Genomic DNA, 72089 nt, shown 5'->3' with positions numbered 1-72089 from the left:
TCCCTTTGATCTTATTCTTGTACTGCTCTACTTTGAATATGAACTCCGACCCGGATAAATCCTAAGTTGCCAGAATGAATTATCTCGACCCATATTGTCTGGAAACCAGTAACGGAGCATACCTTACTAAACCCCATATGTCTGGCAACAAAACCCATTCTCTTTCTCCACACTTATATAGTATGTCTGAGGAAACGTTCCACGAAGCACGCCACAAAATATCACTGTCTCAGATGTCTTTAAAAATAACCATCCACTTCTCATCAGTGAAACTCCCAGGCCACTCTCGAGGAAAGAAAATCCTTCAAAGGAAAAAATCCTTCTAATAAGACTCGATCAGGTGCCCTCTTGACATGTTTAAAGTGATTGAGGATCCAGACTAGCAACAGCGGTGCACTCCCAATAAAGCGTCATTCTCCTTCCCATCTGCAAGAGTTCAAGGAACGGAAGGTTTCTTCCTAGATTGTTGGAACGAGATCCACATATCTATCTTGTCTCTCAAACAAGTCAACCACTGATACATCAACGTGCCCTAGAACCTTTGAGAATATGACCAGCCTAGAAATACCCAGAGCAAACAAGTTAATCTTCTTTCTTCTATCAGGATGATGGTACATCACTTCTCTCAGAGAGGTCTACGTAATGCACTCGTTATCTCCCTTCTTTTTGATACGTCCTACGACCCATTCTTCACTCATGTTGGTCATCAGAAGCAATTTCTTCTTGAAGGAAAGAGTATTCGGAGGCTTGGTGTACACCTTATCTGCTTGAAATCTCGGACAACGAATAAAGGCGTGGTCTTTATGGTAGGCGTCATGTCGACTCAGCCAAAAGTGAAACAGCTATAGGCGGGGTTCTAGAACTGTGCCAGAGCTCTAAATAGATTCTGATTAATTAGAACGTTTAATAGATACAAGATGTCACCATAGAGTTGATAAAACAACTGCTTATCGGATGCTTCCCATTTTCCCCAAATCTCTTTCAGCTCACTCAGGTTATACTGACGGACATTGATGTGAGTATACCCAATCAGATCTGACACGTACCCATGCTGTAAACTATCTCCATTCGTTAACTGGGACTGCTCGGACCATCTAAGAACGTATGCATTGCCTTCTACCTCTTTTTGAATCATTCGCTCCATATTACTAGCCTTCTGTATGGACATCAGTCACGGATCAACACCAATGGAATGAATAGTGTAATATAAAATGTTAACAAAATGAAACAAAGGGACAAGAGAAAAATTAGTCAGTAATCATAAATGAATTAACCAGACATAATATAATTTATCGATAAAACCTACCACACATGTTGGCTACCCAATCATGCTTTAGTAGATCCTACCTAAACAGGATTTCTACCCACATACTTTGTTTATAGAAAATCCTAACCTCATGCCATATAGTTCGCATGCTTATTCAAAAAAAATAAACATAACCGCATGATCTGTAGTTCGCATACATTTATTCAGAAATTAAAATTACATTACAAAAATTAAAAGGCTTAAAAAAGCTTTTTGTTGTGTACTCTCCTCACAGGATTCTTATGATCTGGGTAAGTCTCTATCTAGGTTCTAAGTTTACTACATGTTGGGTTTGGTTATAAAGTAAGAGGTTCTCGATTTGTCCTTGTCGGTGCCCCTTTGGGCTGCCGACCCATCAATCCTGGCCTGTCATATGCTTTCAGATCGAGTTCAATTAGAGGGGACACACCTCCTTATGTCCATACGGAGGTGAAAACCATCACGAGGACTATAAGGCGTGAGCCCCAGGAGCGATATACTACCCGTACGGAGGTGAAAACCACATGAGGGAGTAATTTCTCACTCCTAATTAAGAAGGACGGAGCAGTGTTTTAGCTCATGTTATACAAATGCAGCTGTGCAGTGTATGAGAAAAAACGAAAACAAAATAATCAACACCAAATAAAAGACTCAAAACCCTGAATAATTATTTACTCTGAAAATATTAGCAAACATATCAATACAACTATTTAGTGGTTAATTAAATTACAAGTGAAAATTTTATTCAAACCACACAAGGGATTAAAAATCAAATTAGAGTGAACTCGTAATATTCATTTGCAAAGACAATTAATTAGTCGACTAATAGCCTGACTCTCTAAAAAATATTCCTAGTAGAGTCGTCAAGCTGTCAAAATAATTTGTTCCCAATGGAAAAAGGGGGTCTCATTTCAAAATAATTTTTTTGATGGTCGGTTGATGATAAAACATGGTTCGAGGAGTCGCCATCAATCTTTTCTAAAAATGAATTTGCCATTTTAATAAAATATTAATTTTAGTTAAAACAACAAACTTGCAGTCTGCATTACCAAATTTCGAGTTTGGGAGTGGTTACGTGTTGGGATGGATTAGCACCCCCACAGCGCCCTAAATCGGTACCTATTCATTAATTAATTATCTTTGCAATGAAGTTTACGAGTTCAAGTCTAATTTTAACTTATGATCCCTTAAATAATATTTTTTAATTTTTGGACGAAACATGATATTATTTAATTATTTCCTATCGAGAATAATTGATTTCTCATACCTTAAAGCAATCGATTCTTACTCCAATCGAAATAAAGAAATATTAAAATTCCATTCTAGAGTTCATTATTAATCCAAAATAACAACACCCAAAATAATTTTAAAAGTGAAAACGATAATATATAATTATTTTCAATCTAGAATAAATGATCTTTCGTGCATTAAAACAGTCATTTATTACCCTAATTGAAATAAAGAGATATTACTACTTCGTCTTAAAATTTAAATATCGATTCGAGTGAAAAAAATAATATCTAATAATTTCTAATCAAAAATAAATGATCTCTCATATCTTAAAGCAGTCATTTATTGCTCCAATCGAAATGAAGAGATATCACTATTTCATCTTAAGAATCAATATTAATTCGAGAGAAAGTGGCAATATCAAATTATTTCCAATTTAGAATAAATGACCTCTCATACCATAAAGCAATCATTTATCACTCTAACCGAAATGAAAAGATATTATTATTCTCAAGATCGATTTGAATGTTATAATTTTGAAAAATCCTTGGAAAACTCATGCAAAAATAAAACAAATTAAAATCATATCAAGCAAGTAATTAATTATTTATTTTACCAATATTTAATGAGAATAAGGATGTTTAATTATTTAAATATAACGAGATGAGACCTTAGATTCGATCTAACGGTCTTTTCTCGATCAATTTAATTAAAAGAACATGATATATTTTCCCAATTTCCCAATTTTAAAATGAATTCGATTTAGTTCATGTCACTAAATGGGATATACGTTTGTTTCAAAATCATTGAAATTAACTTTCTTATACGTTAAGACAATCACTTTACGAAAATATTAAAATGAATGAATATTACCCTTAGTCAATTTATTTCGATTCGAGTCAAGTGATGCTTATGAGGGTATCATGAAAAATTAATTAGGACTAAAATGAACTAACATGCAACCAAAAAGCAAAAATTAAAAAAAAATAAAGTATATAAGTGACTAAAATGAGCATTTTCAATATTGGGTGCTAAAATTACAAAGAATAAAAATAAATAAAACATGGGGACTATATTAAAATAAATTAAAATTACATGACAAATTAAAATAAATAAAAAACATATTCGAGTTTGAAATATAAACATGCAAAAACTATAGGGGTTATTTCATAAATATTCTATTTTTCTTAGCCTAAAATATACATTTGAAATAAAAGGGGAAATTACTAAATCAGTCTGTAAATATTTAAAAAAATTAAACAACCACTACACATGACCAAAATGCAAAAGCACACTAAACATACAGGGACTATACGATAAATAACCCTAAAAATATATAACATGCATAAAAGTAGGTAAATTATAAAAGCAATCCCTACAGGTGACTAACATGCAAAAACACGACTAAACTAGGGGGACTAAAAAGCAATTAAATCAAAAAATAAAAAGCATAAACATAAATGGGTAAATTATGAAAACAGTTCCTACACATGATTATTTTGCAAAAAAGTGCTAAAAGTCGGGGGACTAAACAACAATTTTCCCAAAATTTTCTATAAATACAAATATTTTTTTAATTTGAAACCAAACTTTTTTTAAAAAAAATGTGAGAGTTCTCTCTTCTCTCTCACTTTTCATCAGTCAGCCCACTACCGACCGCCATCAGCTGCCACCGATCGTCGCATACGGTGGTCAGAAATCCCAAACCGAGCAAAAAAATCCTCTCACCTCGATATATACCCTCCTAGAGAAAGATTCAAGCTTAAATATACCTAAAAAACTCCCTAAATAACCCCAAAAAGGCCTCGACCTTTCGGCTCCCACGAGCTCCAACGATGACAAACAGGCCCCGATCCGTTTTGACTCCCTTAACTAAGGTACAAATATACTTTCTCTCTTTCGTTTCCTTTCTATTTCGTAAGTGTTTGGCTTCTATTTTTTTCTTTGTTTTTGAACACTGAAAAACACAAGAAAATTACCTTTGCTTTTAAAAATTCCTCTTTTATTTCGAACACCGAAAAGAAATATAGAAAAAAAACTACCTTAAATGTTTTGATCTTATTGCATTCGAAAACCCTGGGGAGGAACCCTTTACATTGTTTTGCTCAAGTTTTTATTGAACCCATTTTACAGATTTGTTTTCATTCAATAAAACGAAATACCATGATTACTGTTCACTATTTTTGAGTGCTAAATACGGATGCAAATATGTGTCCAAGTATACACAATTGAACAAGTAATAAAGTGATAAGTTGAGTATCATCTCCACAGGGAATTGGGGAAATCAAATAGGTTTGTCAAGGCACTTTACTTTGTCACCTAAGTAAAGTCAGCGATGGTATATACAAATGATAATGCTGTGGCAAAATGGAATGACTGATGTGGAAATAGAATGATGGTGGTGTAGGAGTAATTGAATGTATTATGGCAATTTATTGTATAATATGTGCAAGCAAATGTAAAATACCAAGGCAAAATAAAAATGCAAATACTAGATTTAATATATAGGACTTTAGCTTTCTCACACGACAAACAGCTATGGAAGTGAGCGATGGGAGTCACTAAGGAAAATCTAAGTCTATTTCTCTTAATGGTATTTCTTCTATGCCTAGACTGCCCGACAAAGTCTACTAAGGTGCCCTAAGCTATCTCTAGTAAGGGACTCGACAGATTAAAGATACCCTGGCAAATCCGATTAGCGTAAACCCCTGCAGTGATCCTATTGGCTCAGATAACATGATATGTCTCGGCAATACCTTTTTGCGGCTGCATTAACATCTAACATATCAGTTATGCTTTACTCCTTTTAGTCGTATGAAATCCTATCCTTATCTCTAAGGTGGATTAGGAGTAGTACTTACCTAGAGCCCTTTGTTTATGTAGTTCCTCCCTAGCTTCTCTCGAAGACTAAAGATATTTTACCAAGGCATTCTCTTGAACCCTAAGCACCTTCTAAGGAAATGCTACTCTCGTAGCTCCTACAACCTCAAAGCATTAAATTTCATAAACAAAACAGTATAAAGCATAGAACAACAACCATTCATTAAAATAAATACTTAAACATCTATATGAACTCCCACCAAATAGGATTAGTTCATGGTGGGGTTCGAAATAAACAAACACAAAGCAAGTATCATTCATTCCTTACAACCCATTAACAAAATAAGAAAGCAAAAACTAAGGGGATGAGAAAAAGCCTTCAACGTGCACTGCCAAATGCCTTCCTCGGCCACCAAGAACTACTTCTAGCGAACTAGCTCCTCTCGGATGCTTAGAAAGCCACTCCCTTCTGCTAGTCAAGGAGAAATACCACGACAAGTAGGATTGACGGAGAAAGATGAGACCTTCTTTCTCTAACTTTTAAGCTCAAATATGGCTAGAACCAAAGTCTCTACCCATGTGGCTTCATCCTCTATTTATAGGGGAAAATTAACCCTTTAACTAAGAGTTGACTTCCCCAAACCATAGTTAACTTTGCTTGGGTGTCGGGCAAGACAGGTGATGATACAGCCTGGGTAGCTGGCTGATGGACCGGCAAAATCCCGTTGTAGGCGCCCAAGGACAGGCAGGATCTGTAAGGTTAGGTGGCGTCATCAGCAGAAACGATGGGCAGAGTGCCGATCCCTCTAGGAGGATATTCGAGGTAGATTTCTCGGGCAGAACTCTCGAGGAGTCAGATACAGCCGGCTTCAAAAATATCTTCTCGCACTTACAGCACTTTCGAAATGCCAGTTGAACTTGGCAAATTCATTTTGCTCAGTAATCTCTTTATGTCACGGCATTTTCTTTCCTCTTCTTCTTGCTATCAATACATGCACATCATTAGACAAGTACCTTTCCCGTAAAGCAGCACCGTAGTAAAAATAAAATGCCATGGCAAGTCGAAATCCACCATATGCAACTAAATGCTTCTAGATGCGTCTACACGGTCCTAAATAAGCCTTTAGACATCCAATAACTTAAGTAAAAAGATCTCAAAATGTGGCCTTTTACGGAGTTATCAATTATTGTTGCCTTGCGTATGGATTTAAATTGTGGTTGCTTGTTGATTTATTTCTGACATGGTAGGGGATTCGATTGGTGGTAGCATGGATCTGAGGCTTGATCTGGACCGTTGGATGGGTCCAGATCTGACGGTTGAGATGAGTGGCGGTGCCAAAGGGTTTCGCGAAACCTTAGCTATTGATGCATATGGATCGTTGGATCTCCCAGATCCAACGGATGATGTTAGAGCGACGGATGAGATGTTAAGGATAAAACCCTAGTATGTTTGGGTCTACATGGTCCTAAATGAGCCTTTAGACATTCAATAACTTAAGTAAAAAGATCTCAAAATGTGGCCTTTTACGGAGTTATCACACCCCCAAACTTAAGTTATTGATTGTCCTCAAGCAATGGATAGTAGTAAGCAAAATAAAAATACCATGACAAGTTCAGAAGACAAATAGTTTCATGGAATAAAATTTCAGCCCTCAGCACATATGTCTTCAACATGCTAGACTAGGTTGAAAAATCTAGTACTGTCCCCTAGGGCAAGGTTCTTTGTGTGAGTGTGTGCGTGCTTGTATCCAGTCCATGCTTAACAAACTTAAAAATTTTCTACGCAAGCTTTCTTTAATTTGTCATGACATTTTCTAAATCAGCTCCCACTTTGCCTTTCTTTTCTTATTATTAGTTCTGCTACTAGGAGTAAGCCCATTACTCTACCATCCCACACTCTAGGTGAAAGGGAGCATACCTTTTACCCCTGAGTTAGTCAGGTATAATCATCCCGTGACTACTTTCATTCACTCATATGCCATGGCATAGTGAAGTGTCTCTCTACAGATATGCCTAAGCATTTATTCATAACTTCAATTTTTTTTAACAGAAACATTCAATAATCAAAGTTTTATGCCATGATATTTTAAGAATTCTTTTATAAAAATTTTCTAAGTTTCTCAAGAATGGAAAACATACAATCGTGTATTCAAGGATTTCAAAGAAGCAAGTTCTAAGGTTGGTTCTATCATCCTCAACTAGTCATGTACATTCTATCCTAGCCATCAAATTCATCATCATCAGGTATCCTTAACTAATTCCAGAAACTATTCAGGCAATTACTAATGTCATGGCATATTTATTTTACTACTTCTATCATGCAGTGATTCGAGAACCCTACTTCCCCCTAAATGCAATTCAAATGCAAGGTACCTTGTCTTAAGTGGGTGGTGGTGCAGCGGTGGCGTGGGGAGTGCGCTTTCTCAACTTGGCAGGGCTGGAATACTCTGAGTCAGACGCAGGTGCGGCTGGAGGAGTGCTAAGTCCTTCTGGAACGGCTAGCAACGGGGGCTCATGATGCTGAGATGCCTTCCTAAGGCGACGTTGGCTCCTACTCAAAGGAGCTTACTGTGGCATATCTGATTGTGACTCCTCGGTGGACTCAGTGGGATGTGGTACTTCAGGATGTTTTGCCGCCAAAGGTTCAACAAGTTGTGCTGGCTCCGGGATATTAGCGAGTTGGAGGTTGACTTCTTGATCGGTATCAGGTGCTACAATATGGACGGGGTCAGGATTATCGGTCTCTTCAGCGTCAGCAGGCTCTTCAGGTTCAGCAGGTTGGGGACTCTCTGCATTATGCAATTGAGGGACATCGGTATAGGTAGGACGAGGTGCTTCTGCAGATGTCGCGCCATCCTCATTCGGCGGCATGAGTATGTTCGGGAAGATAGGAATAGTAAAGTTCGTGTGCGGAAGGAATTCTATCAAGGCACTAGTGAGAAATTCATCTCGACGTTTAGCATAGGCGAAATATATCATCAGTTTGTCAGACAGCTGCCCGACATGATCTTGAGTGCGCTCGACTGCCTGCTCCAAGGCATCTGAATTTGCCTTGGCATGTGGAGATGGTGAAATGTGAGATGTGGAGGCCTCTTTTTCCTTCCCATTTGCTTCCTTCAATCCCAACAACAAGGGGATTTTTGCTTTGGTGATCCCAGCAATACCCGGTAAAATCTCATCAAACATTTCTTTGGGGACCTTCTTTTTACGGCATAATGCAGTGATGAGATTTGGAAATACCAAGGCACTTACAAGGCGTTTCAGGCATAGATGAGCCTGCTCTACTATAATCTACCCTACATTAATGGCTCGCGCAAAAATGATCGAGTGAAGCAGAAGCATTCCCTGGCAAGACATGGTCGTGTTATGGGAAGTGGGTAAGAGTTTATGCTTCATGAAATGATTCCACAGCTTCACTTGTGGAAAGAGCCTCTCCCGATCCACGGTCTTGCGGCTCATTTGCTGCCCCTTCCATTGTGTGCCTGGAAGATAAAGATCCTCCAGTATGCCTTGGTAAGTTTCGTTGTCAGCTTCTTGCATAAAATATGTATGATGATCTACAGTACCCTGCAGTTTAAAGTAACGGTTAATGGAAGTAGGAGTAAAACGAATAGAAATGTCGCGAACTGTCACGGTATGTTGGTTTAGCTCGGATATGTTAGAGTAAAACTCCTTCACTAGAGTAGTGTTAACGGTTGCGGGTTGCTTGGAAAATTTCTGCCACTTATGTATGGTAACCACGTTGAGAACCTCACTCCCGAAGGCATCATCCTCCTCATCGGAGAAGACAAATCCCAACTTGAAAAAGACTTGCCGGTTCTTGATTGTTTGGAACCGTTCGCGGGTGGAATCATCCACAAACCTTAGCGGTGAAGGTGGCGATGGGGGACGGGAACAGACCATCATTAACATAGAAGAGGAGAAAAGAAAGAAAAAGCTTGGGGTTTTGGATAGTTATGGCGGTTTTGGTCAAAGAGAGAAGAAGAAGATAAGATAGAAAAAGTTAAGGGAGAAATGAAAACGAAATGAAAATAAAACAAGAAATGAGATTATGTGGGGGATAAAAAGAGAAACGGTGGGGTCTAGGCGGGAAGAAGACAAAAATTAAAAGTCAAAAAAATTTAATCCTAGGTAAAAGTGAAAAAAGTTCCCTCCTTTTACTATTCACTTTTGCCGCCCAACTTTCACAAGCTTCCTCCATACTCTTCATGTGATGGTCATGTGGGAATTATCTTGCATAAAAATAAAATAAACATGATTAATTAAAAATGAGAAAGACTAAAATAAAGGTAGAGTAAAAATTATTTATTCATAGTAGTAAATTTAAAATGTCATGGCATCCTTAAGATGCCGGACCAGTGTCGACATAATGCAAGAGCAGCGCCAACTTGTCACGCGCAGGTGGGATTCCTAGGTAAGCCTTCAGGCGCTGGCCATTGAATTTAAAAATGGATCCATCATCCATGTTCTTTATATCAACAGCGCCATAAGGGTAGACATGGTGAACTTCAAACGGTCCCAACCAGCGTGACTTTAGTTTGCCAGGTAAGAGTTTTAGCCTTGAGTTGAAAAGTAGCACTTTCTGGCCCTCATGAAAATGCTGTGGCAAAATATTTTTGTCATGCCACTTCTTAGTCTTTTCCGTGCAGAGCTTGGCATTTTCATATGCTTGTGCTCGAAACTCTTCCATTTCATTCAAGTCGAGCAATCGTTTCTCCCCAACAAGTTGTGCGTCGAAGTTTAGCTTTTTGATTCCCCAATATGCCTTGTGTTCTAACTCAACTGGGAGGTGGCAGGCTTTTCCATATACCATCTTAAAAGGCGACATTCCCAGAGGTGTTTTGAATGCCGTCCTATAGGCCCATAATGCCTCATCGAGCTTGGGGGACCAATCTTTCCTTTGAGGGTTCACCACCTTCTCAAGGATTTGCCTGACTTCACGATTGGACACTTCAGCTTGCCCATTTGTCTACGGGTGGTATGCCATGGCAATCTTATGTCGCACTCCATATTTCTGTAATGCCTTGGCAATTAATCTGTTGTCGAAGTGGGTGCCTTCATCACTAATGATAGCTCTTGGTACTCCAAATCAAGTGAATATGTTCTTGTGATTTGAATCGTTCCTTGGCGTAGCAATTGCTTCAACCCACTTTGAGACATAATCCACTCCAAGCAGAATATATAAATCCCCAAAAAAAAATGGGAATGGTCCCATGAAATCAATACCCCAAACATCAAAAAGTTCTATCTCAAGAATATTTTGCAGCGGCATTTCATGTCGTCTGGAAAGGTTTCCAGTGCACTGGCATCGGTCGCACGCCTTGCAAAATTCATGGGCATCTTTAATTAATGATGACCAATAGAAGCCCGATTGGAGGACCTTTGCAGCAGTCGTCGAGCCTCCAAAATGCCCTCCACAGGTTGCTGTGTGGCAATGGTATAAGATATTGCATTGCTCCTCTTCGGGGATACACCGTCTTATCATTTGATCGGCACATTGCTTGAATAAGTACGGCTCATCCCAAAAATAGAACTTGGTATCATACATGAACTTCTTCTTTCCCTGGTTGTTTAGTTCATAAGGAAAAACATCACTAACAAGAAAATTAACGAGGTCAGCGTACCACGGAATTGTCGTGGCATATAAAATTTTCTCGTCAGGGAATTCTTCTTTAATATAAAAAATGTCATGGCATTCTGAAATGTTCTCTAGCCTAGACAGGTGGTCTGGAACTTGATTTTCAGTACCCTTTCTATCAATTACCTCTAATTCGAATTCTTGCATGAGTAATATCCATCTAATCAGTCTAGGCTTGGCATCTTTCTTGTTCACTAAATATTTTATAGCGGAATGATCGATATGAACTATAACCTTTGTGCCTATCAAGTATGGCCTAAACTTGTTAAATGCAAATACCACAACAAGTAATTCTTTCTCAGTAGTAGTGTAATTCAATTGTGCATCATTTAAGGTACGACTAACATAAGACTAACATAATAAATCACATGAAAAATCTTACCTCTATGTTGTCCGAGTATAGCTCCCATGGTAAAATCACTTGCGTCGCACATTAATTCAAACGGTATCGTCCAATCTGGGGGAACTACGATCGGTGCAGAGATAAGTCTTTGCTTCAGCTCTTTGAATGCGCCATGGCATTTTTGATCAAACACAAATGGTTGGTTCTGTTGCAGCAGGGTACACAAGGGCTTGGATATTACGGAGAAGTCCTTGATGAATCTTCTATAAAATCCAGCGTGTCCAAGGAAACTCTGAATGCTCTTGACAAAGTTTGGTGGGGTATCGACCTCAATGCCCTTTGCAGAAATCTTGTGGCCCAGAACAATGTCTTCTGTTACCATGAAGTGGCATTTCTCCCAATTCAGCACCAGGTCAGCCTCTTCGCACCGCTTCAGCACCTTTGCCAAATTACCGAGGCATTTTTTAAAGTCGTCACCCGAGACAGAAAAATCATCCATGAAAATTTCAAGATAATCTTCAACCATGTCAGAGAATATGGCTTGCATGCAGCGCTGAAAAGTTGTCGGGGCATTACAGAGTCCAAAAGGCATCCTTCGAAAAGCATAAGTGCCATAGGGGCACGTGAACGTGGTCTTCTCTTGGTCCTCTGGTGCGATGGCAATCTGGTTGTACCCCGAGTAACCGTCCAAGAAATAATAAAATGTCTTGCCAGCAAGTCGATCCAGCATTTGATCGATGAACGACAAAGGAAAGTGATCCTTCTTGGTGGCCTTGTTAAGCTTACGGTAGTCCATGCAAATTCGCCACCCGGTGACCGTGCGAGTAGGTATCAATTCATTGTCTTCACTCGTCACTACGGTCATGCCCCCTTTCTTGGGCACGCATTGAACGAGACTTACCCACGAACTATTTGAGATAGGGTAAATTACTCCAGCTTCAAGCCATTTAAGAATCTCCTTCATCACAACTTGCTTCATGATTGGGTTTAATCTTCGCTGTGGCTCTATGGATTTGCCATGGTCCACCCCAGCGCTTTCTTATGTTGTGACAAAACACTTAGCAAACTAGTTTCTTGGTTAGGAGTAAGGGCAGAGGAAATAATCACAGGCAATGTCTCATCACTACCCAGATAAGCATATTTAAGATGTTGTGGCAAATTCTTAAGTTCTAAGGTAGGAGCATGCTGTAATGAGGGCTTGGGAGGAACAAACTCTTTAAAATTTAAAGGTTCAAAATATGTATATGGGCTACCCTTGAGAAAGCTAGCTTGATGTTCCTCGGATGAAAAGTCATTAGGCACTTCGGCCTTTAAGTCTTCCAGCAGTCCCTCATTATCACCCAACTGAATGAAATTGTCATGGCAAAATTTATCTACTTCTTTTGCAATTATTGTATCAACTTCTAAAATGCTCTGGAATTCTTCAGAATCATCCATGTACTTAAGTGATCGGAAAACATTTACAGTGATATGTTGATCGGCCACTCGCATCGTTAGCTCTCCCCTTTCACAATCGATCAGAATACGACCGGTAGCTAAGAAGAGTCTCCCCAAGATTATGGGTGATGTGGCGTCAACCTCACAGTCCAGAATCAGAAAATCGACAGGAAAATCAAACTTGTCAACCCGTACGATGACATCTTCAATTCGCCCCTCTGGACGAACGTGCGAACGATCAGCTAATTGCAAGATGACAGAGGTGGGTCTCGCGTATCCTATCCCGAGCTTGACTAATATTGACTTAGGCATCAAGTTCACACTTGAACCAAGGTCACATAATGCCTTCCCAACAAATTTATCTCCTATTGAACACAGGATGATGAAGCTGCCTGGATCAAATCTCTTCGGTGGTAGCTTACTTAAGGAAGAGAAAAATTCTTTTGCCATGGCAATTATTTCACAACCTTTCTCTTCTTGGTAACAATATCCTTGAGAAATTTGGCATAGGTGGGCATTTGTTCCATAGCCTCTAAAAAAGGAACATTGATTTGCAGTTGACTCAGAATGTCAACGAACTTTTTAAACTGAATATCTTCGTTATGTTTATTCAGCCTTTGCGGAAAAGGAGGTGGGGGTCTGGCTTCCTGTACTGATGGGGTGCGAACAGAGGTTACCTTGGCATCTTTATTTTCCCTATCAGTTTCTTTACTTGCCGACTCCTCAACAATTTCCTCTTCCACTGGTTCTTTTTCTTGCACTTCATTTTTAGCTTGCTCGGTTACAGGAGGTGACTCATCCTTCGATCTTCCCCCAAACTTGTCTTCAGCGTTAATTTGTGTACCACTTCAGAGAGTTAGCACACTACAGTTTTCCTTGCCATGAGGTTTAGTGACTTCAGTGTCACTTGATAAATGTCCTGGTTTGCGTTCTTGTAATGTCGCGGCAATTTGACCAACTTGACTTTCCAGCTCCCTCAGCGACAAACTATGACTCTAGAGCAGTGCTCCTTGATTTTTGATGGAGGTCGCATGGCCTTGCAGCATTGTCTTTGTCGTTGCAATAAACTCTAGCATTGTGGCCTCCAAAGAACTTATATTTGATGAAGATGGTCCTCCCTTGTTAGAATTATGCCATGGCATATTCGATTGATAACCCTAGGAGTCATTGAAATTCTGCTGCCGAACTGGTTGATGGGCATTGCTGGATCCTTGATTTCCCCACAAAAAGTTTGGATGTTGACGCCATCTAGGATTATATGTGTTAGAATAGGGCTTATTGTTATTTCGATTAAAATTACCCACGAAGTTGATGGATTCTTGATTGGTCAGACGGTTACTCTCATTGTGATTGCCATGGCATAATAAACATGCTGAATGAGCTGCCTTCACTTCTCTTACCTCACTTGGTCTTTGCAAATTCTTCAACATGTTGGTGATAGCAGCAAGTTGGGCAGACACTTTATCTTTAGGATCTAGTTCGAAAGCTCCATGTGACTTGTGCCCAACTCTAAGTCGTGTAGATGGAAATTGATAATCATTAGTGGCAATATTATCCAAGATGTCAAATGCCTCTGCTGGTGATTTTTCAAGTAACGTCCCACTTGCCGAGGCATCTAGCATCATCCTCGTGGGTGCATTTACTCCATTATAGAACATCACCACATGGGTCCAATCTTGAAAACCATGATTTGAGCACTTGCGAAGCAATGTATTGTATTCGATCCCAACATTCATACATCGACTCGTCATCAGCTTGACGGAAGGAAGCAATGTCGTTCCTCAGTTGGGTGTTCATGTTCGGAGGATTATATTGTAGAAAAACCTTTTTGCACAGATCTGTCCATGACTCCATTGAACCCGCTGGAACGGCACTTAACCACGCCCTTGCTCGGTCACGTAGAGAGTAAAGAAACAACTTTAATTTCAGAACGTCTTCGTGCACCCCTTGTTGGCGGAACGAATCAGACACCTCCAAGAAGTTGTGAATATGTTGTATGGCATCTTCATTTGGCATGCCCCCAAACTGTCCTATAGAGTTCAATATATTGAACATGACGGGTTTAAGCTCGAAATAGGCTGCCTGAATATCTGGAGCCACAATCCCATGATTTAAATCTTCTAAGATCGGGTTTAAGTGATCACGAATGGCACGAGGTCTGGCTGCATTTCCAGCATTTAAATTTACCCCGACATTTTGATCCTCCTCATGACCAATACCTTGATTTTCGATTTGGTACATGTTCACACATTGAGCGCGTCTTCTATGCCTAAAAAGCCTCTCAATTTCAGGATCAATCGGTTCTAATGGCTCTTCAGGATTACTTCGGGTCATGTACCTAAATAAATGAAGAAAAATTAATGAAATTAAATCCTAAAGCTAATCTAAAAAGAAAATAAGAACCAGTAGAATAACAATGTTATGACAAATCGATTTAACTTTCAGTTGCCAATTCCCCGAGAACAACGCCAAAAACTTGTTCACTATTTTTGAGTGCTAAATACGGGTGTGAATATGTGTGCAAGTATACACAATCGAATAAGTAATAAAGTGATAAGTTGAGTATCGTCTCCATAGGGAATTGGGGAAATCAAATAGGTTTGTCAAGGCACTTTACTTTGTCACCTAAGTAAAGTCAACGATGGTATATAAAATGATAATACTGTGGCAAAATGGAATGACTGATGTGGAAATGGAATGATGGTGGTGTAGGAGTAATTGAATGTGTTATGGCCATTTAATGTGTAATATGTGCAAGCAAATGTAAAATACCAAGGCAAAATAAAAATGCAAATACTAGATTTAATATATAGGACTTTAGCTTTCTCACACAACAAGCAGCTATGGAAGTGAGCGATGGGAGTCACTAAGGAAAATCTAAGTCTATTTCTCTGAATGGTATTTCTTCTATGCCTAGCCTGCTCGACAGAGTCTAGTAAGGTGCCCTAAGCTATCTCTAGTAAGGGACTCGACAGATTAAAGATGCCCTGGAAAATCCGATTGGCGTAAACCCCTGCAGTGATTCTATTGGCTTAGATAACATGATATGTCTCGGTAATACCTTTTTGCGGCTGCATTAACATCTAACCTATCGGTTATGCTTTACTCCTTTTAGTCGTATAAAATCCTATCCTTATCTCTAAGGTGGATTAGACATAGTTACTACCTAGAGCCCTTTGTTTGTGTAGTTCCTCCCTAGCTTCTCTCGAAGACTAAAGATATTTTGCCAAGGCATTCTCTCGAACCCTAAGCACCTTCTAAGAAAAGGCTACTTTCGTAGCTTCTACAACCTCAAAGCATTAAATTTCATAAACAAAACAGTATAAAGCATAGAACAACAACCATTCATTAAAATAAATACTTAAACATCCATGTGAACTCCCACCAAATAAGATTAGTTCATAGTGGGGTTCGAAATAAACAAGCACAAAGCAAGAATCATTCGTTCCTTACAACCCATTAAAAAATATGAAAGCAATAACTAAGGGGATGAGAAAAAGCCTTCGACGTGCACTGTCAAATGCCTTCCTCGGCCACCAAGAACTGCTCCTAGCGAACTAGCTCATCTCGGATGCTTAAAACGCCACTCCCTTCTGCTAGTCAAGGAGAAATGCCATGGCAAGTAGGATTGACGGATAAAGATGAGACCTTCTCTCTCTAACTTTTAAGCTCAAATCTGGGTGGAACCAAAGGCTCTAACCATGTGGCGTCATCCTCTATTTATAGGGGAAAATTAACCCTTGAACTAAGAGTTGACTTCCCCAAACCATAGTTAACTTTGCTTGGGTGTCGGGTAAGACAGGTGATGATACAGCCTGGTTAGCTGGCTGATTGACCAGCAGTATCCTGCTGCAGGCACCCAAGGATAGATAGGATCTGCAGGGTCATGTGGCCTCATCAGCAGAAACGGCGGGCAGAGCGCCGATCCCTCCAGGCAGATCTTCGAGGTAGATTTCTTGGGCAGAGCTCTCGAGGAGTCGGATACAGCTGGCTTCAAAAATATCTTCTCGCACTTACAACACTTTCGAAATGCCAGTTAAACTTGGAAAATTCATTTTGCACAGCAATCTCCTTATGTCACGGCATTTTCTTTCCTCTTCTTCTTGCTATCAATACCTGCACATCATCAGACAAGTACCTTTCCCGCAAAGCAACACCGTAGTAAAAATAAAATACCACAGCAAGTCGAAATCCACCATATGCAACTAAATACTTCTAAATGCGTCTACACGATCCTAAATAATCCTTTAGACATCTAATAACTTAAGTAAAAAGATCTCAAAATGTGGCCTTTTATGGAGTTATCAATTACTGTTGCCTTGCGTGTGGATTTAAATTATGGTTGCTTGTTGATTTGTTTCTGACATGGCAGGGGATTCGATTGGTGGTAGCATGGATCTGAGGCTTGATCTGGACCGTTGGATGGGTCCAGATCTTACGGTTGAGATGAGTGGCGGTGCCAAAGGGTTTCACGAAACAAACCTTTAGCTATTGATGCATATGGATCGTTGGATCTCCCAGATCCAACGGATGATGTTAGAGCGATGGATAAGATGTTAAGGATAAAACCCTAGTATGTTTGGGTCTCATCTGGGTAGGGTTGCTAGGCTCCGGGTTTGAGCCATACTTGGAGGATCTGATGTAATTGGGGCCCAATTTTGGGTTGTTGTAATTGGCCTGCAGACATAAAAAAAATGTAATAATAATAATAATTATTATTATTATTATATGATAATATTAAATAATAATATAATAATAGTGGGACGAAATCGAGTGTCGACATTAGGAGAAAACCTCATTCTAGCATAATATATATAACACAAACACTTCTAGTGCATACGAGAATCGAAGTTCTTCTTCTTCTGCTTAAGTACTAAATCACTACAAACTTTGCTAGTACTACGATAGGTTGCTTATATACTTTGTCATGCCTCCATGGTGTTCAATTCCTCCACCGTACTGTCATAGTGGAGATGCCTCTCCCTTTTAGCTAAAAGAGTGATGAGCTACCTTCGCTCTAAGTATTGACATGACTCAATTCACAAAAAGATGTGATACCTTCGAATGCAAAGAAGTCTTTTCCTGCCAGTTATAGAAACGTTGAGTTGTCTTGTACCAATAGAATCATGAGTTTCCTTTAAAGGGCGTTGAGTTTCATTTACTCCAGCTTATGGCCAAAGATCAACCTGAGGGTTTGAGATACATTCGCTACGATGATGAGATGTCTTTGCCCTGACTTTATCATAGTAAAGATGCCTCAATTCTACTTGTTGTGTATGGTACACGTTGAGATTCCTCGCACCCACCATAGTGCCTTACCGCAAACTGAGTAGCCTTCTACACTTGGTCGAGAAATGTTGAGATGCGTCAAGCTACAATATTATGTCCTAAAACCATCCAAAATAGTTGAGAGCCTTTACTCTAAAAGAGTGTTGAGATGCCCTCACCCCAAAGCCATTGAGTTACCTTTGGAAGCCTGACTAATGTAGGGATGCCTTCCACTTTTATTGATATAGCTAGGAGATACCTCCAAAGAGTGTCAATATGTTTCTTCTAAGCCGTCAAGATGAGATATGAATATGCTTCACTAGGTCATATATAAGAAATATTACCCTCCTAAAAATATGTTACACATATTATCAAGAAAATGACAAGGGAAATAAATAGAATCATCTCGTTACATAAATGATACCTCTGCATTACGTGTTAGGAACCTCTGCATGGAGAAATCTCTGTCATGTCTCTTGTTATAACAACAATATATTGAAAAGAGTTAAGAGTCTCTACTCTAATAGACTGTCGACATACCTCTACCCCAAAACTATTAAGATGCCTACATACGCCATAATGGTGTTGGGATGCCTCTGCTATGTTGATAAGATGCCTTTACTTCTATCATAGAAAATATGCCTCCACCCATCAGTCGAATCCATTTGAAGGTGTTGAGTCATCTCTATCCAAGGGACTTTGTTGCACTGCCATAACATCAATTAACACATCTGACTTAAGTGTTAGGAACCTTGCACGGATAAACCTATACACTAACATATAACAGAGATGTCTCTACTCAACCAATATCATCAAAGTCCTCCACTAAGTAATATGGAAAAGAGAGACCTTTGTCCATAATTATATTAGAGAATGTAAACCTTCCTGATCATTTTTTTTTCATTATTAAGCGTTGAGATTTCCTACCTTGACAACTCCCAAGGTAATATTACTTAGAGTTTCCTCTAAATAATGTTGAAATGTCCCTATCATGGCGTCAAAATGCGTACTAAATAACAAATACATCTCAATTAGTATTGAGAACCTTGACACGGAGAAGCCCCCTCCCCAGATATGAAAGAAACACCTCTACTTAGTCATATCGTTGAGGTCCTCCGCTATTAGGTATTGCAGTGATGCAAAACCAGAGAAAGCAAGTAGAAATCAAGAAACGTTGAACGGTTTTATTAATCAATGAATGTTTTACACCTTAACTACATCTGCTACTTATAGCACACTTGTAACTAACTCAAAACTACCTAACAACTTCAAAATTGTATACTAACAGCCTTTACACTCAGCTCAACTACATCTGTAACACCTTTCACCCACACATATATACCATGCACACGCTAACCTCATATTCATACCATGCACACTATATATATCTCAACATTCTCTCCACTTCTTTTTCCTTCTCTTCTCTAACAAGTCAGCACCTTCAGTTTTTCTCGAAACTGCTCAAATGTTGGCTTGATCAGTGGCTTGCTAAACCATCATCCACCTGATACTCAACAGGAACATAGCTAACTCGAAGCTGCCCTATAACAATCTTCTCTCGAACAAAGTGTACATCCAGTTCAACATGCTTGGAGAGAGCATGGCACACCGGATTCACACTCAAGGCAACTGCACTTGTGTTGTCACACCAAATAACAGGTACATCCTACAATGACAGACCAAGATCATGAAGTAATATAGTAAGCCAAGTGACATCTGTAGGTGACTCAGTAACACTCCTATACTCAGTTTCCATCGTTGAACGGGAAACAGTCTTCTTCTTCTTTGGACTCCACGCAACCAAACCCTCCAAGAAAAATACAGTATCCAGATATAGACCTGTGATCATTAGCATCACCAGCCCATTCAGCATCTGAGAAGCCTTTAACACATAGTCGAGCATCATCGCTTGAAAACACCAAACCATACTCTAGCGTGCCCACCAAATAACGTAGAATCCGTTTGACAAGCACAAAATGAACATCTTATGAAGATTGCATGAATTGTGCCACTTTAGTAACTGCAAATCCTATATTCAGTTGAGTATGGCAAACATATAGTAAAGCCCCTATAATACTTTGATACTCTCGAGCATTAGACATGATCTTACCTCCCTAATCAGCAACCTTTGCAGCAACCATCGGAGTACACGCAGCCGTTGCTTGGCTCATGTTAGTTTTTTTAACAGCTCACAAATATAGGCACGTTGGCTCAGCACCAAACCAGTACCAAACCTCTTAACTTTTATTCCCATGAAATAAGATAACTCACCGAGATCTTTAAGTGAAAACCGAGTGCTAAGCATATGAATGACCTGATTAACAACAATGGTAGAGGTACTTGTGATAATAATATCATCTACATAAACGAGAGCATATGTACAACAATCACCCTGAAGTCTAACAAATAATGATACATCTGTTTTTGACTCAACAAACCCTAGCTCCAAAAAACTTGCTTTAAGCTTTTCATTCCAATTCCTTGGTGCTTGGCGAAGTCCATAGAGCGTCTTCTGCAACATACACACCAATGGTGTACCATCTGCAGTACACTGTTCAAACCCTAGAGGTTGCTGCATATACACCTCTTCACTCAAATCATCATTCAAGAAGGCATTATTAACATCAACCTACCTAAACATCCATCCTCTTGCAACTACCAACTGCCAAGGCGAAAAGCACATACACCATTAAGAACTTCACAACTGGGTTGAATGTGTTTTTGAAATCAAGTCCAGGAACTTGTGTGAATCCTCTCACAACCAATTGAGCCTTGTGCATGTGCACAGACCCATCAGGATTTCTTTTAAGCTTAAATAACCACTTGCACCCTACCATATTTCTATCAACAGGTAGAGCAACAAGAACCCATGTATCATTTTGAAGTAATGTTGAATACTCAACATGTACTGCAGCAGTCTATGAAGGTGACTGAAGGGCTTCTTCAATATTAGATGGAACAACATCATCAAAAAAATGTGGTATAAACCTTTGGCTTAAACACCCACACTTACTCCATGTCAATATTAGGTGACCACTACCAACTGTAGTCTCTACTCTATCAGAAGGCAGTGATTGAACCTCCACAATAACTTCCGGTACGGATTGAGCAACACTAGGAACTGTAGAAATATCAGTTGACTCACTATCTGACACTGATCGTGTGACACTATCTCCAGGAGTACCTATAGGTAGCTCAGCAACATTTGGTACATGAACATCCTCAGCACGCAGCTTGGTAACATCCATAACTATGTCAAGTGATCTACTAAATTGTGAGCCAGTTATTGGCTGACTAACATGTCTATCACTAGCAAAAAGAAGATGTCACTCATCAAACCTCACATGGCGAGAGATAATGACATGCTTATCATGTATTAAACAAAGAAACCCTTTATGCTGAGGGCTAACACCCAAGAACGTGCATGGTTATGATCGAAAATACAACTTATGATTGTTGAAAGGACGCAGGTGAGGAAAACACTGAACAAAACTCCTTGAATGAGCTATAATCAGGTGTTTTGCTGAACATGCACTCAAAAGGAGACATCCCAGCTAAAAATTTTGAGGGAAGTCGATTAATAAAATGCACAACCATAACCATTGTGTATGACCAATAGCTAATATGCATGGAGGCCTGCGCGAGAAGAACTAACGCAAGTTCAACCACATGTCGGTGTTTATGCTCTACAATATCATTTTGTTCAAACGTGTGTGGACATGTAACCCGATGCACAATGCCATCTTCAGTAAGTGCACGAGATAACTTTCGATACTCACCTCCCCAATCGCTTTGAACAACCAAAAATTTCAACCCAAATTGTGTTAGCACAAGCTGCTGGAAGAGTTGAAATGCATGATCAGCTTGAGACTTATCTTTAAGGAGATACAACCATGTATGTCGAGTGCACACATCTACAAAACTAACATAATACCTATAGCCATTTGAAGTAACATGACCTGGCCCCCATAAGTCAGTAAATATAAGCTGGAAAGGAGATTCAAACACGGTAGCTAAGTCAGAACAGGAAAGTTTATGACACTTTCCCAAATGCCAAGCAACACAAATTCCATTAACTTATTATTAAACATTTACATCAATTAACTTGCATATTTGCTCAAGGGTTCCATGTGCAGGATGCCCAAGGCGTCTATGATATAGATCATACAACATATGTGAAGCAACAACATTATTAACTTCAAAACAAGCTCTTGTATTATTAATGCAATCAACTCGAAACAAGTAAAGCACATCCTTTTCTTATCCTTATTGTAACACCTCACCAGTGTCTTCATCACGAACACAGCAAGACGAGACATTAAACTCAAAATATACCCCATTGTCCCTAGCAAGCTTCGAGACCGAGAGAAGATTTTTAGTTATCTTAGGGACATGAAGTAGGTCATTCAACATCAATGCTCGAGAAGAAGAACTAATAACAGTGTTACCAATGGCTCGAATAGAAAGTGAGCCTCCATTACCAACAACGAGTTTACATGGTCCTGAGAAGTCCTTTTGATTAAGAACCTTGGCCGAATCAGAGGTTACATGATGTGTAGCCCCAGAGTCAACCACCCAATGATCCCTTGTACTGGTGGTAACATGGTTCTGTAGTTGTGATGAATAGAAGACATGCGCTTCTGCACGAGCCTTTGTACAACATGTACATTCATCCACACCACTCGAACAGATTCCAAGCAGGAATAGTTAACAGCTCCTGAGTCACTACGCGATACAACACGATCAGTCGATCTACCAGTGAATGTTTGATCGAACCTGTACAAGCAGTCAACAACCAAATGTCCATTCTTCCTACACAATTGACACTGAACACGAGGTCGACCACATCCATGAACTTTAAATCTACCACCAGCACTGGACCATGATCGCCCAAATAATCGATCATAAACTCCATGAACTGCATGTTTCAAAGCAGAATTTGACTAAACTATATGAGCACTCATTAGAAGAGAATATTCTTGAGAGTCAAACCCAGTCAGTTGAGTCTCTGTATCGATAAGCATCGAGCAGATCTTATCAAACGACAAAGCATCTTTCATGGTAGTTATGAATGCAATGTATGGTTGATACTATCGAGGAAGACCTTTCAATATGCTTGCAATGTGCTCAGCCTGAGAAATCGCACTATCACACGAATCCAACGCATCACACACTTCTTTGATGCAGGTGAGATACACACGCATGCTATCACTTCCTTTCTTGAGAGACTGAAGTTTATAGTGAAGACTAATAACCGCTGTGGTGGATCGATTGGCAAAAAACTGCAACATCGTGCTCCAGACCGCCGCTGTCATCTCCTTTCCAACAAACTAAGACAGCAGATGAGGGCTGATCGTGGACAGCAGTCAAGACGCTAATGAACTGTCCTGTGCCACATATTCTTCATGCAACTCATTTGGCACTAAATCACCATGCTCATCCACCATTGTAGTAGGAGGAGGACAAGCAGCTCTAGTTAACTGGCATTTTAGTCAATGACTGCGAACAGTTAACAAGACCTGTTGCTTCCAAAGTAAAAATTGGATTCATCAAGAATGATGTTAAAATTCTTGCTTGTGAAGGATTTACTAGCAGTGAACTCCATGAATCACAAGAATGGCACAGTATGAGGAAGAAGCGTCAGGAACAACCGGTGAATGATACCATATTAGGTATTGTAGTGATGCAAAACCAGAGAAAACAAGTAGAAATCAAGAAACGTTGAAACAGTTTTATTAATCAATGAATGTTTTACACCTTAGCTACACCTGCTACTTATATCACACTTGTAACTAACTCAATAGTACCTAACAACTTCAAAACTATATACTAACAGCCTTTACACTCATCTCAACTACATCTGCTAACAACTTTCACCCACACATACATACCATGCACACGCTAACCTCATATGCATACCATACACATGATATATATCTCAACATCCGCTAAGTAACATAGCGAAGATATAACTTTTCTTTTAGTTGAATCAGAGTATTCAAATACTTATAATTATATCTTTGCCTTAGATGTTGAGAATACACACCCCAAAATAATCTGAAGAAGAATCACTCATTCAAGCATAAGTAACTCTCGCTAATCAAGTAAATAATTTTTCTCCTTAAAACATCAAGTGGTGAGATACTGTAAGCATAACATTGAAAAGACTTAGGATGATACCTCATCAGAGCATCAAAGATCTCCCCAAACAATAGTAAAACATCTTCATATGACATGCTCTGGAATATCAATAATACCTTTGCACCTTTACCAAGCATCAAGATGACATAAATCTCTACACCATTTAGATGTAAGCATTAAGAATCCTCCATGGGGTATATTACGAGCATAGAGATACTCCTACCCCTTTATTAGTATAAAGGCACATATGTTCATTGTCTGGACTCCACTAGAATATTTCCGATTATCTCCTCTCCGATAAAGAGAGTCAAGACACCTTTGCTTCAGCAATAAGAAAACACTCACTATTGATATACTAAATTATGATACCTTCACCAAAGAAAAGATGATTGCGTCTTCTAAAAAGTGAAATGAGCAATCTCCATCCCAAGAGTAAGAACATTTTTGTTATCTAACAAAATCAAGAAATGGTTGTTATATTTTCTACCATACGTCTTGTATCAAGCCACTTTATAACATTCCCTTGACCAAGGGGGACAAATTGTTATATGTCTAAATAATAACCTCCATAAACTACTAACTCTACATTAGCTAAGACCTTCGGGCATGTCCTACATTTACTAGATCATCAAATAAGCTTGCGTCCCCCATGCACAGACCTCCAAGTCAACTACAATACATAGATAAGACTTCTGACAGATCCATGTGCATACCAGAATGAAATTCAAGATCTATTTAAGTCATTAGCCTACGTATAGTCATAATTAACATATGTCTCACACCACCAACCAAGGGTCACTATGAATCCCCTCCACTAAGACTGATGGCAATATCAAACTTTCATAATCTCCACACAAACTCTATCTCATTTGCATTATGACCAACTTGTTCTCACAATAAAACACATGCCAACAGTCATTCTCTCATCGATCGTGATTTTCAGCCCAAATTAAAAGGGATAAATCATCAATGAACGAAGAGACAAACAAGTTCCTGTCAATAGATAATTTAATGATATTGATGATAGTTTACTTTTTAAAAAAGAAAACCTCAATACATTTACATTTATAAACTATATGTTAGATAAAATGTTATGCTAAAGAAATAAAACAATAAAATAATAAGCAGAATAAAGTTAACATAATCGAACAAAAAAATAAGAACAATAAGAAATTTTTTACTTGTCGATAATAATGAAATTGAATGAATAAAATCGTTGAGGTCTATTCGCACAGTTTTCTTAAGACATATTTGCCACTTCTACGATGCTGGAGAAACGTTGGTCATTTGTCTCCTATGATACAACAACGATATGAGCAAAGCAATAGCATGATTGTAGTGCTCAACAAACCTTAACTTCGCATTCCTCAATCACCAAAAACGTTTGAAAGTAGAGAAAATATTGTTTGAATGTGTTTTTGTCTTGTGAATTTAGGTAACAATTACTTAATTTTTACAAGATATGATCATTTTCAAGGAAAAATAAATATGTTTCCATATAAATTTTCATAAGCCTAAGGAAGGCACAACAAATTTAAACCTTTCACATTACTCTTATTGTGATGTGCACCCCTAACCTCATTAAATTTGAATTCACCCTAATTTATACATTCTACAATATCAAAGTTGAATCATATATATAAACACTTCACACACTTGATGTCCCACCAATGTGGGATATAAGCTCTCTAATTTCTTAAACACAATTCACAAGTAACTTACTTTGAGCATCGATTTCTCATTAATCACTCAATCATTTTTTAGCATTCAATATATCATTGTAAAAGTTTCATGGAATAAAATTTAAAATCATAATTTTATGATTCGAGTCTCCAACTTTATCCATTAAAAATATACTTCAAAGTTTCAAAATATCCATTTTTTCCAACAGTATGGAGCTCTATAGAAATAGATATCGGGTCGTAATCAATGAGCACTCTTACATCCATTAGTTAATATTAAATTGATTTTTTTATTTTTAAAATTTCAAACCCTATATAAAATATGAACATAAGCAAACGTCTCAAACATAAATGTGCCAAGTGGCTTATCTTAATCTCTCCAAACCGGCTATACCTCCTATTCAACCCTTTGCTTGACTTAAAAATATAATAAAAGGGGGAGTGTCTGTCTATAAGTTTGCTGTCTCCTCAATAAATTAGACTGCAAAAGTCTCGAGTTTCTTGTTTAATTTGGAAATGTTTTATTTTATCTATTGAAATTCAAATGTGACTGAGTTTGGAGTTTGAGATGCGTGGAGGCTGCGATAGGTCAAACATTAAAGTTGGGATAAATATACTTAATTAATTGTACAAATCTTTGCTTTGGAGATGGACCATATAAAATTATGTGATTAATTAATATGATTGTGTGTGAACAAATTAAAGCGTCCCACCACAAGGATTTCCTGCGCGTACAAACAGCCTTTAACTTCTTAAAAAAAATACATGAAGTCACTCATTAAGCTTATATTTTTATGGGCAAAATCACTCAAACAGTAAAGTGAAAAAAATAAAAATTTGAGACTATTAGACTTTATTTTCTTAAATACGATGATTGTTATGATATTTGAGAATGGAAGAACTTGTGCTTGACGTTTTAGTGAAAGACGCGTAGAAAATCGACATCCTCCTTATATAAACATACGAAAAAACGTGAATATATATATCACTAGACCTTGGTCTCTGTACATCATGTTTTTTTTTATTATCCTCATGATTTCTTAAAGTTTTGTCATGATTAATTTGAATCGACTCGTATTGTACATCTAATTTTGATAAGTGAATCTCTCAACGAAATTTTTTTGCATATACAAAACCTAAAAACAAAATATGTTTAAACGATATCAAGTTTATTACACTTGAACCAATCTTCGTTGATTTTGTAGACCACATTTTTTTATAACTTTTAAGATACATTTGGATGATGAATTTTCAAATTTTATTTTTCAAGAATTATTAATATTTTAACCAAATTAATTTAAAAAGGTTAATGTTTATGATTATTTTATTTAAATATATATATTTTTTAGAAAAAAAAATAAGATATTAAAATGTATTACTAATAATGAAACCGATGGAGTTAAAGGGAAAAGGTGGTGAACCTTGTGGGCTTGGTGGTCCCAGCTGTTACAACCTTTTCCTAAAATAAAATTCTCACCTCCCTGTTTTTGGATGCCGACGTCGGGTTCAGTGTGTCCCTTTACTAATTTTTTTTATTTCTTTTTAAATAAGTAAAATTTGTAATGTTATTTATTAAATTAAAATCATTTAAAATTATATAGTATATTTATAATGCAAAAAAGAAGAGATTTTAAGGACAAATTATTGATGTGATATGAATGAGTGAAAAAACTAATGAAAAAAAGAATTTATAAAGAGTTGTAGTTGAAGGATCAAATTGAATAAAATATAAATTTGAGGGATTAAAATGGAAGAAAAGTTTTTAAAGAAGTGAATTGAAGTTACATGTATATTCTATAATGACTTAAGAGCATGTGATTCAAATTTGACTTTAAACAAATGATGAATTGAAGAAACAAGAAAAATAGGAATTAAATTATAAAAATACAAAATTACTTTGCTAAAGATTAAACAATTTCGTTTTAGATTATTAGGACTATGAAGATTCAAACTCGACTCAAACTTAAAATCTAAACCAAAAATTCAAGATGAATAAAATAATTCAAAATTTAAAAAATGATCAATTTTTCTTTTCAAGTTGAATCAAGGTTTGCTCCCTTCTACTCAATATATCATTAAGGTAAAATTATGAACTTTTGTTGGGTCAAGATATAAATATAAAATTTTAAAGGGAATATTTTTTCTCAAATTAAATTGAATTATGAACATTTGAAAGAGTTCATAAATATATTTTTTTCTAATTAACCAAAAGATAAAATAATTAAAATCAATTATTAATTTCAAAAAAGGACTAAACATGTAATTCTCCCGCTTCTCCACTTCGTATAATACTGTCGTTGTTACCATTTAGCTTGAGCATATCGGTAGTGTCGTTGTAAAAGACTTTAAATAGTAAAAAGATTGGATTGAAAAATATGATTAAAAGTTTATGATTGAAAAACTTGAAAATGTTGGACATTATTATAAAAAATACAATGTGAAAAAGTATATATTTAAAATAAGAAAATTTTGTCTTTAGATATAATAGTAAAGCACATTATGAAACTCATTTAATGGTTAAGAGAGTATTATTTTTCGTTGAAGTTCTAAATTCAAACAGTTTTGATTATAGGATGGTAATATATATACGTTGTTAACGACCAAGTAAAGTTATGAACAAATAAACCAAAAACTTTTATTATATATAGAAAAATTAAAAAAAAACAATAGAATTTTAATTGTAAAGCTAATAAAATCATTTTACCGAAATCATTCCAAAATTTAAAATTTTGCTGTTTGATAAATTAAAAAAAACAGGTTGTTAAAAACTTAAATACTAAAAAGATATGTGTTGAATTAAAATTATATTTTTTAAATTTTTATTTAAAATTAAATACTGAATATAATAAAATAGATAATATGATTAAAAGACAAAAATAAAATACTTATTATAATTTTTTTATTTAAACTTAAATACTAAATATAATTAAATAGATTATATAATTAAAAAAACAAAAATAAAATAAAATTGTTGAAAATATTAAACGATAAATATGACCTTTATCTACTCAACATTTTGCATTGTTTTCATTGAAAAATAATCATTAAAAAATTGAATTTTAAATTATCAAATAAAGAATTAATTTTCTTTTAAAAAATATATATACAAGAACACTAAATTGAGTAGCATTGAGTTGGATTCAGGCATCAGACTCTCAGATGTCATGCCCTCATTCCATGAAGAAATTACCCCCTTTTTTGTTCATACAAGCAAAAACTGGAGCACCAAGAAACTAACACAAGTTTATTTTTGAACGTGGTAAACTTGAAAATATCAAGTCTCAGGTAAGTTAAATTAATATTTGCTTTCAATATGATTCTCTTTCTTTATAAGTAATTGACAAGAGTGATCAGCAAGCGGTAACAAACGATGAACTCTCATGTCTTACTTGGACTTGTGAACGAATGATTTAAGGAAAATGAAAAATCTGGATAACACTCTTTTAAGATTCGGCATCTCATGCGCAGAAGACAGATCCAAACTTGCTTCCATGGTTCTACCGCTTACCTCGACTGGTAAAATAGTTAAGAGCAATCTTAGAAAACCGGGTTAGAATGAAAAATATTTGAAATACGGCTCGGCCCTTTACAATTCCCTCCCTTATGCTTCTTGCAGTTCGAGCCAACACCGGCCGTGATACCTCAGCTTTCTGACTGGCTACCACCTGCACCGAAGCTAATCAAGTAAAAATAAGGTAAAGTTCATTGGCATCCATTTGAGAGCTCGTAGCAAGGAACTAAAACAGCAATATATGTATGGATAACCTGATGGAGCAATGTCTGTTAACCCACGCAATCTCTCCTCAGCTAACCGAACAGCTTTGGTTGAGCTTCTAACACCTTGAGTAATCTCCTGTCTGTAACACAAATAAACAACTGGTTACAGTGAAGATAAACTTGCATGTTATCTTTTGTTTTATCAGTCAAAAGGGCTAAAATATATTGAAGAAAAGTGGGTAAAGGGGGGGGGGGGAAAAGAGAAGAGATGTGCAACCTATCAAGTGAACAAGTGAAATACTAACCCCAAATCACTAAGCTCCGTTGTCAAGTCGCTAATCTCCATGCCTGATAACCGAACAGCAGCCATTGTATCAGGAAGCTCTTCCCTGGCGACATCCATCAGCTTCTCTAGTGACTCTGCTGCTCTCTTGAAAGCCTTTCAGAAAAAAATAATACAAAATGGACAAGAATAAATACTATCCTTTAGAACTTATACCATTAATTATTGAAATTCTAATATCACTGAACTTGAAGTTGTTCAAGAGTAACCTACCAGAAGAGTAGGGATCGCAGAGAGAAAAAGCCAAGTTGCCGAAACTGCCAACTAGAAAAGATTTGTAGATTTGTCAGAATTATGACATACTTCATAAACATAATTTGCTGATTGTTTAATACTTTCATTAACAGAGTAAGAAAAAGCACTCTGCAAAAACATTTGTGCTAATCAATATTTAATAGCAGCAGTTGTTGAAAACCTAGGTACCTTGTATATTCCTTCCACGGATAATAGAATTAATAAATGATTTTCACAAATAGGATAGATTTATTATTAATCGGTTGAAATAAAACCCATAATGTAGAGGTGTGAGAAGCTCCCGCTTCTATCTAGAGCCCAGGCGTTTTTTAAAAAAGTATTTTCTCCACCGACATCCACCGTCTGTTGTCCGCCATCCATCACCGCCGCCACACTCCGACCTCCGTTTAACGTCGTTTTTTCCAGGGAAGATCGTCTGCTCACGGTGATTCCAAATCTGGGTTTAGATTTGAGAGATTCCCCTTCAATCGGCGCAGATCTACACACCTTTCACCCCCCACTTTTCAACCACCTACCACCCGTGATCGTCACAATCTTACCACTGTGCTCGCCGGAAACCCGCGACCAAAACCCAACTACTTTTCTGAAAAGACTTGCTGCCGTTCGTCGGGTATTAACTTCTGAAGGTTTCCACGAAATCAACATCCATCACTGTTCCTCCGTATATCCGCGCCGATTAAGATATCCAGTGACATCAACAGCTCCAGGAAAATATTTCTCTGGTTCATTCCGTTCAAAACACAGCAGATCGGAAACTCAGCAATCTCGTTCAACTTCTACATTGCTATCTTCGTGGACTTCTACACAGGTTCTGGGGGTTATAGCGGAGTACTGTCCTACTTAACAGGTGAAGTATATTTTTTTTAATTTTCTGATCCTGACAAGCGGCGGCAGAAAGTTCAGGGTTCATTATTTAAGTACGACGGTATCTTGATTGATTCGTTCCGGTTCCAGTTATCTTGATCTGAGTTTTGGGTCCCTTCACAAAATCGATTGAGATCAGTTTGGTGTAGAATGTATCGATCTCCTACGGCAGCCGCTGGATTATCTCGGATGAGGTAGGTTGCTCCTTGGGTTATACAATGCCTTCTCACCGTTGGGATTAACCAAAGGAGAGCCCAGACTACGGTTAATGGCTACCTTCGAGAATTTTGGTTTAAAGAGGGTAGCAACGAGGCGACTAAGGGTTCTACAAATACAGTCGGGTAATAAAACTTGCGTTGATTGTATCCAAAAGAAGACTCAAGAGGCGTCGGTGTCCTATGGTGATTGTAAGGATCCACCTGTTGCGAAGAAAAAGGTCAATGGTGGTTCTAGTATTATTCGGCAGCAGCCATTGAACGGATCTTTGAGCGACAATAGGAGGAACCAAACAGCAAGTGATTTTAGATCAGGGAATTATTCTGGTGGTGGATTGGGAGGTGCTAGGGTGAAGTCGAGGTCGATTAAGGATAAGTTAAAGAGATCCCATTTGCAGGCATCGTCAGTGAACAAGGATACATCATCAACTCAAAATGCGGCAGTGGTTGTCCATGATGGAATCAAGGACCCAAAAAGGGTTGCTGTGATGAAAAGCTTGGTGAAGTTGCAAGAAATGGGAAAATTGGACTTAAAAAGGCCATCTAAAAATAAGTAACGGGTACAGAAGCGGTTGCTTCACGTTATTTATAGAAAATCTACCAGAAAATATCCATTAGAAGAGGTTTGGATCATTATTTTGCATCCATGGTCGGGTTATTGACGTATTCATTCCAAACAAAAGAAATTCGCTTCGCTTTGGTTTCATTCGTTTTGCATCAATCGAAGAAGCAAGGAAAACGATATCAGAAATGAATGGATCTCATATTGACGGGAGCAAAGTTAGTGTATCTTTGGCTAAATTCAAACCTCGCCAGTCTTTTTGGAGAAAGACCTCTACATCAATTCACCGTAAGTTTGAGATGGAATGTGTTTCGAGGAAGAATCATTGTGAAGTTGAAGGTGTTATGGACGAAGATAAATTTCACGTGTTAAGTAAATTTCTAGTGAGGTGGTGCAAGGACTTTATCAAAATCGGTCATCTCGCTAGAAAAATGCAAGCGAAGGGCCTCACTGGTTTCTCCTTAATGAGAACTGCTGGAAATGCGGTATTAATGATTTTCGAAGACTCTGCTTCATTGAGAAGTGTGAAGAACGATAAATCAGAGACTCTCGCAAAGTGGTTCTCCAGAGTCGAAGCTTGGTTAGAGAGTTTGGTAGTGGAGTGTCATCGAGTATGGTTAGTTTGCGAGGGTGTTTCTTTTCACGCATGGAATTGGGATACTTTCAAAAACATTGTTGATAAGTGTGGTTATTTATTAGCAATCGACGAAAGTTGTCAGTCGCCATCATCTTTTGATCGGGCAAAAATTTAAATCCTCATAAAGGCTGATGTGAGAATTGATGCGACGTTGGAATTGAAGGTCGGTGATAACTACTTCAAAATCATGGTGCATGAGATTGAGCCTTCATTCAAACCAAACTCGGCCCCTGACGAAGTCGAATCTCATTAGATCTCGTCTCTTTAATTGTGGCTTTGATTTAGGTTAAATGGTTACATGTGTTGGTTTTCTTTTGTGTTACGTTCTTTTGCATTGTTTTTTATCCTATTACTGGAGGTGTAACTTAGAAATAAGGTGATTGTCTACTGTGGCTTTTGGATGAGGATGTGTGAGTTTAAGGTGTTTGTTGTAATGGTGTATATCACCATAGGCGGATATTTCGTGTTTTCTTATGTATTGGGTATTATTATTAATAAACTATGAGGTACTTTTTTCTTCCTTCCAATGTTCGTTAACATACTTTTTAGTATGTGAACGAATACGAAGGGAGTTTTTAATGAGACCTTCAATTTCTATAAAAAAAAAAACAAATAGGGTAATCTTTTTTATAAGTTAAGTTACTCGGACTCTGAAGACTATCAGATACGGCTAAGTGTTCGACACATATATACTCAACTTTTTGCAAGTGTTTTTCATATAGTTAGAGGATTACATTCTCACATCCATGTCCAACCATGTGTCAGATGAAGTAACCCACACATATTTTAGGTAAAATCAAAAGTCTGGGTAACACAGGTTATAAGACGTTAGTGAGCTGAATCTTGCTTTGTGCTACAACATTACTGACAGAGCTACAAGGAAGGCAGAGGATTTCAATTTGAGAGCAATTATATGCAGACCCAGATCATCTAAACCCCAGAGATTTCCAAGCATGTTTGAAAGAATGAAAAATTTCTCAATTGTTCATCGACTTAGTGCTTTATATCCAGAGCATTGAAGGACTTTAGAAGCTTCAGTCAAGAACTAGAAAGACCTTCCTGGAATAATTTAGAGCAAACCAAACATGACTTTCCAATCTATTGTTCCGGTTCATCAAATTGAATTCAACAATCATGGATTTACGGGAATCAACTATAGTCACATTGATACCTCGGGGTCACTATTTACTACTATGAAAAGGTGGAAGGGGATTAGAAATCAGTTCTTTGACAGGGAATCTCAGTCAAATGTACGAGTCCTAAATTACTTCGTATATGACCAGCAAAATTATAAGGTTTTCTTTCTTTTCTCCTGAAATGAGTGAAATTCTACGAGTATGATTTGAAGTTCCAGTAATTTTAACTACACCTTCATTAACTAATTACAAGTGCGTTCATTTTCAATTACAAATTCAAGCGAAGTCCCAAACAATAAGCAACAAAATTAAGGGAACAAAAGATAGAAATAATTAAGGCGAACTTACAGCGCAGGCGACGACGTTGAGCACGAGGATGTGGCGGTCGGTGAGGCTCCCTTGAGAGAGCTGAAGAGAGGGGGATCCAACGGAGGGGATGTAATGCGTAGAAACTGACGGCTCATGTGATGACGACGACAAAGAAGACGGCGAAGATGAAGCTGAAACACAGTTCGAACGGACGAAACGAGAAGCGGAGCGGCGGAGCGGAAGGCGGAGATTACGGACAGAACGTTGTGGGTGGTTGCTATTAGGGAACGCCTGATTGATAAAGGTGACGCTGAAATCAGCTGTGTGTAATCTCAGTCTACTCAACATGGATCCTTTTGTTTTCTTCCAAATCCAAACCCTCTTCGTTTCCCTTTCCTCTGCCTCTTTAACTCGTTATCCAAAGCAACTTTAGTGTGCAGATTCTGTTCATGGACGGATATTGCTAAGCCGCAGTTCAAAAATCTCCTCTGTTAATATTTCTTTCGGCTTAATTCTTCCTACCATCCTCAAATTATGATATTTATTTTAAATTGATCTCAACCTTCAAAACATTCTAATTAGATCCAATTGAGTCATAAAAGCATTAAGATTATACCAATAAAGTCCTTCCATCAAACCAATGTTACCTTCTTCAATAAAAAGTGAAAATTCTAAAATTTGCAAATCTTCGTGGAGGCGAGATAAAAATATACCTTTTAGTTATAAAACAATTATGATTAAATAAAAAATTATAAATTTTTATTACAGTGTCAATCATATTACATATTATTAACTCAATAATAAAATTATTCACCTGATAATTTAATATAGGGTAAATTGTGTGTCTAGTACCTAAACTTTCAATTTTTTTAAAATCATACCTAACGTTTAATTTTTTGTTTCATTTTAGTACTCGCCGTTAAAAACTTAACACGTTTAGTACCTAAACTATCATTTTTGATCCGTTTTAATAAATAAATTTTTATTTTTTTTCAAAACTTAACTTGAAATTTTTAACGGGTATTAAAATGAAGAAAAAAAGTAAACATTAAGTATGATTTTAAAAAATATTAAAAATTTAGATACTAAAATAGTCAAAACTAATAATTTAGATATTAAACATGTAATTTATTCTTTAATATAATAACACATTTAATTTTTTATTATTTATATATTTTATCGATTCAGTTTTAACTTCAAATATATCAAATTATTTAACCCTCTAATTTTAAAAATTATATCAATTTAATTCACAAAACACAGATAAGTGATCATTCCAATAATTTATTCTCAATACTTAAATTCCAAGAAAAATCAGCCTAATAATTTAAGTGGATAAATTATTTAGTCCAATAAGACGACTCAAAAATTATTTTGAGATCTACGGTATTAATTACTGTATTCGTGAAACTCGTTACGCTTACTTAACGATTTTCATAAAATATATTAAAATTTATAACTCGTCATATGATATAAAATAAAATTATATAAAACTTATTATGCTCTCGTGACGAATTTTAATTTTTTAATATATTTTAAAAAACTTATCATACCTTGATAAGTTTCATGTGCACGGTAAGAAACTACTTAATCTCAACATAATTCTTGACCATCCCCGATTAAAAAAAAAAAACCCGTCTATATTATTCCCCGAAAATCGAAAAAAATATGAACCCATCATCTTTACCGGCCATTGTGTGGATTCCAGTAAACTTGTTCCCGGATGCTCAACCTGAAATCAACCAATTTGAATATCATTTACCATGTGATCATTAACTTCGTTTTCACGTCATCTGTAGTTTTTCGTGTAATAATCAAACCCATTGCGCTCTGCTTCACGTGCACCCCCGTTCATTTCTGCCTACCAAGTGCAGTGCTTCCGCTAATGTTTGTGGATTCATTTGGTTCTTGTTTTCTGCCTAAATATAGATCCTTGGTTTTATAATCACTGTCTGCTTTACCCATTCCTCAATTCACTCATGTTTGTAAATTTTCATGGCGATTTTTACCCATCTCTCGATTCCTTCCTCCACCCTTTCCACTCCAGAATTATATCACTCCTCATCCCCTCCTTCCTTCCCTGTCTCCCTCAAACCGTACCGCAAATCTCTCAATCTTCGCTTTCGTGCTGATGTTCTCTCTTCCACTTTCACTGCTGTGCAAGTCGGTGAAGATTTACCACTTGATTATGGAGATTGGCTTCCCAAGCCTGATCCAAACCAGCAGCGAAGAGCCGGCATTTTGATCCACCCCACATCATTTCGTGGAGCTTATGGCATCGGCGGTCTTGGCGAACAAGCTTTTCATTTCATTGATTGGCTACGTTTAGCTGGAGGTATACAAGTCTCCGTTTTTTTATAAGGTGGGCCCATTTAATTTCAGAGTTCAGTTAATGTTGTTGGCGTAAGCTAAAATGAACAAGAGATGTTATGGGATAATCCCTTTTTGTATTAATGAATGAAAATTGATTGTCAATGTAGGTGCTTCCCCTTGTTCCTCCTGATGATGAAGGATCACCATATGCAGGCCAGGTGCTGCTTCACTAATATCTTCTTAATTATTTGTTTTCCTGTTTCAATGAGTACTAATAATTACTTCTGGGATTTTGTTAATTTAATTGGTTTTCCTTTCACTATTAATTGATATGTGTTCCCTCTTTATTGTTTATGAAATTGTGTAATTTTCCTTGATGATTGTTTTTTCAGGATGCAAATTGAGGAAGCACTTTCTTGATTTCACTTGAAGAGCTTGTTAAAGATGGTTTGCTAACAAAGAAAGAGCTTCCACAACCAATGTGAGGAGATTTTTTTCCTTTCATTTTTGTAATTTTTTATACTGCTATATTCTGCCAAAATTGTAGTATAACATAATGTTCACACTTATATTTTAAGTTGCCGCTGTATAATTTGTGCAGTGATTGTGACCGTGTGAACTATTCTGTTGTTGCTAGGCTAAAGAATCCGTTAATAACTAAGGTAAGCGTCATCTGAATGTCAGTTCCTTTTCTGGTTAGCCATACCCAGTTTAACTTATATCATCATCTCTTAGGCCGCAGAGAGGCTACTCTCGTCTGATGGAGAACTTAAAACTCAACTTGTGGCTTTCCGTAGAGATCCTACCATATCATGTGAGAGCTATTTATTTTCCATATAATTAAATATCTTCTATGCTTCAATCTGCATTTGATTGTTTTACTACAGTATGAATCTGATGAGTTTGAGGAGCTTGAGAGTGAAAGGTTTTTTGGTGGAAAAAGATATTTTTTTTTCTGGGATTGAAAGGGTCTCACACTGCTTTAAAGATCAAGGGTTGACATGGATTTTGGAAATACACATTTTTGACATATTTACTTCCTCATTCTTAGCTCGTATGCTAGTCATTTATTTGGTGCAGCTTCAAATTGTTTCCCTGTGTTTTCTTCATTATTGGAATCAAATTACTGTAATTGTTGAACCATGTTTTATAATGTTTTGATATAACAAATTAAGCAAAAATGTTTTTGGACTTCAATTGAATTTGTTCAAATTTTCAAAAGTTTTCAAAAATAATTCAAAGTCCATTAAACTAGAATTTGAGCACAAAATATTTTTCTGGATACTGTTCTTACAATATCGATATTATATGAATAGTACTGATCCTGTTCATGTGGTACCGATACCAAAGGTAAGAGAAGTATCGATACTCTCTATATAGTATCGATACTACCAGTTGTTTCAAATTCCAAAATGCAAAATAGATATCGATACCCAATGGGGTACCGATACTACTTTACACAATAGTATCGATATCATGATCATAGTATTGATACTGGTCAAGCCCAACGGCTAGTTAATTTAAATATTATAAAGGAAGTACTAATACTCATAAAAGGAGTATCAATACTCCTTGTCTTAGGCAGTTTTATTTTGCAGAAAAATTATCTCAAACGACTAGAAACGGCTACAAACATATTCTAACCTATAAAAACAAGTTGAGGACACTTGAAGAAGGGTTAGAACACCTATTCATGCAATCAAACACAAGAAAAGAATTTTTCACTCCTATTTTCCTTTCTCTTGTAAATATTAGTATTTTAGTGAGCTTAATTTTGTAAACACTTACCTTGTGAGATTTTCTTGTTTACATTCTTTTTACCTTTTGTAAAAAGGGAATGGTTCTATCTTAGCCATTGAAAAGATAGAGATTTGTAAATGTTATCTTTTTATCACGTGAAAAAAAAGAGAATAAATTAGTGAATTTGTTAGAAAATCCTTAGAGAGGAGCTAAGGTAGTGGATGTAGACTTAGTTGAGAAGTTGAACCACTATAAATCATTGTGCATCAATTTCCTTATCCTTTAAATCTCCTTAATCCCTAATTTTTTCTCAAATCCTCTTCAACCCCTCTTGGCAAATATCTGGTTGTTCATTTTAGATTCATCACCAACTATCCTAGCAATTGGTATCAGAGTTTGGCTCATTAGAAGGTTTAACAAGCTTGAGACGATCCTAGAAGAAATTCTATCAATTCCCGACGCAACCGAGAAGATGGTTTCGACCTACGACTCTTACCACATTGAAGACTCTCAACCAGTCAACAAACCACTTTATTTCAATGGAGCAAATTATGCCTATTGGAATAATAGGATGATGTTATTCATTCAAGCCAATGATCTAGGAGCTTCGAATTCAATCATGAAAGGATACTCCATTCTAACCGGTGAGATAGATGATTGGAGTGATAGAGAGAATAAGAAGTTCCAACTTAATGCTAAGGCTATGCACATTCTATTTTGTGCATTAGGTCCGGATGAATAAGGAAACGTATCCTCTTGTTCTAATGTCAAGGAGATTTTGGACAAGCTCCAAGTCACTCATGAAAGAACCAATGAAGTGAGGGAAACCAAAATCAGTCTTCTCAACCATAGCTATGGGAATTTCAATATGAAACCGGATGAAAACATCAAAGCTATTACGGATAGATTTTCCGTGATTGTCAACGGTCTCAAGGGATTTGAAGAAGTGATTCCTAATGAGAAACTTGTGAGGAAAATGATCTATTCTCTTCCAAAGTCTTGGCAATCGAAGAAGACGACGATTCTAAGCGAAGAACCTAAGTCACTCATTCTTGATGAGCTTATTGGTTCTCTTCTCACTTATGAGTTGATGGTAAAAGAAGAAGAAGATGAAGAGAAGAAAAACGAGAAGAAGAATGAGGTAGGCATTGCCTTCAAATCCAAAGAAGAAAGTAATTCAAGTGAAGAGGTGGATGAAGATGATGATGAAGAAGAAGAGATGGCCAAACTCTTTAAAAGATTCAAGAGATTCATGACTTCTAAGGAAGTGAAGCATGAATCAAGGAAAAAGAAGGGTCCCCCGGTGTGCTTCGAATGTCAAAGAATGGGGCATGTCAAGTATGATTGTCCTTTCCTAAAGAATAAGGGATCAAGTAAGAAAAAGGCATTTGTGGCGGCATGGAGTGATGAAGATGACTCCAGTAATGAAGATGACTCCAATAATGAAGATGAAGTAGTCAACCTATGCCTCATGGCCATCGAAGAAGATTCAATGGTAACTTCTAGCTCTAGTGAATCAAATTCTTATTCTTTTAATGAGTTACAAGTTGTCTATGATGAGTTGTATTTGGAATTTGAGACCATGAATTCCAAATATAAGAAATTAATTTCAAAATTTAAGTTAAAAATGATTTGATTTTGAAAGCAAAAGTTGATTTTGAAAAACAAAATGAAGCTTTGAAAAATGATTTAGAGCTTTCAAAAATCAAAATCAATGATTTAGAAAAAGAAAATTTTGATTTGAAAATTAAGCTTGAAAGCTTGACAAAAGAAAAAGAATTAATTTCTAAAAAAACTCATTATGTTTAAAAATGACAAAATGCTCACATTGTCATTTTCATTGTCACAATGTACATAATTGTCCTATAAAGAAAAGGAAATCTTTTAAAATTAGACAAGTATGGGTTCCTAAGGGAACTAGAGACATTGTCACTAACGTTCAAGGATCCAAAGCAATTTGGATACCAAAATCCAAATAAATATCTCTTATAGGTATGTGAGAGTAATGATGATGAAACTGAAGTTACTCAAATGCTCTAGCCACACTTGAAAAGATATGGGTAACCTCTAAGCTTAATGTTATTAATTTTTGGATATTTGGTTGCTCATTTAGTTTATCCATGCATTAGTTTTGGTTTTAAATGATTTTATGCTTTTTATCTCATGTATGTTGAAAATATTGTGATGAACATTTTCTAAAGCTTTAATGATTTTTCATAGATATTTGTTCATCATAATGAATTTTGGTCAAATTGGTTTTAAATGCTTTGATTTTACAAATCTTAATTTTTGACCTTAATTTAAATGTTTATGCATGTGATATATTGCAAACAATATCTCTCTAACAATTGATATCAATTTTTCAAATGCATAACATTTTTGGATAGCTTTACGCACATGCACTTAAATTCAACATTTCGTATTGCATAAAGTTTATTAGACTTGGATATATTGAATTTCTTGTGCTACTAACATGTTTGTTCATCTTCGTTGAAATTCAATATCTTTTAAGTGTCAAGCTTTTAATGTCAAATTTTTGTTTGGAATGCACTTTTTGAGATGGTGCTTTGATTTTTTCAAATGTTTTAATGCTAAGATTCTCCACTTACTCTCCATTGTTATTTTTGAATTTTAAAGTTGAATTATTTTTTTATATAACAAAAAGGGAGAGAAGTATGAGTTTGAAAAATTCAATTTCAAGAATGAAAAAAAAGGGAGCCTTAATATTTTTCAAATAGTTCTCTTTTTCATTAAACATTTTATTAAGAGAGTTTTGCCAAAAACAAATTTTCAAATGTTTTGTTATATCAAAATGGGAGATTGTTGAACCATGTTTTAATATAACAAATTAAGAAAAAATGTTTTTTGACTTAAATTGAATTTGTTCAAAGTTTTCAAAAGTTTTCAAAAATAATTCAAAGTCCATTAAACTAGAATTTGAGCACAAAATGTTTTTCTGGGTACGTAATACCGATATTGTTCTTACAGTATCGATACTATATGAACAGTGTCGATATTGTTCATATGGTACCGATACCAAAGGTAAAAGAAGTATCGATACTCTCTAGGTAGTATCGATTCTACCAGTTGTCTCAAAGTTCATAATGCAAAATAGGTACCGATACCATGATCATAGTATCGATACTGGTCAAGTCCAACGGCTAGTAACGACTAGTTGATTTAAATATTATAAAGGAAGTATCGTTATTCATTAAAGGAGTACCGATCTCCATGTCCTGGGCAGTTTTATTTTGTAGAAAAATTATCCTCAACAGCTCCAAATCATCCCCAACGGCTAGAAACGGCTACAAACACATTCCAACCTATAAAAACAAGTTGAGGACACTTGAAGAAGGGTTAGAACACCTATCAAAGCAATCAAACACAAGAGAAGAGTTTTTCATTCCTATTTTCCTTTTTCTTGTAAATATTAGTGTTTTAGTGAGCTTAATTTTGTAAACGCCTACCTTGTGAGGTTTTCTTGTTTACATTCTTTTTACCTTTTGTAAAAGGAGAGTGGTTCTATCTTAGCCATTGAAAAGATAGGAATTTGTAAAGGTTATCTCTTTATCCTGTGAAAAAGAAATAACAAATTAGCGAATTTGTTAGAAAATCCTTAGTGAGGAACTAAGGTAGTGGATGTAGACTTGGTTGAGAAGTCGAACCACTATAAATCCTTGTGCATCAATTTCCTTATCCTTTAAATCTCCTTAATCCCTAATTTTTTCTCAAATCCACTTCAACCCCTCTGGGCAAATATTCGGTTGTTCATTTGAGCTTCATCACCAAATATCCCAACAGTAATAAGATGACTTCTTTACAAATATTTTGCCAGTGTGTTGGAAGTTAACAAACAAATTAGGTTCATGACCTTCTTTCATCCAAAATGCTCTGAATTTGCTTTGCAAAATCCACATGACTCTTTTTATGGAGGTTATACTTTGATGTCCTGATTCTTCCATGTCTCTTTGAATATCTCTGTGCATGTAGAGGCATGATTTATATATGTAGTTGTCTACAGTTAAGAGATTTCATAAGGAGTTGTCTGCAGCAGTAACTAATTTTTCAGAAAACATTCACTTGTGTCCATGTGTGGCCTTATAACAAGTTTACTTTATCCTAATTATTTAAGTAATACTCAAGAGAATTAAAAAGAAAAACCACAACGGAAAAGTATTGGTCTTTTTCTTTTGATGTACTGATTTATCATGTTCCTCTCCATTACCTTGGAATTTAATGTGCAAAACTGGAGGCCTTTCTTCATGGTTTTTTTAGGCTGGCTTGAAGATGCAGCTTATTTTTCTGCTATTGATGACAGTTTAAAAGCATTCAGTTGGTATGATTGGCCTGAACCTTTGAAAAATCGCCATCTTGCAGCCTTAGAAAAGATATATGAGGAGAAGAAGGATTTCGTATGATCTGGATCACTCTTATTAAAAATATTGGTTCAATGGCATCTTATATTATCTACCTAATTTAGATGCTAATATTGATACCTTCTGTTTCTTTCACTTGGCAGATAGACATGTTTATTGCTAAACAATTCCTTTTCCAAAGGCAGTGGCAAAAAATTTGTAACTATGCGCAGGCAAAGGGAATCAGCATAATGGGAGACATGCCTATTTACGTAGGTTATCACAGTGTTGATGTCTGGGCAAATAAGAAACATTTTCTGCTGGTGAGGAGTATTTTTGTGATCAAGAATAATTTAACTATGCTCCAAATCATTCTATTGTTGGTGTTGGCTACAAGTTTTCTGTTCTCTTTGACAGAATAGGCATGGTTATCCTATGCTAGTCAGCGGTGTTCCACCTGATGCCTTCAGTAATACTGGTCAGCTGTGGGGGAGGTTTGTACTGACCAAAAACAAGTTCACATGCCTGTTATATAAACAATCTATTTTTCATAAATATTATTACATGTGCTAGTAAAAGCGAGGTATTGTTTCATGTTCATTCATTTTGGAGATACGTTACAAATCCAATTTATGCTCCTGAAGAGTGTTCTATATCTTTTTTCTATACATTTCCTCCCCTGTTCTTTTATTGCTATGCTTGTATTTTTTATTTTCTAACAAGGTTATGGGTCCTTTATTCAATACTTCTTGATGGTTAAACTCACACAAATTTGTTTTAGTCATAGCATGTGAACCTATATATGATGTTTTGCTTATCCTGATATTCAGCTCTTACTTTCTTGTAGGGTAAGTTTGCAATTTAACATTTTATGCTAGGTTTTTTCTGCACTAGTCATCTTTAATTAAGGTATCCTTTATTTCAGCCCTCTATATGATTGGCAGGCCATGGAGAATGATGGATTTTTATGGTGGATACATCGCATTAGACGTGCGCAGAATCTATATGATGAATTCTGGATTGATCACTTTAGAGGATTTGCTGGCTTTTGGGCTGTCCCTTCTGGTGAGTTGTAAACTGATCGAATGGTGCTTACTAGAAATGTGATACACGGAAACCAAGTTACTGACACAATAAATCTCTGCAGAAGCAAAGGTTGCTATGGTTGGACGATGGAGGTCGGATTTTCTGATTCTGACTGTAAATTTTCTTCAACTGTTCCATTTCCCACAACTGATGTAATTTCCTTGATAGTAGGTTGGTCCTCAAAAATCCTTATTTGATGAGATCTTCAGAGCAGTTGGAAATATCAGTATCATAGCTGAAGATCTGGTACATTCTGCTTGATAGAATATGAACTTATTTTTATCATTTTTCATTCTGTTTCTTGATGTAGCTTTATTTGCTAATTTCTTTCTCCAAGGAAAGTGGAAAATAGATAATTTTCAATAACCTTGAGCTGCCAATTATAGAAGTTTTGTCTTCTGGGGATATTTCAGCTACTTTGGCGTAGTTCAATATTGTTGCTTATTATAGCTGAAGATCAAGTGAGCGAATGCCTGAGTTAGTTCAGTGTACAGTATGTGTTGCACTGATAATTTAGTTGATTGTGCATGGTGGTACACAAGTTGCGCATTTTTGTGCTTGTAATTCTATTTTGGCATTGTGTTTTTGTCTGTAAGCCTAGATGTTAGATTAAATTAAAATATGAACGAGAATCAATACTAATCTGGATAAAGCATAGTCGTAATAACTGAGCACCATTTTAGATAAGTAATTAATTATAAAACTGAACTTATGTTTCTTCTAATTCCTGCATTGCATGCACCACTAAATAAATCGTTGGTGTCCTTGTGCTGCTTGTTTCTGTCTGTTTCCCTTGTTTATTTTTCTGAACTTTTGTTTCCTGAATTAATAATATATTTAGCAACGATGCTGAAGATTTTTGGGGTCCGGAAGAACGTATTGTTTGACTCTAGTTCTTTCATCTTACTAGGTGTGACATGGCAGGGAGTTATAACCGAGGATGTGGTTCAGCTTAGGAAATATATTGGAGCACCTGGAATGGCTGTTCTCCAGTTTGGTAAGATGTTTCCACTAATCAACTGTGATACCATATTTTTAAATTCTCATTTTTGGCTGATGGTCTTTACTTTGGCATTCTGTGATATTGTAGTTTTGTCCCGTTTTCTCTTGCTCTAGTTTTTGGTAGCGACTCTAGAAACCCTCATATGCCTCACAATCACGAGTCGAATCAAGTTGTGTACACTGGAACTCATGACAATGACACGGTAAAGCTCCTTCAAGATTCATCGTTGTTGTCTTACTTTATTTTCAGTATCATGGATGCATGAAAGTTGGAATGCTGCATGCTGGGAATGATAGGTGCTTTTGGGAACTATATTCCATCTGAACAAACTTTCATTAATCAAATTCAATTTGGAACAAAAACAAGGACAGCATTTAAGACATGGAATGATGGAAATCACAAAAACCGTTGAAAACAAAACCAGTGAGGCAAAACTCAAGAAGATATGCAAGGACCGGTTCATTTCAATTTTCAGCAAAAATATTTTTTAAAAAAATAATATTAAATAAAACAATGTTAGTAAGGGAATCACCCATGTTAGAATACTAATATCTGAAACAAACATCTAAATATATGAAATTTTCTCAATCTAAGAATATAATAATATGAAGAAGAGTAGGGATAAAGAATGAAAGAGAGGGATGAGGTACGAAATTTGATATGACACTAGTCATATATTCGAGCTAAATGCATTTTGTTGTTTGGTTTGACGGAAAATTGTTTTACCAAATCCTTAGATGTTGCATACTTATAGTTCTTTTGATTGTCTCATAGATTCAAGGTTGGTGGAGCAATTTGATGGAACAAGAGAGGTCTAATATGAGTTTACTTTGTTATTCTAAGGCTTCTGATCAGATTTATCATCTTGTATTTGTTACATCAGAAATTCGTCCCAGGTATTGAAATATCTGAATATCACTGAAAAAGATGAGATCTCATGGGCACTGATCCAGGCTGCAGTTGCTTCAATAGCTCAAACTGCTGTCATAACCATGCAGGATGTTCTTGGGCTAGACGGCTCTGCCAGGATGAACATTCCTGCAACACAGGTAAATATAATTTCTTCAAACGTGCGAGTATGACAATGTGCTGTAGCATGAGGTAATTAAGGTTCATGCATCTAGAACAACGTAATAGAGCATTAGTCGTGGTTTAAATTTCAAGGCCCTGCCGAGGATTAGGTGGATGATGTGGAAAATCTTTCCCCTTGTGGCTGGTTAATTTGAACTCTGATTACACATTTCAGAATCTTCATTGTTTTAACTTGATCCAAAGTTCATTTTTCTTCTCTTTTTGGGCATGTTGTATTGTTTTGCATGCAATTTTATATTGACTTCGACAAAAATCATGATGAGTTATAGAGCTACGGATCTTCTGTTGTGCATTATGGAAACTGGAGTTGGGGGATACCAAATTCCATTAGTTTTGATACCTTGGAAACAGAAGCACTACGGTTAAGGGATATGATTTCCATGAATGGCCGAATGTAGTTCCGGAAAGCTTCATGTCTTTCTTTTCCTCAGGTCATCACACATGATTCTAGATTTGGCTACCCCTCATGTGTCTAAAAACAATCTCTCTAGCTTTGAATAAGTTTTTTTTTTTTCCTGATGATTGAGGCTTAAGATTAAAATATTATCTATAAACTGATAAAAGGCTTGACTGCCCTTTCATTTCCATCTCTGGTTAATATCTTACTTTCTAGATATATGCATTCTTGTTGCAATGATTGCTACTTATAATGGAGGAATCGGTCACTAGCTTCATGGGGAGGACCTGAAACTTAAATCCCATCTGCTTTCAGCCTGAACTCATAACCTAGTTCAGGATATTATGAGCTTCATTCTTCTTGTGACTATCCGAGTTTCGGAAATCGTTCTACTTTTGCAAGTTTTCAGCATCTGCCACTAGCAAGCTGTGTTAGTAGCATCATGTTGGTTGAAGTACAGAAGTGTTATTTAGTCTATGTACTAAAGAATTGTGTAATTTACTCCTTGTATCTTTGATATTAATGCACAATAAACAGGATTGAAGTTGATCTTAATTGTTATCCTTTTGCAATCATTTTGGGGCACATAAATTGATTATCAAGATTCAAGGTAATGGCAATCAAATTGATAAAAAAAAAAGAGGACAATACAAACCATGATAAAAAAGATGAAGGGATAAGTTGAGTAACTTACTGCCCATCTAGTTAGATTTTGCTGCTCATCATTGCTGAGTTTTGGTTGGCTTCTGTTTATGAATCTCTGCAGAAAATACAAACCATAGTTGCATCATAGGTTAGCGACTAAGGATATCTTGTTCAACTTGTAATATTCACACCTTAACACCTAAACTTTTGAACTTTACAAACTAGTCCTTAATTGGAAACTGAATCAAATCATAATTTAACCGAACTAAACTATCTCCATTCGACCCACATTCAAAGGCTTAAAACAATCAAATAACCACTAGAAATTATTTTCAGATCATCGAACGTCGAGAAAATTATGTGGAAAATTCATCATCGAATTTTACCTTAAGTGAATAACTGAGGATTTTGAATCAACTAGCTCTACCTCCTGAGCTAAGTTAAATTTATCACTGAATTGGGTAAAACCAAACAATATATTGATTTAAAAAAATCGTGAGGATTTTTTATCCTTAGACCTTAATTTAATTATAAATTACTGAAAAAATAAAACAAAAATATTCCAATCTTACTAATTGCAATAAATTATAAATTATAATAAAACCGAAAATAAACTAAAAATCTGTCTAGTCCAGCTTACATATTCATTTAATTTAAAGTTTTATGCATTCATTCTAATTAGCCATTGTTTTAATAACATGATATTAAACCCATCAAGTGGCTTCAATGGTAAAATGAAATATTGTTCTCCTTAAAAGTTTTGAACAAATATTTTTTAATCACTCGTTTAAAAACACCTTGGTTCTCCACATGCCACATGAAATATATACTTGCGTAGCTAGAAAGTCCAAAAGGCATCAAATGCTAGTTTGAAAGAGCTGGAAATCTTCAAGTTACAGCCTAGAGACAGTATGGAGTATTTTCAAACTGAAGTGAACCCACTGGTCTTTCATTTCTCAAGCAAAAAGCAGTTGGGTGTTGGGGAACTAATGTGTATTGTGTGGGAACCCACACTTCAAATTCCATTATTTGCCTTCAATAATTCATTTAGAATGTTTGGGTGGGCTCTGTTATCTGTTTATACATCTTATCCAAGTTGGCAAGGGTGTGCACTACATTTCAAAACAGTAACAAATAATATTAAATCACCTTAAACAAGAATCAGAGCAAATACATTCAACAATCACCATACATTTCCATGATAAATCTACATATATTTATATATGTATATGTAATATTAAGATCCGTACACCTAACATGCCATCGGCAGTTGTTGACTAGAGGATTAGTAGTGATTTCCCTTTATTAAGTTACCCTTGATGAAGATGGAAGATGTTTATCCTTAGCCTTTGCCAGGGTAAAAAGAATGATTAAAACATGCTTGAGAAGCCATTTTTGTAGTGTTATCATGCTGACTGTTAGACTTTCTGTTGAATGAACTGTATTTGCCTTGCCTATGCTTCCTTCTTGGATGTGATGCCTTTGGGATAAAAACTCCTGTGCCTTTGCTTTCTCTTCTGCAGATTTGCTCTTGGAGATGCGATGATTGTGTTATTGGATAATTTGCTCCACAGAATGTCTGAATTTTTTTGACAAATACAAACTCAATACCCGAAATTGGAGGAGATAACATGTTATTTGATGTGAATGAAAAGCTTAAAAAAGAAACCTGGAAATAAACTGAAGTACATCTTGAAACCGGCTCTTCATCATCCATGATTAGCAGAGAGATCCGCTCGCTTAAGTCTGCAAAAAACAGATCATCTTCAAGCTCAACAGCCACTTCCATGTTTTTTGGCAAGAAACCAAGAGAGTAAACCTTTAGTTTCTAAATATTGAAAACTATCATCCGTGCCATGGGGATGATATGGAGGGGTTATAAATGAAAGAAAGTGAAAAGGCAAATAGGGGAAGATTAACAAGTGCATGTGGGATGGTGGGGTCTTAAATGGCAGTTGGCCAATCTGGCTAAGTCCCCACAAGAATCATGAAGCAATGTTATGATGTTATCCAGTAGGAAGAAAGAGATAACAGAGTAGCAGCTAGCAAAGAGATAATAATAGCCCACACCCAGATATCTAATCCAAATCATCTCTAAGCATGCTTGGGTGTAACATGGTCAGCCTCACTTCCTTTATAACATCTCTAAGGAAACGAGGCATGGCATAGAATTCAGTCTCCCAATCTCTCAAAAGGCACTACATGCAACTCAGTTGAATGAGCCCTTTACACTTAATTGCCCTCAACTGGTGTCTTGCTAGCTAGATACCGCTTTCTTTCTTGTCTTGGATTAAGCAAACGGACAGCCAAACTTCGTAATCAGAAGATCTAAGAGATTGTTGTAGGGCCATAGCTTTCGTTTCTTTAGAATTTGAGAGTTGAGACTTGTTTTGTCGAGCTCCATACAATTTGAAGGGTCGTTTGTCAATGCAACAGCTTCTTGTCTTGTACAGATTCATAGTCAAGTTGCCCGTAAATTGTGTTTAAAGTCTTGACATCAATCGACAGTGGCGGATCCACTAAGGAGACAATTGGGTTATGGAAAAGATTATTATTAGAGAAAGAATATTTTTTGAAATTATATACCCACGTTTAATTTAAAGCATTCCCTCCCATAGTATTTCATGCATTAGTAATTTTTGGATCATTTTCCCGAGAATCTCATTCCCTCTATTTATTTAAGTATTAAACAATTCTCTCTTTAGGACAATAATACCTTGAAATTATGTGATTGGTTAAATAAGTGACCAGTTATGTTGTGATTGGTTAAATAAGTGACCAGTTAAAATCGAGACCGGTTATGTTATATCATTTAACCGGAAATATTAATTGAGTTGGTAATAAAAAAAGGTAATAACCAGTTATGTTATCGTCCTGTGTAAAATGCGTCAAAAAAATATAGACAATTTCATAACCGTTAATTATCGTTAATATTATCAAGAACAATAACATATTAGGTAGCGCTTATATAACGTAATAGGTAGCGCTTATATAATAAAATATGTTAATTACTTAATTTGTTTACAATGTATTAGGTAAACGCCTAAAATGTTACCAAAGATAACATTACCGGTTAATTACTGGAAATATTATCAAGCATTGTAACATATTAGGTAGCGCTTATATAACGTAATAGGTAGCGTTTATATAATAAAATAGGTTAATTACTTAATCTGTTATTACAACATATTAGGTAAACACCTAAAATGTTACCAAGGATAACATTACCGGTTAATTACTGAAAATATTATCAAGCACAATAACATATTAGGTAGCGCTTATATAACGTAATAGGTAGCGCTTATATAATAAAATAGGTTAATTATTTAATCTGTTATTACAACATATTAGGTAAACGCCTAAAATGTTACCAAGGATAACATAACCGGTTAATTACTAGAAACATTATCAAGCATAATAACATATTAGGTAGCGCTTATGTAACGTAATAGGTTGCACATTATTAAAGTTAATGGGGCCTTAGAAATCCGAAGATAACAAAATAGATAATTACTTAATTTGTTATCAGTTATGATAAGTTTACCTTAGGAATAAATGTTAACAAAATTTAAACTGATGGAGCCATTAGGAATCCCAAGATAACATAACCGGTTAATCACTTGATTTGTTATCAAAATTTATCAGCATGGTAATTGTTTAGGCATATTATAATGATACCGATTGACTTTAACTGTTTTCATTGGAAATTAATCTATTACTTTAAAGTAATAGATTTTGAAATTATAAGTATAATATATATATATATATATATATATATATATATATATATATATATATATATATATATATATATATATATATAATGTGTGTGTGGTTAAAGCTGATGGAGCCTTAGAACTTTGTACATTGTTTACTTATATTTTCATGATACCGAATGAATTTAACCATTTTTCATTTTCAATTAACCTATTACTTAAAAGTAATAGGTTTCGAAATTATAAGTATGAAATATATATATATATATATATATATATATATATATATCGATATATTTTGTGTGCATTTGAGACTCCCGTATATAATATTACTTAAAAGTAATAGCCTTCAGGTGGAATTAAAGTATCGAGACTGATATAACAAAGTATTGATACATATATAAAAGTTTATGATATTATCATTATACAAGTATAATTTTACAGTGTACCTTGTAAATTTAACTATTACTTATACAAAGCTCATAAAGGGTTATCAGAATGTTGGATTTACACAAAGACATATACAATGGACTTGAAAGATGTAAAGCAAAGGAAATCGTAAATTGGGTGTCAATACAGTAATTACTTACTTTTAACCGGTACTTGGATAGTCCGATACTTTAACCTTGCCAAACAATCTGTAGAATAGAGTCTCCCACAAATTATGGTCGGAATCAGTTCTGTAACTGGGATTATCCTAGTTAATCATGTTGATTGCATAGCCAATAAAACCTAGGGGTCCAAATGGTAAGCTAGGAATTGGTAATACAAGCTTCCTTTGAGGGTTTAGGGACTGAATCCCTCCAACGTAAGGAGTGCATGATTGAACATTACATATAATAGATGTATTCAGTTCTTGAGGAATTATTCTTCATTGTATATAAGGATAGTTGTAATGATATTTGTTCAGGTTTCGGGACCAATTAGTTAGATGCATGTAGTACCCTATATCCTCGAGGCAGAGCACAAGAAATCTAACACTTAAAGATTTGCCAAGAGCGGTAGCTTTTGCTCTTCATGAAGACTGAACCTAGAGTCAACTTTGCAATTATGCATATCATGTTGAAGAGAACCCGCTGAATTATAGGATTTGCACACAACTACGAGAATTTTAAACCCTAAACCCAACTACTCTGCTAAAATTATGCAACAGAGATCTCAGGATTTCCCATAAAATGCTTGTAGTTATGTGCAAATCCTGTCATTCAGCAGGTTCTCTTCAGCAGTATAGGCATAAATGCAAAGTTGATTCTAGGTTCGGTCTTCATGCAGAGCAAAAGCTACCGATCTTGGTAAATCTTTAAGTGTCAGATTTCTTGTGCTCTGCCTTGAGGATATAGGGTACTGCATGCATCTAACTAATTGGTCCCGAAACGTGAACGGATATCATTACAACTATCCTTATATACAATAAAGAACAATTCTTCAAGAACTGAATACAACTATTATATGTAATGTTCAATCATGCACTCTTTACGTTGGAGGGATTTAATCCCTAAACCCACAAAAGAAGCTTTCATTACCAATTTCTAGCTTACCATTTGGACCCTGTAAGGGGGTTTTATTGGCTATGCAATCAACATGATTATGAGCTTCCTTTATCCTTTGGCATTCAGTCAGACTGTAGAGATTTGAAATTTGTTATCAATTAAAAGTTCTTAAATACCTTAATCCAATTACCATTTCAAGAACAATTACATGAATACATTGATACTTATTGGTTGCTTTCGATTTTCTTCAATGCTGATACGTTGGGGCTCCATTTGAAGGGCATCATCTTCGCTAACAAAGATTGAACTTTCAACCTATAATAGGTCCATTCGAAAATAGCAAACTTTAAAACCTAACCCCTATTTCTGAAGACTAAAATTCTAAAAAATTAGGGTTTTGATAACATATCTTTCGAATATATTAAGGAAAAAAGAGTCCAATCTGGAAATCAATCAAACCCTAATTTATGGCAAAATATCGATAAATTTACATGAATATTTGATCGTAACTGTTATGAACGATGGTATTCATCGGAGTGGAAGAGTTCTCTTCTGCTTTTAGGGTTTTTCAATTTGGGGTTTATATCGACACTTTTAACATATAAATAATGAAGGAAAAAAACGCGCGTAATTAAAAAATATCGATACAAATTTAAAAAGTGTCGATACATTATGTTGACCTATTTTATAATTAAACATGTATATTTCTACCAGTTACATTGTAAATTTACCTATTACATTGTAATTATCGGTTTCAATGTTTTTGGGATCGATACTTTTAATAAATGTATCGACACTTTATGCGTGCACCTCCTTTGGCATTCATTCTGGACAAAAAGTATCGACACAATTTAAAAAAGTATCGACACAATATGTTCACCTATTCTGTCATAAAACTGGTATATTCTTACCGGTTACATTGTAAATTTACCTATTACTTTATAATTATCGGTTTCAATGTCTTTGGGTCGATACATTTAATAAATGTATCGACACTTTATGTGTGCACCTCGTTTGGCATTCATTATGGACAAAAAGTATCGACGCAATTTAAAAAGTATCGATACATTATGTTGACCTATTTTCAAATTAACCGGTATATTTCTACCGGTTACATTGTAAATTTACCTATTACATTATAATTATCGGTTTCGATATTTTTGGGGTGGATACTTTTAATAAATGTATTGACATTTTATGTGTGCACCTTGTTTTGCATTCATTCTGGACAAAAAGTATCAACACAATTTAAAAATGTATAGATACATTATGTTGACTTATTTTCTAATTAGCCGGTATATTTCTACCGGTTACATTGTAAATTTATCTATTACATTATAATTATCGGTTTCGATGTTTTTGGGATCAATATTTTTAATAAATGTATCGACACTTTATATGTGCGCCTCGTTTGGCATTCATTCTGGACAAAAAGTATCGACACAATTTAAAAAGGTATCGATACATTATGTTGACCTATTTTCTAATTAAAATGGTATATTTCTACCGGTTACATTATAAATTTACCTACTACATTATAATTATCGGATTCGATTTTTCGGGATCGATACCATTTTAAAAATTATCGACATTATGTTTACCTATTCTCTGATTAAACCAATATATTTTACCTAGTACTTTATAATAATCAGTTTCGATATTTTGAGGATCGATACTTACAATAAATGTATCGACACTTTATGTGTGCATCTCGTTTGGCAGATATTGAGTAAACTTTGTGTTTACTAATTTTGTCATAAAAAAATGTATTTTTACCACTTACATTGTAAATTTACCTATTACTTTAATAAGGTGTTTCGATACATTTGCACACATATATAAAATACATTAATAACTAGTATTGATATTTCAACAACCCTTAAATGTATCGGTATACAGAGAAGCAAATATGGATATAAAAGCCCGACCAATCAACCAACAAAGATTCGGAGATCAAATGTCGTTATATATTTAGAGCAATCAACCTAAATGAAATGCGAGGGAAATCCTGACCATCATAATTTTGAGTAACAAGAAGGAAGATTGGATATGCGAAGAATGTCTTCCGAATATTATCCATTTCATCCAGCTCATGAAGATAGGAGAACCGTAAACTGAAACCGTCTGAGAGAAACATAGCTGATGTAGAAGCAGCTGCATATTTAAAATATCGAAGGCGATCAATTTGGTTCTCAAACATTTAAAGTATTAGAAGCATTTCGAACTTATGATTTGGGTATCAATGGGTAATGTAACAAAATGCATCAAAAATTCTCGAGAATTAAACTCTAGATCTTTTAATAATAATGTTAAATAATGGAAGATACATACATAAAGCATTAGTATCAGTATAATTAACAATGTAAACGGATAAAAGTTCTCCGGTATAATGAAAATAGTCGTAAATGACAAGTTGAGAAGCTTGTCATGTACGCCTATTATCATTGCACCGGTAGAATTTTACCGTTTACATTGTTAATTTAGCCAATTATTGATACTTTATACACGTGCACCCTTCAATTATTTTTATTATTATTACAAGTTGTAGCCCTCAATTATCGAGATTTTTAGTTACCCTTTGTTGCATTTACCATATACCACCCAGATCATACGTCCGAACCGTTTCTGAGGCTTTAATTGTTTGAAAACCAAATGCATCACCGTTGAGATTTTAAATCTGCAGCTGCTTCTACATCAAGTATGTTTCGCTCTGACGGTTTTGGTTTAGGGTTAACCTATCTCAATGAGTTGACTGAAATGGATAGTATCCAGAAGGCATTCTTCGGATATCCAATCTTCCTGCTTGTTACTCAAGATTACGATGATCAGGATTTCCCTCGCGTTTCAAGTTGGGAAAAAACAATGGAAATTAGGAATAATCAATGAAAGCATGCAAATTGTCTAAGTTAAAAAGTTTTGAAAAAGGTTGTTGTTACCTTAGAAATAGAATTTGATGTTACCTCCCGATGTATCCATTGAGTAAGTTGTTGTTTGGATGGAACAAAGGCTCGAGCTCATATTTATAGTGGAGACGAAATTTATATCGAAATTCAAACTCAAAATGAAATTTAAATTCAAACTCCAATTAAATATGAAATGAACATGAAATGCATTGTTAAATTGAACATGGAAATTGCATAATTGATTCATATTGTTCAAGTAACATGCGTTATGAACCATCAAGCCGGTAAAAGACAATACTGATTCAGTTCAAAGTGTGAGTTGATGGGGTTATCACACTTGTCATATGGGAATAAAGTACTCATATGAAAGAGGAGAGGAGATAGATAAATTGTTATTCACAGCCCATCCGAATGGAATATTTATTGTGTAAGTCACATGTTATACTGTGGAATATTAAAATACATAGTTACTATGTTATATGTTTTAGTATTTTTAAATTGAAAATAGTGCATTATGTGAATTGAAAGAAAATATACACACAATATAATCAAACCAAACATACATACACAACAAATTTATACATAACAATGTTCAAATAATTCATATACTACGAAATTAATCCGATGAAAAAGGGTTATTTCTAACGAAGTCCAGAACATTAGGCGCATTCGACAGATTTTCCAAATACTCTCGTATGTTACCGCCTTTTTCTGAGGACATATATAAATAATTTCAATTATCAAACTAATTTGGTGCAATTTTACTAACAAGAAACTAAATTCGCATAAGCATGAATAAATTTGTGTCATACCTAAAGCATTGTCCTCCGAGTAGGAAGCGTCAAAGGGATGTGGACATATGTAATTGTATTGCTATATAAAAACATAAATTGTTAATCAACCAATGTATGAACACCTGTTTAACTAGAAAAACATATGGCATAAATGTAACTTACCGGATTATAAATCATTTTTCGCGCTGAATCATCGACCAACAATGTATTTAGGGCGTTGAAATCAAGATACGCGTTCCAAACATCACGAAGATCTTTACAGTAGGTAAAATCATCTTTTTTTTGCATTTTCCTTGATCCTGTTTAAAAATAGTCGAACATAAATATGTAGGAATCATAAATAAATAAAAGTAAGCAAAGTGTAATGACATTCATATTACACAAATGAATAAAAATTGGCCAGAAAACAAAGGTAGTTTTTGAAGTACACGGTCGATGTTATGCTTGAGATTGTAATCAAGTTTGAATGTTAACATTTAACTGTATATTAACAATTTTGTCTATAGTAATTCAACTACTTAACATTTCTAACCTCATCTTGGAAGACCAAATGGCAACGGTAAAATTTTGTAAACAAAAATTCATAAATTCATATACTCATATTCTCAGGATAACATCTACAATATGAAGAAAATGAGATTAAAGTTGTACGCTTATATGTTAAAATAATGGATACAAATGAACAAAATTAAAACCTTTTGGATTTTTTGAGAAGTAGACAAGGACACCATTGACATAAAAAATTACAAGTTTTCTTGTCGGCGGTGTTGCAGACAAGATATACTTGTTTGGATCATCATCATCATCATCTTCTTCATCATCATCTTTATTGAGTTCTTGGTTATCCACATCTGTTAAAAGAAAATAAAATACATTTTACAACATGTAAATATTTAGAAACATAAATAATTAGTTACCTAACTCGTTTGAAGTCGTTGACATAATTTGTCACGCAAGATGGAGACTTCATCATGCAATGATGCAATATCGGCTCGTATTTCGCTCACAAGGGAATCAATATGCTCCTGAAAATTGACCATGTATGTAACATCCCAAAATACGGGTTAGTGACTAAATTGTAAAACTTCAGAATTTGGTGATTAAAGTAGGATGATTAAATAGTTTAATGATTTATTTGGAAGGATTGTTAGTAATTATTAAGTGAATTGAAGGGAAAAATGGTCATTTGACCAATAAATAAATTAAAAGGTGATAAGGATGAGATATATACACGTGAGAAATGAGGGGGAGAGGAAACAAAGTTTCCAGAGTTCTCTACATCCTTCTCTTTTCTCTCCATCGTGAACCAAGCTAGAGCAAATGTGAATTTTCTGATTAGTTGGTTATTTGATAAATTAAAGGTTAGGTTTTGATCATTAGATGATAACTAAGCTTAAAGAAAGCTTAAGTTGTCTTATAATCAAAAGATGAAGAAGTTATAAGAGATTAAAGAAATGGGGTTTTAAATGAATTTATGGAAAAGAGTTGATAAGTTGAATTTGAAGTTAAATTTGACTTGTCATCATGCTAATTAAGGTGTCGTAACCAATTTTCTTCCAGGCACGAATTTTTTACTTGGCGGGAAAAGTGATGTGAATAAATGTTTTTAAAATAATTTGGGAGCCGCCATCGGCCTTTTGGGTCAGGTAGGTCGAATACCTAAAAATCATCCTTTAAAAGAGTTTTTAAGAAAACATCGATTAAAAGATAAACTGATCTGCGTTTTAACCAAAAATTTGTTCTTTTTAATAATAAAAAGGGATTCGTGGTCCGTTACGTTTAGGGAAGGATTAGCACCCCTACAACGCCCAAAATTGATACTTTTTAATTATAAATTGTCTCTATTATTAGAAATTTAAAAATTCAAAATATATTTAATTTATAATCCTATTATTTCAAAATTATAATTATGAAAAAAAATATTAATTTATATATATTTATAAATAAAATATTTATTTATTTAGAAATATCAGAAAATGACTTCTAGGTGCCTTAAGACATCTCTTTTCTTCGATATTAAAAAATAAATAAATAATTAAAACAATTAATATATAATTTAAAAAATAGGATATTTATTTATTTAAAAATATCATAAAATGGACATCGAGTTTTTTAAGACTGCCCTTTCTTAATATTGAAAAATAAATAAATATTAAAACATGATTAAAATAAGTTAAAAGTAATTAAATAAGATTTTAATAAATAAAATAAATATATATATTTATGGCTAAATAATAATAATAATAGTAATAATAATTAAAAGTAAACATATAAAATTAACATATAACTAAACAATGAACAAAATTAAATTTATATATTTAAAATAAATAAAACTTGTAAAAAATAAATAAAAATTGAAATTAGTGACTAAATTATAACCTAATAGAATTAAATACCTAATTCATAATTAATTATTTAAAATTTCAGTGGCTAAATATGTTATTCTACCTTTTATTAATTTAGTGACTAGATTAAAATTATATCAAATTCGTATATCAAATTAAAAGAAATTAAAACATGTTATTTGGGGTTTAAAATATTAATTAATAAAGTTACGAGGACTAAATCGGTTATTTACTTAAAATATCTATTATTATACAAAGGACTAAAATAAATAAAATTAAAATTATTAAACCAGATTAAAAGGATCATAAATTGATTTAGTGACTAAATTATAAAATTACAAATCTGAGGGACTGCGGACGAGGTTTGTCCACATATGTAAATTACGCATATACCCCTTCCCAAAACGACATCGTTCGGGAAGGGATATATATTTCCCTAAACGGCTGGCTCGAAGGGCCAACATCCTCATTTCTTCTCTTCTTCTTCTCTCTCTTTCTAAGAGAGTTTTTAAACTCTCTCGCCTCTCTCTAACTTCCCTTATTGGAGGGAAGCCGATCACCAACTGGCAGCCTTGTGCCGCTGATAACCTCACCGCCGGCCACCGCTTCCGGTGGCCGAAAAAACAAAAACCTCCCGAACGATAGATCCGAGTGATCTACGTTCAACTTTGACCTTAGTTTTCCTTAAAATGCCCCGTATTTGCCTAGATCTAAGAAAAATACCTTCGGTATTTTGCTTCTCTGGCGGCCTATGAACTCCGGTGGCATCGCAGCTTCTTCGGTAAGGCTTCTCTTAATTTTTGTTTCGATCTTTTGATGGTTTGGTTGTTGTGTTCTCTCTGTCTCATTTTTTAATTTTTTTTGTTCTCTTTTCTTGCCCTCTGTCCTTATCTTGTTTGCAGGTGTTCGGCTTTTATAAGCCTCGCCGGTATCTTCTTCGGACTGGGTAAAAGATTGAAGCTTGGTGAGTCACCGAACTTCCAATGGTGACTCACCGTTGAAGGCGACGTGTGCGGCTATGGCTAGGCCTTCTGGATCTTTAGGTTGGCGTCGTGACAGCGTGGTAGCAGAGGTTGACGAACGGCGGCCGCGTGGTCCCTAGTGTATCATAACCCTAGGGTTTGCATCTGGAGGTCCTTGGACCGTTGGATCAAGATCTGATCCAACGGCTGAGAGATGAGCGGCGGCTGAAGTTGAGATCAAACCCTAAATGGGTTTTAGGGTTTCTATTAGGTTTGGGCCAGTTGGGTCTTTTGTAAATGGGCCGGTCCAGTCTGGATTGGGCCTGTAATAATATTTATTAATAATAAAATAATAATAATAATTATAATTATAATAATAATAATATAAATAATATTCAAATGAAAAAAAAGAGTATCTTCAACTGCCCCTCTTTTCTTATTCTTGTGTTAACAAGAATAGAGCAAAGACGAAAAGTTAATAAGTTTTTTTTTTCATTTGACTTCACTTGATTATGATGGGAATGTTGAAATAATTCTTCTTTGGGATTAGCTCTTCTCATTATGAACTTTTCCACTGGGGATGACAACTCATCTCCTTTTGTGATGTAATCTAGCAAAGGTTGAATAAGCTCTTCTCATTGTGAACTTCTTCTTCTTCAGATGAATTCTTCTCATTATGAATTCCTTCTGGAAATGTTGATGATGATATATCTCTTTCTGTGATAGAGTCATGCAAAAGGTCGAACAAGCTCTTCTCATTATGAACTTCTTCTTCCTTCTTCAGATGAATTCTTCTCATTATAAACTTTCTTTGGAAAAGTTGATCCATTAAGTGATGAATTTAAGCAAAAGGTTGAACAAATTCTTCTCATTATGAATTTATTCTTTCTTCTTTAGATGAGTTCTTCTCATTATGAACTCTAACTGGCATTGCTGATCCACCGAGTGATGAATTTAAGCAAAAAGTTGAACAAGTTCTTCTCATTATGAACTTCTTCTTTCTTCTTCAGATGAGTTCTTCTCATTATGAACTTTCTCTGGAAAAGCTGATCCATCAAGTGATGGATTTGAGCAAAAGGTTGAACAAATTCTTCTCATTATGAATTTCTTATTTCTTCTTCAGATGAGTTCTTCTCATTATGAACTCTAACTGGCATTGTTGATCCACCGAGTGATGAATTTAAGCAAAAAGTTGAACAAGTTCTTCTCATTATGAACTTCTTCTTTCTTCTTCAGATGAGTTCTTCTCATTATGAACTTTCTCTGGAAAAGCTGATCCATCAAGTGATGGATTTGAGTAAAAGGTTGAACAAGCTCTTCTCATTATGAACTTCTTCTTCCTTCTTCAGATGAGTTCTTCTCATTATGAACTTTCTCTAGAAAAGCTAATCCATTGTGATGGATTTGAATCTTTGCTAAAATCTTTGAAATTCCTGTCAACATTTACATGGATAAAATGAATGGAAATGCACCTATTTTTGCAAATACCTAAATATGATGCATGAATATTAAGTTCATTTTTATTTGATTTCAAATTGGTGAACTCGGTCTTTCTTCAATTGTATAGAAATCCAATAAATCTTTCCTCTTCGAATGGAGAATCTATCATCTTTAAAGAGTGTAGATGTAGATATGCCTGAATTTTTGCATGATGTCACAAAACCACTTGAGAATAAAACTCAATAGTATAGGCTCTTGAAAAGCTCGCACTCATGCAACATGTTGATTCTGATAACTACTTATCTGATCATGAAGTGATCTTTCAAGATGATTTCACAGATATTGATAGTTCTTCTGATACCGAGGAAATCCTGAATTCTGATTCTAATGAGGAGAGTAAACTGTTATACTTGACGAAAATGGGATACTCAAATGCTAAGTCTTCAATAGTCATAGAGATGTGGTTCTGATTCATCAATTGCAGAGTTGACAAATTTTATATGTGCTGCTCAAATGGCTAAGGCTGCTGACACACTTCTTCCGGTAAAAGATAGGAAGCCATTATGCAATGATCCCTATTACAAGAAAATGGAATCTTGAGCTATGATTTTCTTAAAAAAGAAGAAGCATAGGTAGCTTGGAAAGAAGTTTCTTGATGAAGACAATCATGCAGTTCATCTTCCTAATCCAATGATTGGTTTTGGGGTTCTTACCGAACCAGATCAGATAACTCAAAGAACACTTCCAGAAGATGCTATTGGGTCTCCTTATTTCTACTATGATAACGTGGTGGTTGCTTCAGTCGGTGTTTGGACGAAAACATCATAGTACTTATACGATGTAGAGCTAGAATTTGTAAATTCGAAGCATTTTTGTACTGCTGTATGGAAAAGGACTATATTCATAATCTGCCAATTGAGAACATATTTCTTCTTCCAAATAACTCTATGATGGTAATGATTTGTTTGCTTTTCAACAATGATTGCAAATGTTGATAAGACTTACTTTGTATTCAATGCCCTTAAAAGTATTAACATAAAGCGATATTCATAAATCTTTAACTTATTTCAAAAATATGTTAATCCATTTACAAAATAAAAGAATAAATTGAATTTTCGAAAATAAATTGAATCTCAAATAAATTGAATTTAGAGAAAATAAACTTAGAATTTATTAATAACTAGATAGAATTGTATTCAAAGTTATGGCAAGCATAGGAATGATAAAAATTCAAATGACTCAACAAATTATTAGCATAAGTATTTCTAAATTAATCAATTTGATATAATTTAGAGTACTGGTGTAAGCTTTTGTCTGGAAGATCTCAAACGTTGTCAGAATGCTTGTAGATGTGAAGTTCCTCCCAAACTATCAAAATCTTAAGAGGGTTCAATTGCCAGATGCCTAATATCAACATACATTTGAGCCGCCCTTTCAGGTTTTCAACTCAAATCCTTCTTTTGGTTGCAAGATGCCCTTTGCGGGTTTTCATCTTGACCCTCCTTTTTTCTTTTTTCTTTTTCTTCTTTTTCTTTTTTTTCTTTTTTTTTTCTTTTTTTTCATTTCATTTTTTCTTCAAGCATAATATTTCTTGACAGAATCTGAGTTTATTGGGTTTCTCAGAATTTTTCCATCCATTTCTGCCAAGATCAACGCTCCTCCAGAAAAGGCCTTTTCTACAACGTATGGCCCTTCTCAATTAGGCATCTATTTCCCACGGAAATCTTTATGTATAGGCAAGATCTTGTTTAGTACTAGATCACCCTCTTGGAATTCTCTTGGATGTACTTTCTTCTCATGAGACTTCATCATCCGTTTTTGATACATCTGTCCATGGCAAATAGCTTTCAATCTTTTCTCCTCAATAAGGTTCAATTGATCAAATCGAGCTTGGATCCATTTAGATTCATCCAATTTTACTTCTCTCAAAATTCGAAGCGATGGAATCTCGACTTCAATTGGTAAGACTGCTTCCATTCCATAGACTAAAGAAAAAGGCGTTGCCCCAATAGATGTTCGAACAGTAGTTCGGTATGCATATAAAGCAAAAGGTAACTTCTCGTGCCAATCTTTGTAAGTTTCAGTGGTATTTGTAATGATTCTCTTGATGTTCTTATTTGCTGCTTCAACTGCCCCATTCATCTTTGGACGATATGCCACTAAGTTTGCATGTTTGATCTTAAACTGTGCACAAAGTTCGGTTATCATTTAGTTGTTCAGGTTCAGAGCATTATCTGTAATGATCCTTTCTGGTAGGCCATACCGGCAAATTATTTCTTTCTTTATGAATTTGCAGACTGTGGACCTCTTAATATTGGCATATGAAGAAGCTTCAACCCACTTGGTAAAATAATCAATTGCCACAAGGATGAAACAATGTCCATTCGATGCTTTTGGTGTGATTGCCCTAATGACGTCTATTCCCCACATAGAAAATGGCCAGGGTGCTGTCATTACATGTAAAGGAGATGGGGGTACATGAATCTTATCTGCATATATCTGGCATTTATGACATTTCCTTGCATAATCAATGCAATCTGTGTGCATGGTAGCCCAATAATATCCACATCTCATTATTTTTCTAGCCATGGAAAGACCGTTTGCATGTGTTCCACATATTCCACTGTGTACTTCCTCAATGATTCTTCTGGCTTCGCTGGTATTTAAACATCTCAATAGCATTTGATCATTGCTTCTTCTATACATAGTCTCGCCATCAAGAAAATATCTAGCAACCATTCTTCTCAATGTTCTTTTATCAATTTCAGATGCATTTTGTGGATAACTTTGATTTTTGATATATTGCAAGATATCATAATACCATGGTTTACCATCTACCTCTTCTTCCACACTATAACAATGTACAGGAATTTCATATATTTGCATTTTGATTGGCATCATATCAACTTTCTTAGTTGCCTGAAACATAGCAGCTAATGTAGCCAAAGCATCTGCCATTTGATTTTCTTCTCGAGGGAGATAATTGAAGGTGTCTCTCTCAAATTTTTTCACTAATTCGAGGGTAAAATTTTGGTATTCCGATAATTTGGGATCTTTTGTTTCCCATTCACCTCGTAATTGATACACAACTAACGATGAATCTCCATATATCTTGAGACATTTAATTTTTCTTTCTATGGCTGCTTTCAATCCCATGACACAAGCTTCATATTCCGCAATGTTATTGGTGTAAAAGAACTCCAGTCTGTTTGTAAAGGGATAATAAATATTTTCTGGAGAAATTAACACTGCCCCGATTCCTCGTCCCAAGGCGTTGGATGCTCCATCAAAGTAAAGCTTCCAATATTCATCATTTGTTCTGACTTCTTCATTCATGGATATGCACAACAAATCTTCATCTGGAAAATTAAAACTCAAAGGCTAATAATCATCTGATACACGACTGGCCAGAAAATCAGCTATGACACTTCCTTTTATCGCTTTTTGGTTGACATATACAATATCAAACTCGGATAATAACATCTGCCATCTAGCCATTCTGCCTGTCAAAGCTGGTGATTCCATTAAGAATTTCAAAGGATCAAGTTTGGATATCAACCAAGTAGTATGATATAACATGTATTGTCCGAGTCTTCGAGTAGCCCACACCAAGGCACAACATAATTTTTGTATTGGTGGATATCGAATTTCACAATCAGTAAATTTCTTGCTCAGATAATAAATGGCTTTTTCTTTTCTTCCAGATTCATCATGCTGTCCCAGTACACATCCCATCGAATTTTCAAATACTGTCAAGTAGCGAATTAACGGTCTATCAGGCATTGGTGATACTAAAATGGGGGCATTGGATAAATATTTCTTAATAATATCCAAAGTTTCTTGACATTCATCATTCCAGACTTCAGGATTGTTCTTTCGAAGTAATTTGAACACTGGATCACATTTTTCAGTTAATTGAGAAATGAACCGAGATATATAATTTAATCTTCCCAAAAAGCCTCGAACTTCTTTTTTTGTATTGGGTGGTGAAAGATCTTGAATTGCTTTTACTTTATCTGGATCAATCTTGATTTCTTTTTTGCTGGCCACAAATCCCAAAAGCTTTCCGGAAGTTACCCCAAAAGTGCATTTAGCGGGGTTAAGCTTTAATTGATACTTCCTCAATCTCTGGAAAAGCCTTCTCAAATTTTGAATATGTTCTTCTTCGGTTTGGGATTTGGCAATCATGTCATCCACATATACTTCAATCTCTTTGTGCATCATGTCATGAAACAAAGTTACCATGGCTCTTTGATACGTTGCCCCTGCATTTTTTAATCCAAATGGCATTACTTTATAGCAGAATGTGCCCCACATAGTTATAAATGTTGTTTTTTCCATGTCTTCAGGGTTCATTTTTATCTGATTATATCCTGAAAAGCCATCCATGAATGAAAACCATGCATGTCCTGTAGTATTGTCCACCAAGGTATCTATGTGGGGTAATGGAAAGCTATCTTTCGGACTAGCTTTGTTGAGATCTCTGTAATCCACACACATTTGAACTTTCCCATTTTTCTTTGGTACTGGAACAATGTTGGCTACCCATTCTGGGTATTTGGCTGCCTGTAGGAAACCTGCATTAATCTGCTTCATCACTTCCTCTTTAATCTGCAACAACATTTCTGGCCTCATTCACCTGAGCTTTTGTTGGACCAGTTTATATTCTGGACTGATTGGAAGTTTGTGCATCATTATATCTGTACTCAAACCAAGCATATCTTGATAAGACCAGGCGAATATATCTTTGAACTCTTGAAGGAGATTTATCAATTCTTGTTTTATCTGGATTGTCAGAGTAGTCCCAATTTTCACCTCTTTCATTTCTTCATCTGTTCCCAGATTTACAGTCTCAATCTCTTCTTTGTGAGGTAAAATTTGTTTATCTTCTTTTTCTATCAGTCTTAATAATTCAGTAGGAACATCATATTCCAGTTCATCCTCACACTCATTGATTTCCTCCAGACATATGGGCTGCTCTAAATTTATCTCTCGATTAAATTTAGGAATAAACATGCTATTAACATTGTGACACCTGCAAATTTAAGTCGGACATATTTCCGAAAGGATATAGTAAATTTATGAAATAAATGAAAAATAATGAATGTAAAGAATGTAAATAATGTAAAGAATGATTGTCATTTGAGAATTTTAAAGAAAATTTATTATATTTGTATTAGGTGAACTTAACATAATTTCCTTTACAAGATAACAAAAAGTTTTCATACTCTTGGGCTAAACATAAAGATTAGTTCTGAATATTACTCTGTGTTAATATTAAAAACTAAAGGGAGGTCTTCAGCAGTCCAATTGTTGAGTGTTTCTCCAGGAAAACAAGGGCGAATTTTAGCCAAGTATTTGCCAGTCTTGTTGTCATTCATGATCATGTTGATAAACAATCCTTCCATAGCTTCTTCAACTATGCTTTGATCTTTTGTCAACTTTTCCTGTTTAAAGGCCTCAACAAGCTGTTGTTCTACATTAACTGTTCCTCCTTATCTAAATGTGGTCTTTAACTGTGGGAAAAACATGTGTTCCCAAGGAATTTCTTATCCTTTCAACCTTGCCTTTCTATCTTCACATCTTCTTTTCATATCTTTGTTCTTTTGCTGAAAATTAGGCTTAAATCCAAGTCCAAAATGATCTTTTTTCATCTTCATACTTACAAGAACTGAACTCCCTTGAAGATTCTTTCCCAAACCTTTCCCAGTTTTAGCTCCGATGCCTAAAGTCTGTCGTACAGTCATCTTGGTGCAATCAGACAATCTGGGATGTGGAATTTTGCTTCCCTCTGCAATAAAGGTTGCATTGACAAATTCAAGAGCTCGGAAAGAGCATTCGAGAGCATCATCATTGGTTTCAATATACGGAACATCACTTGTTATAGACGCAATGATTTCTTCTTCAGCTCCTACGCATATTAGTTGTCCATCAACAACGAATTTCAATTTCTGATGTAATGAAGAAGGAACAGCTCCTGCAGAATGAATCCATGGCCTCCCTAATAAACAATTATATGTAGGGTGGATATCCATCACCACAAAGTCAATATTGTACACGACTGGTCCGATCAACAACGGTATTTCCATTTTCCCAAGCACCTCTTTTTGAGTGCCATCAAAAGCTCGCACTACGTTCTGATAACTTTTCATGTGCGATTTATCCACCAGAATTCTTTGAAGTGTGACTAGAGGCATCAAGTTAAGAGTGGATCCATTGTCAATCAATACTCCTGGCAAAACATGACCATGACAATGTGTGGTAATATTCAAAGCTTTTACTGACCCCATTCCGCCTTCAGGTATTTCATCATCCGTGACTGTTATGTAATTGTCAGCGGCTATATGTCCCACAATTCTGTCAAGCTTGTTGAAGGATATATCTTCAGGGATAAAGATTTGATTAAACATTCTCATCAAGGCATTTCTGTGTGCTTCTGAATTCAGCAATAGATCAAGAATAGAAATTCGCGCTTGTTGTTTATGTAGTTGTTCAACCACACTATATTCACTATGTTTCAGTAATTTCAAAAATTCTTGTGCTTGTTTTTCTGTTACAGGCTCATTGAATGCTGGAGGGTTTTCATCATCAAATACCTTTTGGGGTATTACAATGGCTTTTCCTTTTGCTTTCACATGTTCTGATGCATTTGATGTTTCAGGAGAGTTACATCTCCCACTTCTTGTAAAGAATCCAACTTCCCTCACTGCTTCAGACATCGAATCCAGACTCTGTATTTTCTCTTCTATTTTTTCCAGAGAAACAGATCCTCCTACCATTGAAACATTGCTAGTATAATTCCAAGGTACCCTGCGGGTATCCTTATATGGAAATGGTAAAGGAGTTGTGATAACTACTTTCGGCTTTGTTGGTGCAGGAATCACTGTAGATGATTTCACATTAATAATCACGGGATCACTTGTTCTCTGATTAGGTTTAGAATCTTCTGATGAGCAAACATCATCTTCTCTTTTCCCTGGTTCTTCTTCAAAGAATTATATCTCTCTGTTATTCATCAATTTTTGCACCAAATCCCTAAATTCAGGACATAGTTGAATTTCATGCCCCTTCTCTTGATGATATTCACAATAATTCTTGCCTTCATTATGCTTTGGCCTGAATTCTTGTGGAATTATACCGGATAAAGAGAGTTGTTGAAATATCCAAACAAAAGGAGATTTAATCTCAGAAATATCAGTTTTTGCTTTCTTTCTGTTCTCTTCCTGAATTGCGTTTATGTTTTTATCTCCATGATTTGGCAGCGGATGATTTGATGTAGTTGGCATATTGAATTCTAACTTTCCAGTGTTGATCAAATTTTGGACCACCCTTTTGAATGCTAAACAGTTTTTTGATAGATTGACCCGTAATTCCTTCATGGTAAACACGATGTGCTTTTATATCATACCATGGAGGGAATGGTGGTTGCATGGGAACCAAAGGATAGGGCCGTATGACATCTGCTTTTAATAGTGAATCATAGATTTCAGCATAGGGTACTGGTATAGGTGTAAAAGACAACCTTTTATTTTCCTTTCGAGATCCTCTGGACTCTACTCGATTAGTGTTTGTTTCTTCTTTCTTAACCCTTGGCTGGGTTATTGTAACACTTTTCAAAGAATCCTTGTTGTAAGAGTTTGCATCGTTGACTTCGTTCTCTTTTTTCCGGTACATAAGTCTTTTGGAACTAGACCCCTCATTTGATTTAATTTTGCCACTTTTCAAGACATTTTCAATGAGTTCTCCAGAAATGACCAAATCTACAAAATTTCTGGTTGCATTCCCCATTAGATGACTTAAATAAGGAGCTTTTAACGTATGGACAAACATTACTGTGGCCTCTTTTTCTGATAGAGGTGGCTGAACTTGGGCTGTTGTGTCACGCCATCTCTGAGCATACTGTCTGAATGTTTTATTATTCTTTTTCTCTAAATTTTGGAGAGTCCATATATCAGGGACTATGTCTGTTACGTGGCGGTACTGCTCTAGGAATGCCTTAGCCAGATCCTTCCAGGATCTAATGTTGGCTTTGGTCAGTTGAGTATACCATTCTAAGGCTGGTCTTGTCAAACTATCTTGAAAGCAGTGAATTAACAATTTCTTGTCTTTCACATATCCTGCCATTCTGCGACAAAACATAGTAATGTGGGATGAAGGGCATGTGGTACCGTCAACTTTGAACTTGATGGGGAGGATTAGGTCTGGAACCAAACTCAACTCACTAGCATCAAACCCATAGAATGATTCAGTTATTTCCACGGATTTCATTCGTTCTTCTAAGCTCCTGATCTGTCTGGTCAATTCTTCATTTACTTTTTCTTTCTCATTCAGCTCATTCAAATCTGGGATTAGATGCTCAGCATTAAAATCCCCTATTTTCACATCTGATATAAGTGGATTTTTACTTGAAGATGCAGGATCCACTTGTCGATTTTCATGTGGTTTGGCTTCTTGAAATGCTGATGTGCGGGCATTGATTTGTATAGGTGTAGTACCAGAGTGATAAATTGGTTCTGGTGGGAAACCTAGAGGATACATAGGTTCTTGGTCGAAAGATACAGGATTTGCATGTATTTTTCCAATGATAGCCTGCTTTTTAAACATGTCTTCTATTTTCTGCATCATGCTGTCTTGTGAGTTTGCAATACTGGCTTCAATTTTTTTCTAGCTTCATTCTCATCTATGCTTGTTCTTTGTTATGTTGTTCCTCAATACGTTGTATTTTATCCTCCATAATTTTCTTAGTAGCTTGTCTAGTACCGTAGTGATGTTGTATTTCTCTTTTGGCCAGAATAACTGCGATTGAAAATTCTTTTGATATTATTTTTTTTCAAATTTTAATTAATGAATGTTATCTTAATAATAAAAATTATACATAAAGAAAATAATGCAATGAATAATGAATGTATGCAAAATGCATGTATGCAAAAGGTATTGATCCCAAAAAGTTAACTGTCATAGAACAACTTTCATCGTCATACAAAAGTTTCTTTATAATAGTTCATAACTACAGATAAGGCGTAGCTTTCCTATTAAGCTCTATAATTTCTTTCATTAGCCATGACATCTTCTTTCCGAACTTAAAAACTGGATCAACGTGATGCTCAATTATTTCTGCTTCAACAGCTAGCTCCCCAACATATCTGGCAACTTTGCTCATTTGTACCATGGCCTCGAATACCATATTGCTTCTTTCTTCACTTCTTTCTACATAGAAATCAGTCGATTTTTGCCATTGTTCATTAGTTCCCTCGAGAGTTTGCTCTAACTCAGTGATTCTGACTTGACAATTATGCAGAGTTTTTTCAAGATCTCTAATACGTCTTCGCAGTGAAGCACTCTCCTCATTACTTTCTTTAAAATCACTAGGTCCTAGACGAACCTTTTCTTGAAATAATGATTCTTCAAGTTGCAAAATGTAAGCATTAAACTCTGAGTTTTTGTTTCTAGACTGGTCCAGATCTTCTTCAAGTTTTGTTCGTGCTTCTTGCATCCTTTGATTAAGTTTCTGGATATGAACATTCTTGTTTCTGCATCTTTGCATCCAATTTCTAGCAACTTCTTGCTCTACCTCAAGTTTGGTGTTGAAATTCTTCTTTTCCAACTCCCATTTTTCTTTTTCAACATCGAACTCTTCAATCCTTTGGCCCCTAACTTCAAGTTCGGCAATCAGATGGTTCATTTCAGATTCAAATCCCTTGAATATGGTATTTTTCTCATCTTCAAATTTCTCAAGCATGTCGTTCTTTATCTCTTCTAAATCTTTGGCTCAATCCCTTTCTTTCTGCATTTCATTCATGATCTCGCGGTGTTCAGTTTTGTGTTTTATAATTCGCTCTCTTCTGTCAACCTCAAAATCTTCCATTTTTTCTTTCCTTTCTCAAGGTTTTTGAGTAGACGGCTATTCTTTCCTTTCAAATTTTCAACTCGACTTTTCTCGATGTTCAATTCTTTGGTCATTTGTACTGTTGATTGGCTCGGTCCTGATGCTTTCCGAGATTTATATAGCTCCTGGTAATTTTTCTTTAACGTTCTAAATTCACTGTCAACTTTTTCTTTGTTTTCTCTCAACATTGCACATTGTGATGAATGAAAGTCAATGTCAACACCCAACATAGCTTTATCTCATCTCATTTGTTCTAATTTTCTCGACCAACCTTCTCTTTCTACTTCAAACTCAGCTCTCAAGATTTCAATCTCTGATGGAACCACCTTAATGCGATCTTCCATAGAGATATCCTCATTTTGGTCTGGTAGAGGGATATTTTCATTTTTCCTGACAGATCTCCATTCCTCATAATCAGGAGTTAACATTTCTTTTGCTGCTGTAGCTCGGATACAAAAAGTTGTTTTCCAAGCTGTAAAGGCCTCCATGATATTTCTTTTATAATTTTTGCTGTGGAATGCGAACTCAGACGAATGTAATCCAGCAGTAACAGGTACAAATTGACGACCTTCATACTGTCTTATGACCAGAAGTGGTGTATATCCGATTCTTCCCCACAATCCGAGCAGCAGTACCCAGTTGTAATCACCACATTTGTAAAAGAATTCCCTTTGGATTTTCCATGGGGCTCGCCAAACAATATCATCGCTTTGCAGATTTCGAAAGGCATTAATCCACATATCTTTTGTAATTTTTTTCGGCCATTCTTGCTCCAGAAATTCTTTCAATGGTGAGTAGTTTGTATTAAAGCGCTGGTATGAAACCTTTTCTGTCCTACAAAAATGGCTACGGATCCAGACATATAATAATTGGGTACACCCTGAGAATCGTCCACCTCCTAGCTTTCTACAAGCGTTTAACGATCTGAAAGTCTCTGCTAGAATTGCAGAAGCAGGATTAACCCTTTTTGGTAGCTGCTCAAACAAATCTACTGCTGAAGCTTCAATATATCCCAATACTTTTGGGAAGATGACCATACCATACATACCCAGAGCAAAGAGATCGAATCGTACTTTAGTGTCTGGATGACTCTGAATAAGTTTTTTAATGTTGGTCCAAGCAATGCCATCGCTTTCGCCCTTTTATTTTGTACGGGATACCACCCATTCCTCTCGTACTCCTGCAATCTTTGCTAATTTAACTCGAAAAGGTTGAGCATTAATTGACCTTGAATAAATTTGATTCTCCAAAGCCCCTTCTATATGTAGCAAAGTTGTGTACTCTTCAATAGTAGGAACCAAGTCCTCCTTATTGAGAGTGAATCAATTGTACCATGGATCCCAGAATTGAACTAGGGCTCGAAATAAGTCATCATCAACTTCGACATAGAGCAAATATGGGATGTCTCCGTAAGTCTGATAAAACTGCAACTTTTTGTTTGAGTCCCAACTCTCCCAAATGCCTCGCAAATCTTGCATATCATTTCTTTTTAGCGAAACTGGAGCATAACTGGCTAACTCAGATACATAGTCATCCTGCAGACTGTCTCCCCCTTGTCTTTGTAGGTCCTCAGCCCACTGTCTTACTTCTGAGTTTAGAACTATTTGATTTGAACACTTTTTATCCATGGATGAAGGTTTTCCAATGAGATAATTAATACGAGGATCAATGCCTTTTATCATGTATGATGTTATGCAAACAGAAGAAATAAAGAACACAAAAAAATGAATTAGTTTACATAATAAAGGAAAAAATAATTTAATAATAATGTCTACCTAAATATCTTTATTTAAACATGCTTTCTTCATACTTTAAATAATTTAAATTCACATGCAATTTATTCAGTAAGAAAATAAATAAATAAATTAAAAGGAAAAGTTAGAATTCATTTCTCCTGTGTGTATACCTATTTTGGACAAAATTTCGGCATGGCTTCAGATCAGAAGAATTTCTAGGTTTTATTATATGCAGGGTTTCAGATCTAAGAATAAAGGTACCCGAATTGTTCTTGTTAGTGCCCCCTTGGGCTGCTAACCCTCA

The 72089-nt window shown here is 35.5% G+C and overlaps 2 protein-coding genes and 1 pseudogene across 3 annotated transcripts; 1 reads left to right on the top strand and 2 right to left on the bottom strand.

Annotated features, from left to right (window-relative positions):
- Positions 1–29225: 29225 nt before the first annotated feature.
- On the bottom strand, positions 29226–34305 carry LOC120122802. Of its 2 annotated transcripts, none has more exons than XM_039141882.1 (5): positions 33922–34305; positions 30118–30168; positions 29867–30000; positions 29610–29701; positions 29226–29520 (listed from the first exon to the last, which is right to left on the bottom strand). In XM_039141882.1, exons 1-5 carry the CDS (start codon positions 34228–34230, stop codon positions 29342–29344), a joined length of 765 nt encoding a protein of 254 aa, XP_038997813.1. In that variant the 5' UTR covers positions 34231–34305; the 3' UTR covers positions 29226–29341. The 2 variants fall into 2 exon arrangements, with proteins under 2 accessions (XP_038997813.1, XP_038997814.1); XM_039141883.1 differs by having other exon boundaries at positions 29341–29509; positions 33922–34300.
- Positions 34306–35877: 1572 nt separating this feature from the next.
- On the top strand, positions 35878–46472 carry LOC120122406 (annotated as a pseudogene).
- Positions 46473–47765: 1293 nt separating this feature from the next.
- On the bottom strand, positions 47766–48377 carry LOC120122405. The gene is made up of 2 exons (XM_039141524.1): positions 48183–48377; positions 47766–48092 (listed from the first exon to the last, which is right to left on the bottom strand). The coding sequence occupies exons 1-2, from the start codon at positions 48300–48302 to the stop codon at positions 47856–47858; spliced, it is 357 nt and encodes a 118-aa protein (XP_038997455.1). The 5' UTR covers positions 48303–48377; the 3' UTR covers positions 47766–47855.
- Between the last annotated feature and the right edge of the window lie 23712 nt (positions 48378–72089).

The sequence above is a fragment of the Hibiscus syriacus genome, unplaced genomic scaffold (genome assembly GCF_006381635.1).
Source record: "Hibiscus syriacus cultivar Baekdansim isolate YM2019G1 unplaced genomic scaffold, ASM638163v2 tig00110387_pilon, whole genome shotgun sequence".
NCBI lineage: Eukaryota > Viridiplantae > Streptophyta > Magnoliopsida > Malvales > Malvaceae > Hibiscus > Hibiscus syriacus.
The sequence above is the reverse complement of the archived record's forward strand: the minus strand, read 5'-3'. Positions and strand labels throughout refer to the sequence as shown.

What these genes read in the sequence shown, in the direction of transcription:
- LOC120122802 (XM_039141882.1), bottom strand. Translation starts at nt 34,230, where the DNA reads ATGTTGAGTAGACTGAGATTACACACAGCTGATTTCAGCGTCACCTTT. An exon ending in TCAACGTCGTCGCCTGCGCT is followed by an intron (nt 30,169 to 33,921) that starts GTAAGTTCGCCT and finishes AATCTTTTCTAG; the next exon opens with TTGGCAGTTTCGGCAACTTG. An exon ending in AACAGACATTGCTCCATCAG is followed by an intron (nt 29,521 to 29,609) that starts GTTATCCATACA and finishes TTACTTGATTAG; the next exon opens with CTTCGGTGCAGGTGGTAGCC.
- LOC120122405 (XM_039141524.1), bottom strand. Translation starts at nt 48,302, where the DNA reads ATGGAAGTGGCTGTTGAGCTTGAAGATGATCTGTTTTTTGCAGACTTA. An exon ending in GTACTTCAGTTTATTTCCAG is followed by an intron (nt 48,093 to 48,182) that starts GTTTCTTTTTTA and finishes AAAAAAATTCAG; the next exon opens with ACATTCTGTGGAGCAAATTA.